At 38.3% G+C, this 60,948-nt stretch overlaps 1 long non-coding RNA gene across 1 annotated transcript; it reads left to right on the forward strand.

Moving 5' to 3' along the window:
* Positions 1-30,883: 30,883 nt before the first annotated feature.
* On the forward strand, positions 30,884-40,030 carry LOC307189691. Its single transcript, XR_013829297.1, has 4 exons — positions 30,884-31,215; positions 38,152-38,219; positions 38,566-38,635; positions 38,731-40,030. It is a non-coding gene; the product is annotated as an uncharacterized lncRNA (long non-coding RNA).
* The last annotated feature ends 20,918 nt before the right edge of the window (positions 40,031-60,948 follow it).

The following is a 60,948-nucleotide window of genomic DNA, read 5'->3' on the forward strand; positions in this document are numbered from 1 at the left end:
CCTGGTTAAGATATTCTGCTCTTTGGATGCAGGTTGTTTCATCCATCAGTGAATGCAGCAGCAGTGGGTTAGGCTGGTTGTCACCTACTGGGTGGCATTTGATGAGTGTACTTCATTTTCTTTTTCCTAAAAAAGTATAATAGTACCTCGTGACCAAACCTTCAAGATTGGGTAGGCATTGCTTGGCTTTTCTGTTAGCTAGATATGTGGCCTTGAATGAGCCACTTCAACGTGCTGGATTTTAGTTCCCTTCCTGTTAAAATAAAGGCGTAATAATACCCGTCTTTTCCATCTCATCGCTGTCTAATATAGGGGCTGTTGAGGAAAGAAAGGACCACATGTGGGATTGGGGAGCATGGGGGTAGAATCTGACCAGGCTCAAGGGTTTGGCAACCTGGGGAGCTCCCGATAATTCCAGGGCAGAGACATGTGGATGGGAGATGATGTGGGGTTCCCCAGCGTACAGGTTGTAGTAAATCATGGGGGAGATTTGAGGAGCAGGTAGAGAGCTGGACTCTGGGGAAATAAGAACACTGATATTTACCTCCTGTCTCCAACAGGCAGAATGCAAAGTACTTTTGGTTACCTCTTACTTGCTGAATTATTCTGATGAAATCAATCAGCTTCTTCCCTTGGGGAGGAGGTATTTTAGGAGTTCAGTAAAATTAGATGCAGGCACGGAATAATCTCACAGTTCTGCCTTTCAGTTCAAGTACGAATGGGCCCCATGGTGAGAGAAACCCCCCAAATTCCAGGGGTGGAAAATGGAGTTGGATTTCCCGTCTGGGACCCAATAGGATAGGTCTAGCGGCTGGGGGAGAGGGAGGGATTTAATAAGGACTTCAATTATATACTACGGGTGGGAGGGTTTGGTAGTCAATTTCAGAAATGATTCTAAGCGTGCAAGGTGCAAGTATGTATTTCTAGTGTTCCCCCACTTTATTTTATTTTTAAAAATTTATTTATTTATTGAAGTGTAGCTGATCCACAATATCGTGCTAGTTTCAGGTGTACAGCTAAGTGATTTAGATATATATATATATACAGATGTATATTATTTTTTATTCTTTTCCATTATAGATTATTTTAAGATATAGAACATAGTTCTCTGTGCTATACAACAAATCCTTATTGTCTATCCATTTATTTATATTTTAAAATTAATTATTTATCTTTGGCTGCATTGGGTCTTTGCCGCTGTGCACAGGCTCCCTCCAGTTGAGAGCGCAGGCTCAGTAGTTGTGGCGCATGGGCTTAGTTGCTCCGTGACATGTGGGATCCTCCCGGACCAGGGCTCGAACCCCTGTTTCCTGCACTGGCAGGCAGACTCTTAACCACTGCGCCACCAGGGAAGCCCTATACATTTTATATATGGTAGTGTGTATCTGTCAATCCCGTACTCTTAATTTATGCCCCCCCCACTTTGGTAACCATAAGTTTGTTCTCTATGTCTGTGAGTCTGTCTCTGTTTTGTAAATAAGTTCATTTGTACTATTTTTCAGATTCTGCATATAAGTAATATCATACGATATTTGTCTTTGTCTGACAGACTTCAGTGCTTCCCCCCTTAAAACCGAAAGGAGATGCATGTAAGCCAATCATCAGAGACTTTTCCTGTCAGCCTGCGAGCACACACTCGGAGTCTAGAATGAAAGCAAAGCACACCTTTGGGTTCCAGCTGAGCCTTCCAATCACCCAAGGCCCAGTGGGTCTCGGGCCTTTGGGCTTAGTTCCTTTTTTACTGGATTCGGACTTTTCAACAGACCTGAGGCCTCTCCAGACCCCATGTCATAATCTCTGACGTGCTATGTAGGGGAACCTGTTTGCTTTGGACCCTCCCTCTCTTCATCATCTTCTTCGTTACAGAGATTTAGGCTCTTGAAATCTTTTTGTTCTCTCACTTGTCCTTCCTGGATCCTATGGGATTTACTTGGCTGACTTCAAGTTTTGGTTTTGGTCGGTTTTGTTTGGTATCACTGCCAGGAGGGACAGGGGTGAGGTAGGTGACCAACTGACCCTGATTGTCCTGCCCTGATGAGCTCCTGGCCTGTGAGATTTTCACCTTTCAAACCAAGAAAGTCCCAGGCAAACCGGGAGCAGTTGGTCACCCTGGGAGCTAGGAGCGACGACAGAAAGAGGAAATGCAGTATTCCACAATCAGCGTGGAATATTTACATTAAAAACCAATGCTTTGGGCTTCCCTGGTGGCGCAGTGGTTGAGAATACGCCTGCCGATGCAGGGGGCACGGGTTCGTGCCCTGGTCCGGGAAGATCCCACATGCCGCGGAGCGGCTGGGCCCGTGAGCCATGGCTGCTGAGCCTGCGCATCCGGAGCCTGTGCTCCGCAACGGGAGAGGCCACAACAGTGAGAGGCCCACGTACAGCAAAACAAAAACAACCAATCCTTTTACACTGAAAAGATTAACCTTCTCTTAGTGTATTTCCTATGACCTTCAAAGAAACTGTTTTGCCTTGAGAAATACATGTGTCTTAAATGAATATGTGTGTAATAAACCCCTCTCAGCTTAAACCAGCTCAAGCTGACTTGATTCTCACAACCACACCCTCTGCCTTCTTTCTCCAGGCACAGTGATGGTCCAGGCATTGGTGTGTGACCCAGCTCCGCTATTGAGAATTATCTCGGGAAATTTGGCTTGAGCTCCTAAGATGTTTGTCTGTTTGTGATCTGTGTCAGACTGCAGGGACAATTTAAACTCAAGACTCACCAGTGGATACACGTCTCACTTGAGAATGAAACCAGCAAAGAAATAGGCAGAGTTGCAGGGCACAGAAAGGGACTGCAGTCTTCTCACCTGGTTGGAACGTCAGGGTCTGGTCACACCTGAAATGACCTTGCAGTTACAGGTGTGATAATACTCTCTTGCTCCAAAGGGTTGGAGTTGTGTTTGTGTCACTAGGTACCTAAAGAATACTGAATAACTCAACATGATACAACTAAATTTAAATTTATAAACAGATAAATTTGGAGTACTATGGCCATAAAGTGGTTCACTTCATTAAATACTCAGTTTGCATTTAATGTATAATTCAATTTTAAAATGTTTGATGGGCATGTATACTTTCAGGAACACACATAATGCTTAAGGTGAAGGAAGTTGGGTAGAGCTCTTTCTGACTCGATTGTTTAACTAGCATGTTGCCTTGGGCAAGTTACTTAACCTCTCTGTGACTCATTTGCGCCATCCAAGAAATGTAGATAATAATAGTAACTAACTCTTATAGAAATTGTGTGTAGATGGTGAAGCAGCTAGAACAGGGGTCTGGCACTTGAATGAGAGTTGGCTCTTATCGATAAGAAATAAAGGGTTGTTAATTCATCCCTTTTTCTATCACTTTTACAATTAATATAATAGTTTTTAGGCAGTTTTTAAAATCTTTTGTAAAAATATTTTTATTGGAGTGTAGTTGATTTACAAGGTTGTGTTTCTGCTATACAGCAAAGTGAATCAGTTATACATACACATACGTCCACTCCTTTTTAGATTCTTTCCCCGCAGAAGTCATTACTAGGCAATTTAGATAAGAACATGCAGCATCACACATATGTAAACAAATACATCAACCACTTAAGCATTAAAAGAGGTAGAAGCAATTATGTAAATAAGTAGACAGGAAAAAGGCTGAAGATTTATAATAGGCCAAAGAGAAAACGTTATTTTTACAAGTCCAGGTTATGGCAATTTTTTTGCTCATTGAAAAATTTTACTTATTATATCAATTTTCCAGAAAAAGATAAATATACATAGCGCAGACATAGGTTTCAGAGAGTCAGTTTGAAAAGTCTTTGTTAGGGTGAATGCTGCTGCTTTGATAATAATAAACAATCGCATAATAAACAGTCTCATAATTAGCACAATACTTCGCCGCCTCTGCTTTGTAAAAGGAAACGAAAGGCTAGAACTGGGTCATATCTCCAATGTGAAATATAGGGCATTTCAATTAAGATTCAAGTTGACTTTTTAAAGTGTTATTCAAGTCAAATGCTACCCCATGTCAATTGCTTCCAGCTGCCGAATGAGTTTGTAAAGTTATAGGGCGTTTCAACAGCACGGCCTGCAACGCGCCTTAATCTCGCGTTACAGCAGCACAGCCTGCAACGCGCCTTAATCTCGCGTTACAACAGCGGCTTGCAACGCGCCTTAATCTCACGTTTAAAACGTAGAAGGTAAATCACAAAGTGCGTAGAAGTGTACTACAATCATAATATGTGATAAATAAAGAATAACAATTATAAGTAATAAGTCCCTAGTGCCCCCCGACGTCTTCTTGCAGGAATATGCGTGGAACAAAGGCTACAATGTATGTGTAAACTTTCAGAGGCAAATTACCAGTTACTTCCAATGTTAATCTTCTCTTACCCCTTTCCATTTTTTCAGTGGACAATTTTGCATATATTCAGGACGTGTTGACTGCTTATTTTTTTCTACAGGTCATTTTCTTGGAAAAACAATGGGGAAATTGTATTTCAAACCAAGACATGTCGTGACAGTTTAATTCATGCTCTTGCCATTTCAGTGGAATCTCTTTGAATCTTCTGCATATGAATGAGAAAAAAAAATAGTAGAACCGTTCAGTGGTCAGACCTTACTCTTACTGCCTCATTCTGTAAATTCTTCAAGTCAAAATGAAAATTAAATGGCATTTTGAAACAAGTGTATACATAGGAGAGTATCTTCCAGAATTCAGTGGTCTAAGACTGGATTAGAAAGAAAGAAGGTTCATTGCCGGCCAGGCGCTTATTCCCCATTTTTAATTTCTGTTTGTAATTCCTGTCATCTTTGTTTCTTATGCTTTGGCTAAAAAGGGCGAGTCATATTTATTGGAACTGGGTTTCAATAAACATTATGCATTATGGTGAACCAAAGAGTGATTTATTGATAATTTGTCACTTATATTTATGAAAATGTAGACCCCAGAGCTGCAGAGATGGTAAATCATATTCTGCATCTTGAACATGTTGGTTTCCCCCCTACCCGCCCCATTTACTGCCAAAAGCACATCTTCCACGCTGACTGCCCCGTACAACTCAGGTCCTGGTCATCAGGCACTTACACAAAACAAGAAAGAACAACTGTGAGATATTTACTTTTTTGCTTCAATATGTTTTCAATTTAATTCTCAAGTTGAAGAAATAATACATTGATAAAATGTAATTAAATGTGAGATTACAATTTAATGAGGCCAGAGAAGGGGCAAGAATGTAAATGGAACAGTAGATCGTGTGGATTTTTTCTTTTTTCTTTTTTTTAGTTTGTTTATTATGTTACAGCTGTAAAGAACTTTCGCACAGTTTCCAGATGCAGGCAGCTGTTAGTCCTTCCGGGAAGGAAACAAAGGTTCAGAGTTCATTTTGATCCACTTGTTCTGGACTAGTGGTATTTAAGATGACACTTGGCGGGGTTGCAGCCTCCAGCCGGACCCGAGGTTGTCAGGATGGGCATCGCTCCTCTCATCTGGAAATTCCTCCAGCCACAGGAGGCCCGGTTTTCCTAATATGTTTATCTCCCATGGTGATGTCAGCAGAACTCAGCAAATCTAATATTCATGCTCAAGCAGATTTGCTGGTGCTCTTTCCTTATAAGAATAGGCCCTGTATCACTCTTGCAGCTGCTTCCTCCAGATATGTGGATGCCCTTTGTGTTTCATGTTCTCTCAGACAGGGCTTGGGCAAGGAACAAAGCATCTACCTATCTGGCTGCAGCCTATTTTTCTGGGGTTTTTTTGTTTGTTTTTTATTCACAAAAATCTAATTCCAGTGTTTTTTCTGTTTTGTTTTCTACAGATGTGACTATAACCATGTGTTTTTCCATTTGGCCAAATCTTTTGAACATAAAATATTTACAGCAGGAAAATAGCACGTCGTTTTTTTTCTTTTTTGCAAGAATAATTGAGAGAAATAAAGAAGATTTCTAAACACAATTTAGGCAGAAAAATATTTCTTAAGTATAATGGTCTATGTCTAAGGAATCAAACTCATGAAACTGTATATATGTTCCACACAGAAGTCTACAAAACCGTGTTATGTGAACTGTTGTATAATATCTCAAGTTTTAATTATATGGTAACTAATCACTGGTTTTCAGGTTCACAGTGCTTTTTATGATTTGGTGGCAAATATATAATGAAAAGATGGAGAAACAAGCATAATTAGCTGCAGATTTCCTTTACACTTATGCAGATCTTTATTTCTTTAATGAAGAAATACTGATTGCATTTAAAATCTGCAACTACATGCGTCAAGATAGTTGGATGCTTACTAAGTGAAAGATGGGGAACTTATGTCTCCTTGTGAACTTAAGGTAATTTATTCCCACACGTCTTATTTACATATGAGCAGGTACATGTTAAAACTATTTCTAGGGCTTCCCTGGTGGCGCAGTGGTTGAGAGTCTGCCTGCCGTTGCAGGGGACACGGGTTCGTGCCCCGGTTTGGGAAGATCCCACATGCCGCGGAGCGGCTGGGCCTGTGAGCCATGGCCGCTGAGCCTGCGCGTCCGGAGCCTGTGCTCCGCAACGGGAGAGGCCACAACAGTGAGAGGCCCGCGTACCGCAAAAAAAAAAAACAAAAACTATTTCTAAATGAGTCTCAATTTCAGTTATTTTTAAGCATGACAGCGTTGTAGCAACCTTAGGGGCTACCTTTGATACATAACTAATTTTGTATAACTAAGTTATATATAATTTCATATAACTTTGTAATTTTAAACGGTAAAATTACATGTATTTGTGTTATGTCACAGGATTGCCTTTTTTTTTTTTTTTTCTGTACGCGGGCCTCTCTCCTGTTGCGGAGCACAGGCTCCGGACGCGCAGGCTCAGCGGCCATGGCTCACGGACCTAGCCGCTCCGCGGCATGTGGGATCTTCCCGGACCGGGGCACGAACCCGTGTCCCCTGCATCGGCAGGCGGACTGTCAACCACTGCGCCACCAGGGAAGCCCAGGATTGCTTATTTTTATATCTTTTGAGAAACATAAATGTTGATTATATAATACTTAAAGTGCTAATTCCGCACCCAAAGCACTCTCTTTTTCAAAGCCATCATGAGATATGCCTCTTTTGCTAGATTTGCAAAGCATAGTCTCAAATTGTAGGTGAAAGACAAGGCCCTTTAGTTTGTGTTAAGGACTAGTTAAAAATATAGTATAGACACTGTACACAAACTTATACAGTGCTGTAGGGCAATTATATCTCAATAAAACTGGAAGAAAAAACAGGATTGATGTTACAAGCATTTGTTTTATGGTAGTTTGAGCAAAAAGTTTAATTGTAGACGTACTGATCTTATATGCAAAGATCTCCAAGTGTAACTTCTCATACAATTTGGCCCTATAAAATTCTTCGTGTCCTCATTTTATAAATTTGTAAATTGATATTTGAAGATTTAATATACACTGACCCAGGTCACACTGCAGCCACAGATAAGTGTAGTTTTATATCAGTTATTTTTTGATATAAATTTATATGTTAAAAAGTTAAATTTTAAGACTGCCCACTTAAAAAAATTCCTGCAAATAATGGAACATAAGATTGGTTTTCAAGTCAAAGGGACTGTCACCTTAATTTATCTTAACCAGAAGAGTTTGACAAAGAATACATTTGAAAAGAAAGCTAATAAAAGACAGTATCAGAAACAACCAAAGATATCTATTTGAAGTTATATTTATAACTCTTATTTTTATAAATTCTAATCACATAGAATGTAAAACCAGAAGATTTGGAGAATACTTTCATTCACTGTTACTTGAAATGTGGAATTTTTTTAAGTGAAGGTAAGGTGTATGGCAGAAGGGATTCTGCAGGTGTACTGAGGTCCCTGATCAGCTGACTTCAGTAAGTCAGACAGGAGGTTGTCTTGTGTGCACCTGACCTCAGATGAGCCTAGAAGGGGTGGTGCCCCCCTGAAGGCAGGCGATGGACAGAGGGCCTACAGAGGAGGCTACATAGCAAGGACTGGACGAAGCCTCTAGATGCTGAGATCATTCCCAGCCAAGAGCTAGCAGGAAACCAAGACCTCAGTGCAATAGCCACAAGGATCAGAATACTGACTGGGGGAGGACTCTGAGCTCCACATGAGAATGCAGAAGTGGCTGAGACCCTGAGCAGAGGGGCCAGCCACACCACCCATGCCCAGACTGCTGACCTACAGAACGCTGAGATAAAAGGTGACCATTTCAGGCTGCCTAGTTTGTGTGATTTACTGCGCACCAGAGAAAACGAATAAAGCTATAGACTGGCAAAGCCAAGATTCTCACTCTAGTCTGTCCAACACCAGAGCCTCTCAGCGGTTCTTCACATGGACACGTATTATTGTACTGCACTGCACGCTCATTCTCTGCATAGTTCTTGTTCTAAATCATCTTTGACTCTGGATTCCAGATTAAAGGTAGGCAAAAGTACCATGCAAAGACAGTTTGCTGGGCTTCGAGTTCCCGGTGCAGGCTGATGTGATGAGGAAAAGCAGGACTGGAGAATTTGTGGATGTCCCCATCCTTGGTGTCAACTGAATGATGCTAATAGCAGTCTTAACACCTTATGCTAAAGTTACTGCCTTCGTAGAATCATGTGCGAACATAGCTGATGGTACCAGCTTTGGTTTGTCATTGAACATGTCACCCTGTGTTTCTTTATAAAATATGGGATTAGTCAGACCTAATTTTATCCCTACCAGACCAAATAAAGATTCCGTAAGAGAGAACGAATTGAAATACAAGCAAGACAGCTGACGTTCTGAAGTGCTGCACCAGGACTCAGTTATATGGGGTCATGAGATAAAATCCAGTGTGGGGTTCAGGGCTCCGAGGGCATCGGGGACTTGCACTTTGCCTAACCAGTGGTAGGAAGACAAGTTCTCTGGTCCATGTGGCAGAGGGTCAGGAGAGCAGGCATGGCTGCATCAGGGTGATCAGACAGAGTAGTCAGATGAAGATTTCCATATGCCCCGGTGAGATGTGAGAAAAGCCTATGATTTTACATTCCCAAGAGAAACACATACTTCCCTGAGACAGATCTCAGGTGATATATGGAGACTGGGCCGTGGTTTATGTGAATCAGGAATTGGAAACCAGATGAGAGTAAGGTGCCTTTGCAGGTATCAGCACGAGCAGATGAGGTACAGACACCAGACCTTCTGCCCCTCTCCCCCACAAATGACACACCTCTGGCACTTGGGAGGGCCCTGGAGCTTAGGTACAATTCTAGGAATTGGGTGAAAGGGAGTGAGTCACCCTGAAATTACTATATATATAATTATATATGTGCTATTTATATTTATATAAAACTATAATATATAAAATACCATATATAATATAGCTTTATAATAATAAGTATATTTTAGGGTTATATGTAACTATATGTTTTCCTCCATCCAGTGGGACTGGAGCTCAAAATAGAAATTATGTCTTGTGAAACAACAATAAGGAAAATTCTACTTCCTGAAAACCTAGGTTTGGGACCTATATATGTGTAACTCTCCCATTTCATTAATAACAATGAATTGGTGTCAGCAACGTCATATTAATCGCCAACACCGTGCGTATTGGAAACTGGAATCCACCGAGGCTGTGATCTGTCCAAGGTCATATAATAAATTATTGGCTAGCACCTCACTAGACTCTAGACTTTCACCTGGTCTTTGTTGTGTTGGAATAACACTTTCCTCTGATATCTAGAAAACTGAAGCCTCAGCCCCACTTTTCTCTCAGGTTTGCGGGATGTCATTCCTGGTTTATATGTCTCTCGATGCCACTTACTCTAGGGAAACCTGTGGCTGAAGAGTAATGGATAAACAGGTGGTATCGCAAAGATTTGAGGGGGTAGTGTCCTGAAAATAAATGCCCATGACGTGATGCGTATAAAAATTGGTAAACCCCGGGCAGGGATCAGAAGAATCTTGGAGAAAGATGGTTGAAATATGTTTAACTTCAGTAGAAAAGCCAATCTGCAAAAATATACTAGTTCCTAAAGTCTTAAGCATTTCATGACCGGCTGGGAGCAGATGTTCGTTCCAACATCCCTGTCCCAGAGCCTGGGATGTTAAAATACCATTTAGATCCTTCAAATAAGCTGATATTTTCACCTCATAAAAATACCTATGCATGTTCACCTGAGAAGAAAAAAAAAAGTGACATTTTCTGGTGACTTTCTTGAAGAATCCCGGTACTCATTTTCAAAAGGAAGAAATGGAAAAGTCTTCATTCCCAGCTGCTTGGAGATGGGACGGAACGAATTAGTATCTGCAATTCTTACAACAGTCTGCTGTTTTCAGAAAAGTTGTAAAACACTATGTGTACACGTAGGTACAGAGGAACAGGCATGGTAACATTCTTTAACAGTAACTTGAAAGTCTTTTTAAAAAAAATTTTGATTCTTGTTCTGCCTGCAGGGTATCCGAAGGCAAAGATTTCGGCAGGAGTTGGATTCATCCTCAGATGTCAATGAACTACCCTGAACTTCCTCTCTGTACGTTCTCTGCTTTTAAATCCAGGGAAAGCTGTCAACTTTTAAGCGTGCATATGGGACATCCCTATTTTGTCACTGCTGGAAGTTACCAAAGCCCTGTCATCTAATTTGCTGGGGTTTTTTTTTTCTCCTCTGTTGAAATTAATATTTGAAAATTGAAAGCCCCGCATTAGCACCGAACATCGGGAACATTGTATGGTACTTCAGTGGTTCTGTAGTGCCAGCTGGTTTTCCATCCCCTCCGAGACTCAGGATGCTAAGTGCCCAGGGACGGCCCCGTAGAGGTTTCACCATAATCCACCTGTATCCATTAACAGACACTCAATCACTAAAGTGCTTACTAGACTAAACATATTTATCCAACCGAATCACACTTTACAATGCAAATCTGCCAATCCCCAGCTATTAACAAGAAACTGCTTTAAGGGGATTTTGGTGTTTGTGCTGTGAAGAGCCCGCTTACCTACAACAAACCACTAAACCAAATTAACGTAGCTGTATCCTCATAAAAGAAACCAGATATCCTGTTGTGAAAATGGAGAGCTTGGTGGGACAGACCTCCTTTGATGGCTTCGCAGTGTGGCAGACAGGGCTTCAGACTTCCAATCTGGCCACCAAGTCATTACGGAACTCCACTGCTCAGCTCTCGATAACTTTAAAAGCAAACTCAAAATGCAGCGTCCGGGTAACTCAGTTAAGTCGTCAACGTCCTCAGTTACTATTATAATTGCCGTAAGTGCTGTAATTGTTGGATAAGGCTCCTTAATTCTAATTGCTCCTTCAACCAAGATCATGTTGTAAAAGTGCTTGCATTAGCCAAAAATAAAATCCAAAAGACACAAATGTGGTAGTAATAATAATTCTTTTTATTAGCCTGGCAGAGAGGAAGAGAACAGAGCTTTAAAAACTTCAAAGTTCTGACCAAAAAAAAAAAAAAAAAAATCAGAATCGGAGGGACTCATACATTCTTTGCCCCATTATTAGAGCAATACTTACTAAGTGCCATTACCGCAAGCTAAGGGTTTGACAACACTTTTTTTCTAGTCTGCGGGAAAGTCATGCCATCTGCGTTGCCCCACTAATTTAAGATTTCTGTCACAAACTACATAACACAGCCTTGAATGTCCTCACTCAGAACTCTTAATCGCCCCAGACTTATTGGTATTATACCTCCTTTAAATACCAGTATTTTAAGGCAGCTTTGACACTTGGTAGGGTTTGAGGTAATTTTTTCCCCCACTTAGCTAGCAAGAGAAGAAAGGTAGAATTTACTGAGTTAAGCTACCGACACAAAGTAAATAGGAATTTGTAAAATAATAGGCCATTATACTGCACAGAAAAAGAGCACTACTGTATCTCAACTCCACACCTCTGGTACGAAAATGAAATATGAATTTCCAGTCTCTACTGTTTATCAGAAATAATGAGCACTTTCTTATTTTAGTCGACTTTATAGGCACTTCTGGGGAAAATATTATGTGCAGCTAGAGCCAGCTTCGTTTTGGAGGGCACTCTTCACTCTGGAATCATTTCCAAAGTGAATAAACCACAGTGTGCATTTTCCCAAAGATCAGCCGAAGAAAGACTTCAAGCCAAAATAAAAATTAAATTGTCATGCGGCAAAATGTCAGCAGTTCGCTAGAAATATCTCAGAAACATGGGTATGTTCCTGAAATAGGAATAATAAATATAAACTCTTGTTTCTATATGTATTTAATCTTTGTCTACCCCTCTCATCTCTCATAGTGTAGGAATGAATTATAAAAGAGCTGCCAGATGAATCATGACATATTTTGAGGTCAGGATTTTGCTGTAAAGTGTGTGAAAAATAGTCTTGATGGCCTACTTAGTTAAAAAAATGAAATAAGAACAAACACTAATGTTTTTGTACCTGGGTTAAGACGTGCAATTCTTCTGACATTTGAAGTAATAATGTGAATATCCTATAGTTACGTAAATACCCCATTCACGTCAATGTGCACCAAATAATGTTCTAATAAAATTACCTGCCTTATGTTTATGATAATAATCTGGGATTTAAATCCGGACATGATAAATGTTATGTTTATGGGCGAGCATGGAGTAGTGAAAATACTGAGTAAAATATTGAAGAACAATGTTGGAAACTTTAGCTCTTGGCCTTGAAACCATTTTTTTCCAATTTAGCTATCACAGAGGACAGCATTTATAAGCATAATTGTAATGTTGCTATTTTCTCTTCCCTGATGGCTTTTTAATTTCAGTTTTCGATGGGAATATTCATTAGTTTTTTGATGGGAATATTAACCATTCACTATTGCATGTTGGATTTTGAAACTGCACTTTTCTGGCAACAATATGTATCTATCATCCAAGAGAAGTATGGATAATGTATAGTCAGTAAAAACATTTAATGATATGGGTGCTGTGTTGGAAAGATAGAAGAGGCAGGAAACATCCTCCAGTTTAGAGGGGCTCATGAGATGGAATTATGAAGAGTCTTATAAAATATCTCCTAGAAATATACAACAGTGTCTGCAGGACTCCCGTAAAGGAAAAAGGAGATAAAGAGAGAAGGTTTCCAGCGTTGGATTGTCAATTCTTCCTGAGGATGACTGCCATTTTCATTTCTTAATACCGATTAGAGCCTGACATTGTACAGGTAGGAGATCAACAACAGATTTGGGGGGAGCGAGACTCATGGCACAAGCAGGTAGCTGTTCCCCCCAGGCCATGGAAAGGTGAAGGTGGCAGGGAGAAGCAAAGGGCCTGGTGAAGGAGGGACACCTTTGAATTCTACATGTCCTCTTGGGCCTTACCCCAAGGCAAGGCAGACAAATAGCACATTTTCACAAATCCAAACTTCAGAACGCATCACTGTTTTGAAACATCAAAGACTCTGCACTAGCGTCCCTTTGTGGTACAGAAAGCAGGACCCCCTCTTACAATCAACCTGGGAAGAGATGTTTTTATTTAGCTCACTTCCTGGTTGGTATAGGAGTTTCTTCTGCAGCCTCCCGGCCACAGATCTAAGGAGAAACTCACTTGTTACTGTAGAAGAAAGTTCAGTTGTAAGGTCTTGTTTTATTATCTCACAAGGGAAGATAAACATCTTGGAAGAAGATGCCCAGGATCTGGGATGAGAGTCCCTTGAGGAAACCACTCACCACTGCGATCGTGTGTACTTATATGGCCTCATCAGTTCTCTGTGTCTAAGTAGAACATTATTGTCACCCTCCCAACCCCCTGCAAATGGAACTATCTGTAGTAGACTTTTAAAAATTGTTTTAACTCATTGTTTTTCCTGTCTCCTAGTAGTTTAGAAGATTCTTTCCATATCTGCCTGTTTCCATCAGTACCACCTTAGACCCACATTTTAATAGCTAGATTGTTTAGTGCTCACAGCCCCGGGGATGTGACAGAGCAAACATCTTTTTGTTTCTAGTTTACAAAAGTCAAAGCCAGAGGGAGAAGAGAGAAGGTGTGAGGGGTAGTCAAAAACTTAAAGATTTGGGAATGAGGGATTTTATTGTCAACACCAGAAAACATTTCCCTGGATGGAGTGTGGGAGGAGAGGAGGAAGAGAAGTGCTGAGAGCTTGGTGAGTCCTGGGAGAGGAGCCGGGACCAGATCTAGTTAGATCCGTAAGGATCTGTAAACACGCCAGATAGATTTGTGGGTTTTGTGAGCAAAGGGGACGCAGAGCTCCTGAAGGCAGCAGGACCCCAGAGCAGGACAGGCTGCCCAGTGGGTCTGGGAGACACGTACAGACAGCCTCCCAGAGATTCCCGAGGGGCAGGCTGACCAACATGGCAGCACATGGTGACGGACCCCAGGGACAGAAATGTGTGGAAAGGGATGGCGGCCACCTGAGTGCCTGAGTGACTGATGGATGAAGACCAGCTGGGACATGCTGCACTGGATACCTGAGAGCAAAGCACCCATGGCCCCCCCTTCCTAGGTCTTGGTTGGCACCATGGACTCACCTAGACCTTGACCCTAACAACAATGGGTGATTATCCCAATTAATTGAGATTTGGGTTATGCCACCAAGGTAGAGTGGGGAAGCAAAATCTAAACAGTGCTGAGTTACGGAATGGAAAACTTTCAGAATGTTCTACTGCAGATCACCTGTCAATTTGTAGACTGTAATGGACACCATCTACATATCATTAGTGTTTCTAAAACTGTGGAACTGGCAAAACGAAGAAAAAATACTCATCCCCCCCCCCAAAAAAAAAACCCAAACAGATCTAGAAATGCAAATGGGTGTGAGAATAGAGTGAATGTTCTGTTTCCTCTTCCCCCACCAACTGGCACATCAATACTGGGTCTGCTCCACACAGATGACAACTGTTGATGAGTATTTTTCAACCTTTTAGAGCCCATTAGATCATAATAGGCGTCTTCATTTGAGGTTGAAAACACAGAAGAAAAGAAAATTCTACTTTCACGAGGTTAATTTTTATATTAAGATTTTATCCTTATTTCAAACAAACTATAAAGCCTACAGAGTTTGCCCATCATGACTGGCCTTGGCAAAGAGAAAACGTCTTTGCAGAACCCTGACCAGAAGTGATGTGGATTTTTTGTTTGAACATGACCCAAGCAGCTCCAATGACGCATGAAGTAACAGAAATCTCAGGAGAAGGCCCAGGTTAGGTTCATTCAACAAGGGGCCATTCAGGGTTGGCCGATGGCTGAGAAGCCATGTTAAGGTAAAAGAAACCATGGGCTCTGGTTCCAAAGAGAGTGACAAGCAAACTGGAATCCCAGCACGGAGAGCGTTTCTCCCAGCTGCCTAGATTTTATCTTTTCTTGGAAGAACTCGCTAGACCTTTAATCTTTGGATTGTGGTGGAGTTTGAAAATGAGGAAAAGGGAACATGAGGCTGTCAATGGATTCTGTTTACGCTTAGTGCATTTAAAGGATTTTTCATTCATTTTCTCTTGGAGAAATAATACTTCTATCAGTGTAGATATCAATTTTGAAGGAATTCTGCAAATTGCAAATATATGGCAGGTAAATTACTTGTAATAGATTTCACAATTAATAATTTTCATTTATAAAATAAGAATTTTTGAAAATGGTTGGATCACCAAAAATAGAGGGCCTCCTGCCTTTTTTTTTTTTCGGTATGCGGGCCTCTCACTGTTGTGGCCTCTATGGTTGCGGAGCACAGGCTCCGGACACGCAGGCCCAGAGGCCATGGCTCACGGGCCCAGCCGCTCCGCGGCACATGGGATCTTCCCGGACCGGGGCACGAACCCGTGTCCCCTGCATCGGCAGGCAGACTCTCAACCACTGCGCCACCCGGGAAGCCCATGCTCCTGCATTTATTATAGGCTTTATCTTCTATTATCACCCAAGGCACTAACATTAAATAAAATTATAAATTTAATTCTTTAATTGCATTAGACACATTTCAAGTGCTCAAAAGCCATGTCTGGCCGGAGGTTAATATTTGTATAATTCACATAGAGAACATTTCCTTCAACGCAGACAGTGCTATTGGCCAGTGCTGCTGTAGAGCGAGCTAACGGTCGTGTTATCAGGAGGAGAGAAAATCTGAAATATTACTGCCACAGTTTCATTCTTTATCTACTGTGTAAACACAAAACTTCTGTTAAGAGCATGTTTATAGTAACACTATGGCTAATATCCTACTAATTTCAGTTCTCGCTGACTGGCTGAGTGACCAACTGAATGAATTTTTCCTGATTTTAATGTAATATGAGATGAACAACTAAAATAAAATAATGGTTTATTCTACTGGTTGGAGGTTCCTGAGTGTTCTTTACATGAAAATTAAAATACTGATGACATGATTATTCTTATCTCAATCTTAGCCTACAGATATAAATCACATCGCTAAGGAAGAAAACACACCATTTGGTTAATTCTGCACCAAAATATTTGCTGTTTGGTTGTTTTAGCATTTATTTCTTCTGTGCTTAAAAAGAATTGGTGGAGACAACATCACAAATATTTATGTATATTCAGTGCGGTGCAAGCGTCTTACACATTTTAGAATTAATCCTGAATGCCCTTGTGTACTCAGATGAGGAACCCTGAGGGCAAACTTGTTTGGAGTTTTCACATTGAGTTAGATGAGGGAATCAGTTCATTTGAAAGACTAATCTTTAGGTCCGTAATCTCTACCTTTTCCTGTGTTTATTTTTGAAATCCAGTTTTGTTGAGAATTGTGGAATAATGGTTTACACTAAGGAAGTGAGTCAGTGTCACCATGAAGTAAGAGGATTAAATTCGGGGAACAGTAATGCCCAGTAGGGTTCTATGTTGTAGAAATGGGTGGTAGGCAGGGAGACTAAGCAGATTGTTCTGGAGGAAACACGTATGGATCCTGGGAATCCAAATATACTCTTAAATTGAAGGTGACTCCTTGAAGATGGTTGAAAAAAATAAGATGCAATTTTTCAGCGACATAAGAATCCACATGTAAGGTGATACCCATGTGTATCCCCCTACTTAAGCACGTAGAGGATTTTTACTTATAAAGAAGATTTTGTTAGGTCTCGTATCTACTTCTAAGTCAGATCTTTTTGAAAGGAATAGTTTGTCATTCCTTTGAGTGAGTGATGAATGAAGTTTTCACTTTTTGGATTAAATGTACTTTCATCACTTTGGATTTTTAAAACATATATTCACAATACAGGAAGCAGCATTTAAATTGGTGTCAGTGTTCTGGTGGTTTCTCCACACACACAAAAGAAGTCTAGCCACGTATAGACCTAATTCCAGAAAAGATGAGAAGAAACTTTGGGTATCTCAAATGGAATATGTAGCTGTTGGCTTTGTTACTTTTTTTTTCATTCTTCAGTAATAGACATGAAGGCAAAAGATAGCAGTTTTTGAACATTACTGTTTTGAACACAAAACATATGTACTATTTTATAAATCCTTAAAGCCCTTTCAATGCTTGGGAGCTTTCTTATGAGGTTCTCACTGCATTTGGAATCAAGAAATATTTATTAAGTTCCCACTTGGTGGAGAGCAGTGTGTTGGTTCTTTTGGGGATAATGAAAAAATATGACATAATCCCTGCTGTAGGGGGGGTTTGTAAAGCAGTGGAGAGAGAAAACTCTCAAACTCTCAAACTCTCAAAGCAAACAGAGGAAGGAGTCATGCAAGATAGCTTATTTTAATGGTATCGACATTAAACATAATGAGGCCTAGAGGAAAGGGCAGGTTCCCTGGAGGAAATGGGACTGAAGTTAGGTTTTGATGGATGGATGAGGGTTGGAAAGGGAGATGGGCAAAGGAGATGCCTTTGAGGTAGAGGAGATAAACGTGGGGTTTTGGAGACCCGAAGAGCATGCAGCATTCTTGGGGCAGCTCTTGATGCAGCTGGAAAACAATTCTGAAGACTGGAGCGTCTGAGGTTGTGTAGTGAGAGTGAGGCTTCCTATTATAGTCAGGCTTTGTGTATGAGTCCCTTGAGGGACCATGGAAACCACCAGCAATTCAGACCGTGGTTAAAGAACAAGAGGGGAAAGTCTCTGCGTTCTGGGCTCTCACCTAAGCTAACTTTTCATCAATAAAGAAGTGAGTAGCCAACCCTTCAACACTTCCTTTACCTAAAAGTGATTGAATTTCCTCTATTAGTCTGCCGTCCACGTTTAAATGAAACACAGTATTTTGAAATTTTTACTTATGGTTAAAAAGTTTCTCAGTGGTTTGGAAACTTGGGTAGTCCCAAATTTCTCTCAGATTTCCCCTCCTTATTAGTTTGTATAAATATTGATTCACCCTAGCAATGAGTTATGGGTAGGAGGGATTTTTCTCCTGTTTTGTGCTATAGAACACAGCATTCCAGAAAAACCTCATTTCCGTTGATGAATGGCTATTGGCATACAGAAATCTGGCATGCGGTTGAGGAGAAGGGATACAGCTGACATGAGAAAAGCTGGAGAAGGAGACCATAATCCCCCTTCAAATTCACTGCTTATTAGAGGAGCTAAAATGATTAAGCAGCTGGAGGTTTTGATGTATGAGGAAAGATTAAAAGAATTACATGTGTGTAAGTTGGCCGTAGAGCTAAGGGGTATGTGCATGTGTGGTGGGGTGGACCCTGATAGCTGTTTGCAGATAATTGAAAGTATAAGCTCCACAGAGGGAGAGGGATTGTGGAGGTGGTCTTTAGGGGATTATCTAAGGGCAATGAATGAACTGAAGAAAAGGGAAAAAAAATGGCTTCATCAGGAGGACTTTCCTAATGGGTGAGACTTAAGAGGCCATAAAAGAATCTCCCACAAGGGGTGGTGAAATTCCCATCCCCTGAGTCATCTGGAGGAGGCCTATGAAGTGTTGGAAGCACACCATGCCGCCCTGTGGGGGGACAGACTTGGTAAGCAAGACCATCCTTTTGTCTTGATGTTTTACAGCTCAATTTTGAGGATGAATCAATTGGTAAACAGTAAATCTGGAAACTCCCCAGGAACGGAGTCTGTCTCATCTCACTGATAATTTTCTCCAAGTAAGAGAGACATGCCCCACACCTCTTCCTCCTCTGACTTCCACACATTGTCCTTGACATTATATCATTTCTTAAGGGACATAATGGTCCAATAGTAGAGGGATTGCAAGATGGAAAGTGTAGGCAGCATGTAATTCATATGAACGAACCCTCCCTGCACGGCAATCTCTTTCCCTGAACACGCCTGCCATCTGTTATGTTAGGAGGACGCGCTGTATTGTGTTCCTCATGGTTCCTCAGTGTTAGTGAGTGTTTGGACCATGCTACTCTTGGAAATGAAATTGGTCAAGGCTAGCTTTTCTCTAGTACCATGACAAGGCAGAAATTCTTTCTGGTGACTTTTGATAATGAAAACCAGAGTATGTCTATTTTTATAATTTGCACAAACTGAAAGAGGTAGGATCTCAGAGCTCTTCATTTCAATGCAAATGGAAAAAGAAAGAAAGAAAGAAAGAAAGCAAGAAAGAAAGAAAGAAGAAAGAAAAATCCCATAACCTTGTAGGATAATGCTTCAACCTCATAGTTTGCCTCTCAGGTTTTTCCCCCGTGGGAGGAATAATACATGATTCTCACGAGAAGATTTACATCCAAGTTTTTCTGCACAGTGTTATTTATACAACTAATAACTAGAAATAACCTAAATATTAATAGTAGGTTAAAAAGTTTTTATGTCTTTATGATAAATTGTCACAGCTGCAAAATTCATGGTTTTGAAGAATATATAATAATATGAGAAAATGCACATGATATGTTGGAAGAAGTAAGCAAGACATACAAATACAGGGGCATTTTAAATGTATTTAGATAAGAAGATGGACGGATAAATGGATAGACATTTATATCAGCCTTGTTATCTCTGAGAGGTGGGATTATGAACGATGTTAATTTTCTTCTTCATACTCTTTTATGTGTTTTGAAATTAATACATATTATCACACTGAGATTTAAACAGATTTTTACATTTGAAAGTAAAATAAATTTTTTTAAAAACACGGGTATTTGGATAAGAATATTTTGCATTAAGCAATAGACTAATTACAGCTCAGAGCGGACTTTTCTGCATAAAAAAATAGATTAGGTGGAAAAAATTGTGGTACTTCCATACAATTTAGAAAGAGAAAAATTAAATTTTGTATTTTTTATCCAAGATATTTTTATAAGCTGAAACAAGCAGAAAGTTGAGGATTGGTTTATGTCAGCATTTCACAAGCTGCTCCCAAATAACCTAGTGTATCAAAATATTTTATTATGTTTACTTCCAAAAACCTTTCATTGGGGTACAACGTCAGGCATTTTATTTATTTTATTTTATTTTTTTAAATTTTGAACTCTTCAAGTTTAATTCCACCAAAATTACATCACAGAATTGGGACATAGTGAAGTATTTCTAATGAAAGGAATAAACAGAACTTGCCTAAGCACTGGTTCATATTTGTGACATGATATGCACACACCAGGCCTGGAATTTCACCACTCCTGTCAATAGAAATTCACAAAGCTCAATACGTTGTACATTTTTAAAAGTACTAACAAAGATAAACATGTTTCTATTCTTCTGGACTTACTAGAATCTTTATATAGTGATATGTATTTCTGACTCTTCAAGAGAGAGATACTACGACATTATTTTCTACAGTTAATCAATAGAGGAATTACTATGAAATGTAGCATAAAACGTTTTCTGTTATTATCTTTAGTATTGTTTTCTCCTATTACCTTTATTATTTAGCATTGTTGTAGAATTACGAAAAAATTAAAATTATGAGAATCAGAAAGAAAAAAATGATCAAATGAAAGCAATTAAAACTATAAAAATTGATGAGACCATCACAAGTAAAAAATACAAGATTTCATTCATTCATTTTACAAATATTTATTGTGTGCCTTTGATGGCTCTGGTGCTCTTCTAGAGACAATGAATAAAAAAGGACAAAGATCCCTGTCACTGTGAGGTTTTCATTACGGCAAACTTTAAATCTTCCATGACATACTAAGTATCTGTATGTACACACTCAATATTGTGAAAGTAATCTTTATGTGAAGTTTTGGGCTTGTTTGTTTTTCCCTGGAAGTAGAAGCACTGAACTAAAAGAAGTTATACTTTAGAGATCCCTGACAGATATTGTTAAAATGGTCTAAATTGATTTGATGTTTTTCTCTATTAGTGTAAATTATTGTCTTAGCATCTTTTATTAATTTATCTTTAATTTATTCATCAGTCTGATATGCCACATTCAATGGCATGCAAAATATATTATATATACATATATGCATATATATTCTATTTTATTAATCTACCTATTTTACTTTCCATATGAAGAAGCAGGGGACAGACGTATTAATTAACTTTCCCATCCATCAATTAACTTTCCCAACCAAAATATATTATATATACATGTATGCATATATATTCTATTTTATTAATCTACCTATTCTACTTTCCACATGAAGAAGCAGGGGACAGACGTATTAATTAACTTTCCCAACCATTAGAACAAAAATATGAATTGTCTAAATTATTTGAAGACACATATTCAAAACAAAATAAAACAAATAAAGCAGACCATATAGTAAATCAAGAAAGCAGTGAAATTTGAAGCATAACAGAACACGTGATGGCAGGGACAAGACCAAAAAATTTATTGATAAACATGAATGGGCTAAGTGAACCCATAAAAAGAAAAGATTCTGATTGAATCACAAAGCAAAACACAACTAGTAATTGCTACATGAGATATGTCTTTAAAAAATAATTTAGTAATGTTGAAACTAAAAGCATAGGAAAAGACACAGCATATACACACTACTATATATAAAATAGATAACCAACAGGGACTTACAGTATAGTACTGGGAACTCTACTCAGTATTTTGTAATAGCCTATAAGGGAAAAGAATCTGAAAAAGAATATACATATAGATATATAACTGAATATAACTTTATATATATATACATATATATATATAAAGTATATATATAACTGAATCACTGTGCTGTACACCTGAAACTAACACAACATTGTAATTCAAGTATACTTCAATAAAAAAAAGAAAATGCAAACAAAAAGTGAAAGGGTTGTTATCCTCACTAAAGACTGGAGTGAAATCAGATGAAAACGTTACATGAGATAAGCAGGATAATCTATTAATTATCATACACCAAGTTATTTGTTTTGAAAGTTCCTCTTTTTTTTTTATTATAAATTTATTTATTTATTTATTTTTGGCTGCATTTGGTCTTCGTTGCTGCGCGCGGGCTTTCTCTAGCTGTGGCGAGCGGGGGCTACTCTTCATTGCAGTGTGGGGGCTTCTCACTGCAGTGGCTTCTCTTGTTGTGGAGCATGGGCTCTAGGGGGGCGGGCTTCAGTAGTTGTGGCACGTGGGCTCAGTAGTTGTGGCTCATGGGCTTCAGAGCGCAGGCTCAGTAGTTATGGTGCACGGGCTTAGTTGCTCCACAGCACGTGGGATCTTCCCGGACCAGGGCCCGAACTGGGTCTCCTGCATTGACAGGCGGATTCTTAACCACTGTGCCACCAGGGAAGTCCTACCGAGTTACTTTAACTTAGACAAGTTTAGTAATGTTTTCGTCCCCCAGCTTCTTCACATGGAAAGTAGAATAGGCAGATTAAGAAAATAAACTGGACAGCCAGCACTGAGACCAAGCAGTCTTGCTTTCTAGCACCACTCCTTACCTGGATCAAAAGTCAGTGCCTGGATTTTCCCTCCTTCTCTGACTCAAGAATGTATATATGGCAGACTTTCCTGACTGTGTAATGCCATTGAAGGTAGAAGTTACAACCAAGGGCAGCAGAGTCAGTAAATTACAATTGAACCATTGGTAGTTCCACCCTTAAAAATTCTTTAGCCATTAAGAAATTTCACACCCCTCTTCACAGGGACCTAGCTATCACCTTTCTTGTCTTCTTGTTCTTTCTTTTCTCCTTCAGCCTGGTCAGAGACTTTGACAATTATTCCCTCTGTATTGGTTAAGTATGTGGTTCTCTTTTCTCAGTTCCAACCCATAATGTTCATGCTCTGAGGTCATCCTACAACCAGAATTTCTGATCAAGGTGCTGCTTTGTCAATGGAGGGCATTTTCTTTTCTAACAGGGATTCTGACATCAGTTGTTAAGTTACCTTTTCTTTTTCTTCTTCTCATTGCACATTTTTTGTTCCATAGTTGAGTTTTTTTCCCCTTAGCTTTAGTGAGGTATATTTGAAAATAAAATTATATATATTTAAAGTGTACAATGTAATGATTTAATCTATGCATACAATGTGAAATGATCACCACAATCAAGTTAATTAACACATCCATTACCTCACATAGTTACCCTTTTTGTGTGTGTGTCATGAGAATGCTTAAGATCTACTTTCTTGCCAAATTTCTAGTGTATAATGGAGTATTATTAACTATATTCACCGTGCTGTACATTAGATCTCCAGTGCTTATCTATCTTATAACTGAAAGTTTTACCCTTTGGCCAACCTCTCCCCATTTCCCTCACCCCTCAGTCCCTGGCAACCACTTTTCTACTTTGTTTCTATGAGCTTAACTTTTTTTTTTAAGATTCCACATATCAGTGAGATCATACAGTATTTGTCTTTCTCTAGTTAACCTATTTTACTTAGCATAATGTCCTCCAGGTTCATCCACGTTTTTGCAAACAGCAGGATCTCCTCCTTTTTAAAGGCTGAATAATATTCCACTGTGTTTATCATCTCTATCTCCCACATTTTCTTTATCCATTCATCTGTTGATGGACATTTAGGTTGTTTCTGAGTCTTAGCTGTTGTGAATATGCTGCAATGAACACCAGAATGCAGATATCTCTTTGAGATACTTAGTTTCCTTTGAATACATACCCAGCAGTGGGATTGCTCGACTGTATGTAGTTCTACTTTAAATTTTATGAAAAAGGGCTTCCCTGGTGGCGCAGTGGTTGAGAGTCCGCCTGCCGATGCAGGGGACACGGGTTTGTGCCCCGGTCCGGGAAGATCCCACATGCTGCGGAGCGGCTGGGCCCGTGAGCCATGGCTGCTGAGCCTGCGCGTCCGGAGCCTGTGCTCCGCAATGGGAGAGGCCACAACAGTGAGAGGCCCGAGTACAGCAAAAAAAAAATTTTATGAAAAAAATTAAAATTATCGTTGAGTTTTGATGGATCACTGTAAATTATGTCAAATAATTTCATTTTCTCTTTTGCTTTTTAGCTAATACCCATTAGCTGATCTTGTCCATGTTTAAAATTTTGATACTTTGTTCATTGTGAAGTTTTTTGCACTCATTTTGGTTTCTAAAAATATTACTTGTAAAGATTATTACTCTTATTTATTGAGTCTTTTTGGCACCCTCTTGAACTTTGCGGCCAAGGCAAAAGCCTCACTTACTTAATCCTGGTTCTGGCCCTGCCCATTTGTCAGAACTAGCTATTGGGAAATCCCAAGAGAAAGCAAAGTCATAGCAAAGTGTTTAGCAACGCTTTTCCGATAGATGTAATTAATTTTCTTCCCATTCTTCCCTCATAGAGCTAAGATAGCTTGCCAGTTTTTTTTTTTATTATCTTCAGATCATTTTCAATTCATCTTAGATAACAGTTGGAATGCAGTCCATTTCTTGATTTATTTGCCCATGTGTCAAGCACACTAGCAATATGCTTGTTGACCGACAAGACAAACTTCTGCTCATGGTTTAAGTCTGTTGCAGTTTATTTGAGAGAGTTTCTGGAATTTGGGAGACCACATAGCTCTGAAAGAAATCAAATAAGTTGGTGCAGAATCTATTGGTAAATCCTCAAATAACAAAACACATAGTCATTTTTATGTTTTCATAAATTATCCTTCCCAGAAAAAGGCTCTCCTATTTTATGTAAATGAGCAAATGATAGCTTTTGTTAGAGAAGAGTTGTGGACGTCTGAAAATATTGAGTTATTTAGTATCAATGGGGGCAAGAGAGGAGAGCAGTTGTGAATAGTTTTGGAGGGGGCAGACCGCTGGGTCTGTCATTTAAAAATTGTGAATATTTACATATATTCTTCTGGATTTGAAGAAAAAATTCTTATGAAAATAGTGTAATTAAGCTTTTGGAGGAATTGGGGCATCAGATCTAAGAGACAGGCAGAGCAGGAAGAATGTAGATAGAGCTGAAGGCCAGTCTGAGGTCCAAGGGTAGGAGATTTGGGGACGCTATTTTCTATGTTGAGTCATATATATATATATATATATATATATATATATATATATATATATAAAATTATTATTTCCTTAAATTTTATTTATTTATTTTTGACTGCACTGGGTCTTCATTGCTGCACGTGGGCTTTCTCTAGTTGCATCGAGCGGGGGCTACTCTTCGTTGCGGTGCTCAGGCTTCTCATTGCGGTGGCTTCTCTTGTTGGGGAGCACAGGCTGTAGGCACACGGGCTTTGGTAGTTGCGGCACGCTGGCTCAGTAGTTGTGGCTCGCGGGCCTAGTTGCTCTGCGGCATGTGGGATCTTCCCGGACCAGGGCTTGAACCTGTGTCCCTCGCATTGGTGGGTGGATTCTTAACCACTGAGCCGCCAGGGAAGCCTGAGTCATATATTTAAAAGAAAGAGAGGGAGCTTTTGGTAAAAGGAGGTCAAGACAAAATATTTTTGTTGCCTCTCTGCACCCAGTAACTGCAGCTTATGGATGACCAGGATGGCAGGGAGCCCAGCTCTGCTCAAGCAGTTCTTGGTTCGCCTCCAAGTGACCATTGGTGAACAGGGTCTCCTCACTGTGTTACTAATTAACCCTGGCAGACCTTCGGCGTTTTCATTACCTTGGCAGAACGTGGGTTTTTTCCTCAGTGTGCTGTGCTAGCCTCTGGGACCACACTTATCTCTATGCCAGCTCCCCTCTAAAGGCATGAAAAACCATCACATTCCGCCCTGCTGCTAACTGCCGATGTCAAGACAGACCTGGGAACAGGGACGCCTCATTTAGGTGTCATTTGTTTCCTTTAAAAAGTGCTATCCAAGGTCCTGTTTTTACTTCCTCTTCTGAAATATTTATCAGAGTCCCTTGTTTCAGTTGATCCAATTGATTTGGGAATAGAAAAATCTTAGGCTAATGTACCATGATTTCTGCCTTGTTAATTACCCGAAGAAATCAGATTTGTGGTTTGTAATTAACACAGGATCAAAGGATGAGAATCACAGCATGTTTAACTGTATGGTTCAGCCCCCACATGTACACATGATCGTCTTTATAACATCCCTGTACATCTTGCCGTTCAAAATCTGCATGAATTCTTTTCATATAGTCGATTTCATCTTTGGGAAAGAAGCTTGGCTCAAAGACCAAACAGAAGCTTTTGATCTGTATAACTCAACCTACAAGTTAGAGTTGATATTTAGGAACCATATTGTTCTGGGGTAGGAACTTAGCTCCCCAAACCTCAGTTTCCCCTCTATGAAGTAAAATTTACATATCTACTTCAAAGGACTGTTATGATACTTAACTACTGGAAAATAGTGTATATGATGTGCGATTTCAGTCTAGAAGTCACTAGACTGAGGTCACATTTCTCTTTTATGTACAAATTGCAATAGTTTGAGTTGAACTTCTCCTTCATAGCAAGCGGTTTGTCTTTTACCATGTCATCTCATGTTCTTATCATGAATATTTTGGGGAATCCAGTAGGGCTGGGTGTTTCACAGACCCATTCTAAGATTTGTTTTCTGGGGTTCTGCTCTGCTTCTCCCTTGAGCCTTTCCTGCTATTTCAAGGAATCACACTGGCTTCCCTCTGGCTGCTGTTCTGTCTCACATGTAGCATCACCACCCACACAGGATACACGCAGACATGACAAAGGCAGGATGCAGCTACAACTTGCAACAAGATGTTATTAGAGGCTTGGGGAAATGCAAGGAAATTCCAGCAATAAAAAATCTGAAACTGACTAAAGGTGGATGTTCTCAGCTACAACTTGCAACAAGATGTTATTAGAGGCTTGGGGAAATGCAAGGAAATTCCAGCAATAAAAAATCTGAAACTGACTAAAGGTGGATGTTCTCAGATACGGGAATGAGACTGAGTCCCATTACAGGGCTCCCCTACTGCAGTGTTTTTACTGAGTTCCTCGCTTACCTCACTGGGGCAGACCTCAAGCTTCCGCCTCTGTCCCCAGCCTATTGCCATGTCACAGAGGCCACCTCACCCTCCCAGCAGGGCAGCCCTGGTGTGATTTCACCTACTTCAAATTCAGTCCCTTAACTCTTTGTGACCTCGAGATGGAAAAACATTTTCTTTCTACCACCACCTCCAAATCCTCAGCTCTGCTCCAGAATTTAACTGTACCCAGGAAGACGGGCCATGGCAACTTCTACGACATCTGCGGAAAATTTTCTTTCGTACCACCCCACAATATAGGGTATGTTCAACCATAAGATTTCTAGCAGAATATAACAATCTAACATCAGTGTTTTCCCCAAAGTTGCCAGTCTTTCCTCCAACTCAAGGTAAACACCAGGCCTATATTTTTTCCTGCTAATTTTACACACACACACACACACACACACACACACACACACACACTGCTATCGATTAAAAGTTTATATTCCCCGAAAATTCTTATGTTGAAACCTAACCCTCAAAGTGTTGGAGGTGGGCCTCTGAGCGGTGATTGAGTCATGAGAGCAGAGATTAGTGCCCTTGTAAAAGAGACCCCAGAGAGCAAACTCGCCCCTTCCTCCATCTGAGGACAGAGAGAGGAGACAGCTGTGTATGAACCAGGAAGCGGGCTCTCACCAAACACCGAGTTTACTGGTGCCTTGATCTTGGACTTTCAGCCTCCAGAACTGTGAGAAAGAAATTTGTTTTGTTTACAAACCACACAGTCTATAGTATTCCATTATAGCAGCCCGAAGAGACTAAGACAGAATGTATAGACACACATATACAAATACAGACATAGATATCAAGACACATATGAGTCAGTGTAGGGAATTCTATCAAGACACATATGAATCAGTATACATCTTTCTCCACCAGTATTTGTCAGACAGGATACTTTAGAGAACTATTTCTTTAAAATAATAGTAGTAATCTGAGTTTAAGGGGACAACCATACTATGATCATGTTTTGTTTTTTTTTTCTCTTTTTTTTCTGCTGCTTACAGAGGAATTAGCTAGCACTAAGTAAATTGTCAACTTTTCCCTGTTATATAGACTAGTTTAGCTTCTAAGGTAATGCATTGTCCCAGATCTTTTTTTTTTCCAGAAGACAATTTTTACTTTGCTTTTGTGCATATAAAATTTATTTATATGGGTTGGTTTACCTAGAAAAAAAGGAACAATTTCATCTTTTTATTTAAAATAATGTCTGTTTCTCACAACAGAGAATGCAGCTTGAAACTTATAATTGAATTTTTCACTTCTCTTCCATCAACTGTTCAGAACCATTGAGTGACACAAGAACCAACTTGTCATATATTTAAAGTTCTCGGTGCACACTGGGTGTTCAATAATGTCGGTTACCCTTTCTGATCTTTAAAAACTTTTCTTTCAGCTGTGTCAAATTTAATTCTCTTGACTTTTCATTCATAGATTCCAATTCTGTACCTTGGGAAGCTGTATGATTTCATACACTTTAAATTGCAGCTCTGCACAATATTTGTTTTTTTGCAGCTGGCAAAGGGCAGCACAGATTTAACCCTGTGTCTTAATGAATGTTGAGGCACAAAGTGTGCCAGAGGAAATCACATGCACACACACACGCACACACACAGACACCTACTTTCTGGGCATGAAATAAAGCACGAGGCTTTTTTATATGCCTATTTTCCTTGGATTGGGGAAGGAAACAAGGAATTTTGGTAATCAATGCTGCTGACTAGTTTTTTGGAAAGGGAAGGTCTATAGTTCATGGTTAAAACTTTAGTGCATAAGGTATTATATTTTATCATTTAGAAAACTGGACCAATCGAAGGCAAGATGATTTTCGTTATATCTCTGACTTTTCTTTTCATAAAGTCTTTCTCCGTCAGTATTTGTCAGACAGAAGGGGGCTCTCATGCAGTGGGCCTTCCCCAGGAGTCGTGTTTAGATTAACGATGGAATTTTGTCTTTAGTATCTCATCGCCTTACTTAACAAAATATCACTTTTTCAGAGCCATTTCTCCATCCATCCATCCATTTGATGATTTACTATCTGGTCAAGTCTTTGAATGGCTCAGTGACTTACTCTATTATTCCTCTTTAAAAAGAATGTGTGCGTGTGTGTGTGTGTGCGTGTGTGTGTGTCTGCGTGTGGCTTAGAACTGGAATTAGTCTCTACAAGGATTCTCCTTTATTGTATTCTGTTAAGCAGTTGCCTTGTTCACTTTCAAGTATTTCTTGAATAAAGACATAAATAGCCAATTGTCAAATTTTAGAAAAACTGCAAGCTATGACAGATAGCAAATACAATAGATGTTATTTTCATTATTTAAAATAATTTCCACAAGTTGGAATTAATAGATTAATACAGGCAAGATAAAATTTAATATAAGTCTACATGAAAAAATGTAGACATATTTATGGGTAAAGGGTCAGTTGTACAGGTACAAGCTGGAGCAATATGACTAAACAGCAGAACCTATAAAAGATATTTCAGAATTTTTGTTGATGTGTGTTTCATTCTATAATGAGGCTTCAAAAAATTATGCCATTTTAGTCTGCATTACTAGAAACATTAATATCTGGAGAAAGGGAGGTTATCGCATGCTTCTGTATTCTCCCTAGAGAAGATTTGGAGTGCTGTGTACCCTTCTGGGTAGTTTTCTCTGCTGGGATATTGACAAACTGGGTATGCCCAGAGCAGAGCGGAGAGGACAGTATAACCACAGAATCACTAATACAGGTGACATGGTGGGAGGTACTGGGTGTGTTTAGCTGGGAAAAGGGTAGACTTGCAAAGAAATGATCATTACTTTTAAGTATGTAAAATTTATCTGAATACAGCAATATGATGAAAATCTTAGTCTCTTCAAATCTGCGTTTGAAATACTGTTTTGCTATTTAGTAACATTCTATCAAGCAGGTTAGCCCTTTATATCATCTAGAAAATATGGGGTTGATGCAATATTACTTCTCAGTTTAGTTGTGAATATTAAATGATGAAATCTATGTGAAGTGCCTGTTGTCCCTCCTGGCCCATAATAAGACCTCAATAAATGGTAATGATTATTCTGGCTAATATTTTCAGATGGCAGGAGGAGATCAAAGGTAGGAGATTACAATGAGACTGACCTTAATATATATAAGAATACAAAAATGAGTATAAGAAAGAAGCTTCTAAAAGTTGGAGCTAATAATAAATAGTGGGTTCTCTATTACTGGGAGTGTAGAAGACAAGATTGTATAACTACTTGTTCAATAAGTGATAACTGGATTATATGAACACTCTGGTCCTCTTCAGTCATAAGTTTCTACGAATGTCTTAGAAGCAGGACGTTTAGAAGCAAAAGAAATTATGGTTGTGTACAATAATGAGAATAAACTTCCTGGATTATATGATTTGACAAAGTTATCACTTGAAATTTCTTCTGCTCCAAGTCTAACTGGGCTTCAGCATTTTCAGAGCACATGGCTTCAACAAAGTCTTACTTGGGTATGAATTTATTTTGTTGTTGTTCTTTGTGATGATATTCAACAAATATTTAAGATATTTCAAAATAAAGTTGTTGGTTGAGGAAAATCTAAATTTGGAAAAGTTACAAACTGTTCAAACCAAGAAATCTTCTATCAAAATAAGTACACATTGTTGGCTTTCTAGAAAGGACAGACTGGAGTCAACTTTGTTGATTTCAGGCTTCTAATGGCATAAATATTGACACACTAGAGATATATAGACATTGGCAATGAAAGTGAATGCAAATTTTCATTATTTTTCTTTTCTCAGACATTTTCTAATGATAAAGACAGTTGTCAATTATTACAAAGAAGAGTATAGTAAAAAAAACTCAGCAACGACAATGATGTGTGTCATACTACAATTGATTAGGTGAAACATTATTGAATTTAAGAACAAATTTTTAAATCGAATGTGTTATCTATTATATGTAGTAGGCAATTAGTTAAAAAATGATTTGTGTGTGTGTCTCAGTGTCCATGCATCTGTCCACAATGAGATCAGAAGAACTACTCCCAAGACTGGTTGATTGTGTACCACCTTTTCACATCATGTGATCATAGAAACTCTGGGCCAGGGGTGTGAGAAATGGTTTTAGAAAGTTACCCTTGCTGGTGTACCCATAGGTAAGTTTACACTTTCTGCCATTCCTGGTTTGATTTCTTTATAAATTTATTTTATAATTTTTCAGGAAATACATTTATAGTAGATAATTCAATAAGATGAACAAAGACAGGAAAACAGTTTACTTAGTTGCTTTAATGACCAAATAATGAACTACAATTGAGGCCAAATTTCAAATGTCTTTTATAGGGAAACATGAAAATTATTAACAAAGTGCAAAGTAAAATGTTCAACTTGTTTTTCTTAATGAATATGTGAGACTCATGTCTTTAAAATCACCGTAAAGGAAACAAGAGAGTATAAGCAACTGAAGGTTGGTTGAGAAGACTTTTTTCTGTGGTCAATGATCTGCTCCTTGGGAACATTTTGGTTATTTTCCCACACACTCTCCTTGATCACAAACAAAAGAGCACAAAAGAAAAAAACCACTTAAATTTTGCGATTAGATAGAGACTTTTCCTGAAGGCTTGCTTTTCTTTAAAAAACAAAAACAAAAAACAAAAAACCAAACTAGTAATGATTACGATAATTTCAGATAGCTTTAACTACATGTTTCCTTCCATCAGCCCTTATCTCTAGAGATCTGCTTAATTTATAGTGGAACCTAAGTGAACTTGCAGATACATTGCAACTAGAAACTTTCACTCACACTCCTATCATTTTCACCCAGAAAACATAAAAAACTAGAACTTTTCCTGCTTCCAACTCATTACATTTAAAAGGCACCTTGGTCTTCAGCACAAAGGGAGTGTTAAGTTTGTGTTTTCACATGTATGCATTCTCTAAGCATGTTTAAAGATACATATTTGATATATTACTGTTACTTTTATATAAACATAAGATCCAGTTACCTCATATATTATACTGTGTTATATTTACTGTCCTTGAACTCTTCCTCTAAAAATTTTAAACTACTCAGGGTGCTCATCCTCTAGGTCTATTAATATTTTATTATGTCAGATGGACAATGATAAAAATAAAACCAGCATCTATAGACTAACGCAAATTCCAGCTTTCTTCCCACTTAGCATCAAACTTAAAAGCTCAAAGTGCATAATTTTACATTTATACAATAAACGTCGTTATTCACAAAAGTTGAACATAATGAACAAGTAAAAACCCCAAAGTAAAACATCCAACCCAAACACTCTCACTGGAGCAGACCAATTATATATATATCACATATATACATATATATAAACTTAATTGCATCATGCCCCCAAAATATTTAGTGCATAAAGTAGGAGGGTTCAGGTAAAGTCTTCCAGATACCTTATTTACATCAGCTCATAGGACTTCTTATTTTGCTTAGAATTCAAGTTATTGAGTTACACAATAAGAATCATAGACTTCTAGGACAATAAACATAGCCACAGGTTACACAATACTCAACGGTGAAAAGCTGAAAGCTTTTCCTCTAAGATCAAGAATAAGACAAGGGTGCCCGCTCTTGCCCTTTTATTTAGCATAGTATTGGAACTTCTAGCCACAGAGTCAGACAAGAAAAAATATAGCAGGCATACAAATAGGATAAAAAAGTAAAACTGTCACTATTTGCAGGTGACGTAACACTATATATTAAAAACCCTAAATACTCCATCAAAAAACTATTAGAACTAATAAATTAATTCAGTAAAGTTTCAGGATACAAAACCAAAACAAAGAAATTTGTTATGTTTCTTTACACTAACAACAAACTATTGGAAAGAGAAATTTTAAAAAAATCCTGTTTACTATTGCATCAAAAAGAATGAAATACCTAGGAATAAATTTAACCAATGAAATGAAAGACCTGTACTCTGAAAACTATAAGACATTAATAAAAAAATTGAAGACAACACAAATAAATGGAAAGATATACCATGCTCAAGGATTGGAAGATTTAATATTATTAAAATGCCCATACTACTCAAAGCAATCTACAGATTAAATGCAATCTCTATCAAAATACCAATGGTGTTTTTCACAGAACTGGACAAATAATTTTAAAATTTGTGTGGAACCACAAAATACACCCAATAGCCAAAGCAATTTTAAAGAAGAACAAAGCTGGCGTTATTATGCTCTCTGTGTTCAAACTATACTACAAAGCTATAATAATCAAAGTTTTATGGTTTTGGCACAAAAACAGACACGTAGATCAATATAACATAATAGAGAGCCCATTAATAAACCTATGCTTACATACTCAATTTACTGCGATAGATCCAAGAATACACAGTGGGGAAAAGACAGTCTACATAATCGGTGATGGGAAAACTGGACAGCTACCTGCAAAAGAATGAAACTAGACTCCTTTCCTACACCATATACAAAAATAAACTTAACATGGATTAAAGACTTAAATGTAAGACCTGAAACCATAAAACTCCTAGAAGAAAACACAAGCAGTTTGCTCTCTGGCCTTGGTCTTAGTAGTATCTTTTTGGATCTGTCTCTGCAGGTAAGGGCAACAAAAGCAAAACCAGACAATTAAGACTACATCAAATTAAAATGCTTTTGCACAGCAAAGGAAACCATCAATGAAACAAAAAGGCAACCTACTGAGTGGTAGAAGATATTTGTAAATGATATTGCCAATAAGGGGTTCTTAATGCAAAACACATAAAGAACTCATGCAACACGAAAGAAAAAACCAAACAATCTGATTTAAAAAATGATCACAGAGGGCTTCCCTGGTGACACAGTGGTTGACAGTGTGCCTGCCGATGCAGGGGACACGGGTTCGTGCCCTGGTCTGGGAAGATCCCACATGCTGCGGAGCGGCTGGGCCCGTGAGCCATGGCCGCTGAGCCTGCGCGTCCGGAGCCTGTGCTCCACAACGGGAGAGGCCACAACAGTGAGAGGCCCGCGTACCGCAAAAAAAAAAAAAAAAAAAAAAAGATCAGAGGACCTGAATAGACTTTTTCCTAAGAAGACATACAGATGGCCAACAAACACATGAAAAGATCTCAACATGGTTAAAGATCAGGGAAGTGTAGATTAAAACCACAATGAGATATCACCTCACACCTGTCAGTGGCTATTATCAAAAAGACAACAAAAAACAAGTATTGGTGAGGATGTGGAGAAAAGGGAACCCTCTTGCACTGTTGCTGGGAATGTAAATTGGTGCAGCCACTATGGAAAACAGTATGGGTTTTCCTTAAAAAATTAAAAATAGAACTATCATACAATCCAGCAATTACATTTCTGGGTGTTTATCCAAAGAAAACAAAAACACTAAAATACATAAAATGGTGAAGGAGATATATATGCACCCCTATGTTCATCACACATTGTTTACAATAGCCAAGATATGGAAGCAACTTGGGTCCATCAATAGATGAACGTATAAAGAAGATGTGATATATATATATATATATATATATATATATATATATACCATTAATATATATACCATTTATATGCACCACATACTATATATATGATGGAGTATTACTCAGCACTAAAGAAGAATGAAATCTTTCTATTTATGGCAACATGGATGGACCTAGAAGATATCATGCTAAGTGACACAACTCAGACAAAGACAAATACCATGTGATTTCACTTATATGTGGAATCTAAAAAACAAAATAAGCCAATAAAAGAAAACAGAAAGACTCATAGATACAGAGAACAAACTGGAGGTTGCGAGAAGGTAAGGAGGTGGGAGGTTGGGGGAAATAGGTGGAGGGGATTAAGAGATACAAACTTCCAGGTATAAAATAAATAATCTAATGTACAGCATAGAGAATATAGTCAATAATACAGCAATATTTTTGTATAGTGATGGATGGTTACTAGACTTATCACGGTGATCAATTTGTAATATATATAAATGTTGAATTACTATGTTGTATACCTGAAACCAATATAATACTGGTTGTCAATACTTTGATAAAACAATATTAAAAAAAGTTACAAGTATTGATATCAGTACAAAAAATAATGTCATAAATAATGAAATGTGTTGGTCTCTGCATATTTAGGAACATCTAGAAAGTACAAACTGTTTCTGCTTATCACAAAAACTACTTATTAAATATTACATTCATAAAAAGAGCAATAGCCTTGCCAATCAGTATAAATATATGTAATCTGTGTAAGGTTAAAACAGTCCGTAATTGTTTATAAAGACAAAATTTCGATGATTGATTAGATTTTAATTATCATTAACTGTTCTTTTAAACTAACAGTTTCCTTCAGTTTCTCAGTGACTCAGCAGAGACTATTAATATTGGTTTATTTTGATTTAAATATGCCAAAATACCTCATATTCTCAATAGCCATGATTACAGAGAAGAGTTCTTTTTTTTTCCTATTTAAAAATCTTTTTGGCTTGGCTTAAAATATTACATACCCATGTTTTGTATAAGGATAATTTTAGTACTAGTGCCTAAACCTGTAAGCTTTCTATTAAATATTGGTAATTTTTTAAAAGTATAAGAGCCTAGAAATGGTATTGTATGATAATGTATTTGTAGTGTTGACCTTGAAAATAAAAGAGCCGTTATTACACCAGCAAAATGAGCTTAATTAGGAATATCAGAGAATCACAATTCGTGACAAACTATGATGACGCATAGGCAAGTCCGAAGAACAATGGAGGTGAGGTGCTTGCTTGTAGAGAAAAGTGGAAGTTTGGGGGTTCTAAGTCCGGGGTGGTGATGGCTTCTCACTGAGTTGACTGCGGCCAGGCAAGGAGAAATTCTTCCTTCTGCCGGGGCCTGAATGGAAGTGCGTGAGAGCGCCCCCTTCAGGGATTCCATTTTATTTTATTTTTTTATCATTATAATTTTATTTTATTATTTTAACATCTTTATTGGAGTATAATTGCTTTACAATGGTGTGTTAGTTTCTGCTTTATAACAAAGTAAATCAGTTATACATATACGTATGTTCCCATATCTCTTCCCTCTTGCGTCTCCCTCCCTCCCACCCTCCCTATCCCACCCCTCTAGGGATTCCATTTTAAATGAGGTTTCCTTTATTTTCACAGTAGACAGCAAACATAATTATTCTGCTTACAAAAATGAAAGCATACTATGATGTTACATATGCCGACAGAGAACGCTAATTTGATTCATACTTTTTGTTTAAATGTGTCAAATTTTGGAGTTTCTAATAGTAAAATATATTTGCCAGCCAAGCCTTTAATTGATAAGACTTCAGAGCCCTTAAACTTATAACATTGAAGAACCAAACTTAAAATTTACTTATTGGACTTCCTTTCTGAATAGGATTGTAGTATTATGGTTTAAAATAGCAGACATCCAAAATGAAAATCTTTTCAAGTTTCACTTTGAGGAATTTTGGATTTTATATAGATGTTGCCTTTTCTTTGCCCACAAGCATAAATTTTAGGAGAAAAGGATGCTGAATTTGTGTGTGTATGTATATAATGATGTCATTATAGCCTATTATACTCCAATAAAGATGTTAAAAATATATATATATAATAAAAAAATAGTCAAATATGTGGAATTTTAAGTAATCCTATAAGAATACAGAGAACTAAAGCTTCTTTGCCCTTTTGAGGCAATGTGCACATGTAACCTGTAAAGTGAGCATTTGAGAATCGATTTCCTTTTCTCTCTCTCTCTTACTTCCTCCTTCACTCCCTTCCTTCTCTCTTTCTTCCCCACCCCAGCTGTCCCCCATGACTGCATTCTATAATTGTTGCTATAGCTGGCCATGTACAAGATCTAATTTATAAATTTAGATTGTCCCAAACACACATTATTTTCTAACTTAATTTTGTTTATGGATAGGAACATAATTATTTTGCTATGCATAAAACAGGTATCAAATTGACACAGACATCTTGGTTGCCAGCTATAGTTTCTCTTTCCACTGGCCATCAGAAAAATCACTTAACACTAAACAAAGTCTTTGAGATCCATGTGTGAAATATGTAATCTCAAATAGTAGGCCCTTTTCCAATTATGAAAATATTCTGGCCTGTGTCTTTTTTTAAGGATGAAAATACAAAGTTAAAAAGACATAGGTCGTTAAATTTAGGTAATGTTATCAATGTAGGCCATGGAGCTAAATTCTTCAGGAAAAAAACTAAAGGAGTCTATTTCAGCTACTGTGCAATTGCCGGTTTGCCATTTCCCACACTGCTCTCAAGCTGAAGGCATGTGGATTTTAACAAATTTCTACCTTCCTCAGGAATTATTCAGGCTTTAAAAAAATTTTTTTTTAAGTATAGTTGATTTACAGTGTTGTGTTAGATTCAGGTGTACAGCAAAGTGATTCAGTTATGCATATATATATATTCTTTTCCATTATAGATTATTACAAAATACTGAATATAGTTCCCTGTGCTATACAGTAGGTCCTTGTTTTTTATCTATTTTATATATAGTAATATGTATCTCTTAATCCCAATTATCATGCAAGTGAATTAGGCCAGACAAAGACAAATATCATATGCAATCACTTCTTTTTTTTCATTTATTTAATTAATTAATTAATTAATTTTTGCGGTACACGGGCCTCTCACTGTTGGGGCCTCTCCCGTTGTGGAGCACAGGCTCCGGACGCGCAGGCTCAGCGACCATGGTTCACGGGCCCAGCCGCTCCGCGGCATGTGGGATCTTCCCGGACCGGGGCACGAACCCGTGTCCCCTGCATCGGCAGGCGGACTCTCAACCACTGCGCCACCAGGGAAGCCCTCACTTCTTTTTCCTTTAATCACTTCTTTGTGGAATCTAAAAAATGGTACAAATGAATTTATTTACAAATAGACTCACAGACATAGAACACAAACTTTACCAAAGGGGAAAGTGGGGTGCTGGGGTGTTGGGGGAGGGATAAATTAAGAGTTTGGAATTAACAGACTTTTATTTTAAGAACATTTAAAAGCCACAATTTTATTTAATTATTTAAGGACAGATCTCCATCAGGATTTAGTAACGTTACTAAGAAATATTTATCATTTTTTTCAGAAGAATGAAATAATTTTAATTCAAATCAAAGTCATCTAGGCTAAAAGCGGGGAGCTTTTCTGCATAAGGTAAGGTCAGTGGAAACAAAGGCTTGTGGGTCTTATTAAGCCTGCATTAAGCCACCGTAAAGGTTTTTTCCTTGGCTTCAAACGTAAATGCTATGTGGTCTACAGAGAAATGCAGCAATGGCTTCCTCGTGTTTCCTACTTGTTAAGTGATCAGACTCACAGTTATGATGTACCCACTTCAAAGCCATATTCTGAGTACCAAGTAATAAAACTAGTTTTGTTAAAGTATTTTTTTTTTAATTCTGAGGTTAAAATCGAAAAGAAAGGCTATATTCAATATGAATTGTTCCCTTTTACAAAACAACGTAATGAAGCTGGGATATTTTTCTTGTTTCTACAATTTCAGGGAAATGACAAAGCAGGGATTTCAGAAGTTCTGAGGATATATTTTGATATTTTAATAGGCCTCTTGCCAGGTATGATTAGACACTCAATAAATAATTGACTTGAATTGTTTGGGTGTTTTCATCGGGGAGCACATAATATTGATTTCTTTTTGTTTTTACTTTAGGAAAATTCCTGGAAAGTCTTCATTAAGTAGAAAACAAAACAAACCATGAGACCCAGAAGGAATAAATAACAAAATTGACTTTGGGGCTATGGAGTTTGACTTCGCAGCTTGTACTCGAAGCCTCTATAACAAAACCTCTCCGCTAATGTGAAGCAGCTGTGGCAATTGCACAAAATGGTCCAAACTGTTGAAAAGCCATTAAGAGTCTGATGTATGTAGAATAAAAAGGTTCATTCAGCTTTTTAAAAGGTTTCCCAATATGGAGTGTTATTTTATTTTATAACCACGTCTTAGTCATATTAAGTTTAAATGCCACAGAAAATTTTAACGACCATGTGGCTGGCTTTTTTGGTGAAATAGCAAGAATTCTTTAACATACCTAAAATTCTTTTAGGAGAAAAATGGTACAAATCTATTAGGGACACTGTACAAGTTCCCACTATGAAGTGTATGTTTAGAAAATTGAGTATCACATAGAGGATGATTTTCCATTTGTCTGTAGGGGAACCTAAATAAATTAGAGTTAATTTCTTTAATCCTAAGGCATAGAGAGGCTTTTGGAAATAATGAAAGCCGCTTGCTTTCCCAGCCCTTTCATAAGTCTGAGCCTCAAGTATTAACTGTACATTTTAAAATTGATTTTTAATAGATTGTATGATTTTGTGACACACGTTTTGAACCTTTTCCTAAGGATGTATGAAAGATTATACCTTCTGTTTCTCCTCCCGTTTTTCCTCTGAAGGTGATAGCTATATGATGTTTTTTATGCATTCATCTGCTTTATTTATCTTGATTTTTAGGAGGTCTATCTCTGTGCCCTTCAAGTTTTACCTGAAACTAACACAACGTTGTAAATCAACTATACTTCAATAAAAAATTATTTCTAAGAGAAATGAGGCATTAGTTTATTCCTGTAGTCAGTATTCTACCTGATACGAGGTCAATGTTTTCAGTACATTATAACTGTACAGCTACAAGAGCTGCAAATGTGTTCCTTAGAAACCCACTGGGAATTTTCCTGGGTTATTCTGCTGTACACACTGATATGCACGCTATGAAGATGCATTCAGCTGGACTGCAGTCACCAAGCCCAGAGAAGCTCTGTGAGCGCTGAGGCCATACACCAGCGACAGGGCAGTTCCGACCTGCTGAACACCATCGCTCTGCTATGTTCCCCTAAGACCAGTCGCGGTAGAAGCCCTGATTCACAGGGAAAACGACTGGTCACCTTCCAAGACATAAACAAGCCCAAGAATTGGGAGCCTAGGGTTTGGTTTGTTGGCGCGAACGTTGGAGGCCTTTGATTCTCTGAGGACTCCATCAGCCCTACTCTGTTCAAGGCGTTTTGCTAGGTGCTGTGAGGAAGATAACATTGCCTTTGACTTCAGAGGGCTTACCTCTTGTTGGAAACGAGAGATGTATGCACTTTTTTTTATTGCGAGGCAGTGTTGTCATAGCAGTGTTCTCCTGGTGCATGGCTCCTGGTGCTCTGAGAGTGGGGTAAGTGCCCATGGGCAGCAGAGGTTTTCCAAATGCCTCACTGGGCGGGTGAGATTTGAGTAAGACTAATGGTGGGGGAATGGCACCATCTCCATGGCGTGGATGTGGCATATTTCAAGACAGAAGAGTCAACCAGAGTAACAAAAACAAATGCATTCTAGTGCACTAGAATAGTGAAAGGGAAGTTTGGAGAAGTCAGTAGAAGTCATACTCTAGTCTCTTAATAAATATTCATTGACCAACAATAAGAACAATCCAGATAAGCTATAAAACCCTTGTTTATCTATTTTCCAAAACTCACCAGAGAGCTGAGGATGCAGTGAAGCTGAAGTAAAGTAAATTCTAGAGAGTCACAAGCCCTTCCTAAGAGAGAAGAGACCCGTGGTTATTTTCAGAAGCAAATACACCATTGACTGGGGTAAGTAGAAATGAGTCCAACGTTGAATGGACTTTTAATAGCCGCTTGTGGGCTGGTGCAATGGATTAGAACTCCAGAGAGCCTTGTCACAAAGTGAGTCCACCCCCCACCCCCACCCCCCGCTTTTGCTGAGTGCCAAAGATTCGGACAGGGCCCAGGGCTGAAAGGGTGTCCCACCCTGTCCTGTCTGGTACACCAGGCTTCCTCGAGTCCATAGCAGCAGCCCACTGAAGGCTGGCACAGGGCAGCCAGATGGAGATGAATGTCACACAGTTTGGAAAGCTGAGGAAGGAGCCATAAAGCAGAGGGAGGTCTCAGTGTCTCCCTGGTGCTCACACCAGGTCCTGCGGAAGAGATGAAACCAGTGGTAAACTGGACCTAAGGCTACCACAAAGTCCAGAACCATCTCAACAATGGATGAGAGTGACTTGGTCCCGCCTACCCCATGCCATAGCAGAGGCCTGGTTAAAAAAAACATGGCCATACCCTTTTCTGGGGGTAAAGGTTATAATTGACTTCAGTCTCCTTTTTTCTTTTAGCCAAAATGTCCTGCATATAATAAGATTAAGATGAGATGTTTTTGGTTTGCTTTTTACTTGCCTACAGCTATTTTTTTCCAGTTGTTAAATTACCCTTTTTGCAAACACATACACACACACACACACACACACACATGTTGAAATTTAAGGAATCTTTTTTAATCCTTTGTATTCCAAGCCACCAGTATTGTCAGCGGGTAGACAGCAAAATTACATAAAATAATTCAATCATTTAGTTGACCAACAGCTTAATATTTCTAGGTACTATGAAAATGGCAAAGATGCATAAGACACCGTACTGCCTTCAAGCTGCTTGTGATCTATGAATTGATTGATTGACATCTGTGATAGACGGAGAACCAAGACACAACTCATCTTTGACAATGTCGTGGCATTTGTCTTCTTATATTCCAGTGTGATTTTCTTTGATTAGATTCGATTAGATCATGCATATGAAGTAGTTAGCTGAGTGCTTGACACATAGTAATCCCTCGATCATTGTTATTTATTTATTATTTGAATCATCATCATTATTGTAAAATTAAAGTATAGAGATGCTCCGAAGTTCTTTGATAAACTTCACGCTACCATTTTCATTACTCTCTAAGATGGCAAGGGAGGGACCCTGAAACTTAAGCTTTTGGATTCATGGTAAATTGGCCTTCACTCCGTCTGTATTTAAAAGTGTTTTCAGAAATAAGACAATCAAATTTTTTTGCTCCATCAAAAATTTACTGTTGTTTTCAGTGCCACTTCCGTGCTTTCTGTCCCATCATCCCATCTTATGAGGTGAGAAATGTGAGAAATACAGCTTCTACTGATTATAAATATGTTAGGTTCATTGGAAGCAAAGGTAGAAGAAAGGAAAGAGAAAGTAACAAAACTTAAATTTCTTTTGGGGAGAGTAATATAATTTCTATAGGTCTACCATCAGGTCCCCTTTCAGTTTGCCTCCTTGTAAAAATTCTATTGAAAGAGTCAAGCACCTGTTTTCTTGGTTGCATCTGCGAGTGTGTGGGTATAAAATATACTCCAGGTTATTGCGATCATAGCTCTTGTGCAATATCATCAGCATCTCACATAGGGTGGAAATGCGGCCACATAGAACATAAGCGACTTGGTCATAGCCTTAAGAAATTCCATGGATTTTTAAATCCCACAAAATATGTTGAACAGCTACTATCAGGAACTGTGTCTTCCCGAGTCACTAAACTAGCTCTCGCTTTCTTCTGTTCTTTTACCTTCTATTACTTCTCCACATCTTTCACCCCCTTTCCTGCCCTCTTCTGTTTGTCTTAAACACGGTCCCTCACGGATTCCTCTGGCAGTGTTAGCTTTTCTCCTCTGATCTACTAGTTTCTAGGTGATAAGTTGAGCATTGTGTTCTTAAACATCTAAGGATAGCTTTAATTGATTTAACCACTTGACTTTAAGCCACAGTTCAATTTTCAACTGATATGATGGCATCTTTTATAAGGGAAGAAAATAGGAGACCTATAAGTCAACTGGGAGATAGGGTAAGTGCCTCTATCTGACATCTTGATTAATACGAATTAAGTCAAGCCCGGTTTAGTAGTTCATAGGTTCACATCAGCAATGATAACAGTAGCCATTAGTGATGACACTGAAGGGTCCAGCCTCTAACTAGGATTTCCTTTGAAGTTCAAAGACCTAGCTACCGAGTTCAACTCCAAGATAGGATGGGAAATAGAACATAGAAAACGCTGAAAACATCAAATGGATATAATTTACTTTTTCATCATCATGCTTCCTAAAGCTCTCAGGTCATTTTCATGACTTAGGTAATCATGATATAGTGTGACTATTAAATAAAAGCCACCAATTTTATTTTCAGAAAAGAGATCCTAGTACATGTTGAGGAGATACTTCTCTGTAGTGCAAAAAGAAAAGGGATAATTCGTATCTTCCTGGAACAGAGTATATAACACGTTCCATGTAGCTGCTTTGTGGATTTCTCAGTGATCGTGGAAGGACCACATACAGGAACATTACAGTCTAATTGTTAGGTTTTAATGTGTCCAGGGCACAGCTGTTTTTCCATTAGTCTGCAGGGTTTCTCACGCAGGGGTCTTGAATCATCTGTATCAGGAACAGCTAGGGAAATTATTAAACAATGACCTCCCACCCCAGATCTACCAAACCAGAATCTCTGGAGACAAAGCCTGGGATCCTGCATTTAATATCTGCTCTTATAACCACTAAGTCTGAGGCGCAGTGCCTTCTGTTATCTTATTTTATTTTTTGGCTGCGCTGTACCGCGTGCAGAATCTTAGTTCCCTGACCAGGGATGGAACCCATGCCCCCTGCAGTGGAAGCCCGGAGTCTTAACCAATGGACTGCCAGGGATGTCCCTCTCAGTGCCTTCTAAGCACACAGGTTTTCAATGGAGTATTTATGAAACTTACTTTCTCAGTCCTTTGAACTCAAGGGAAAACTGGGATTTTTATCTTTAAGCAAAGGAGACATTAGTGAAGTTAAACTTTGGTAGTCCTACATCTTCCAATGAAATGCTTATCACAGTCATGGTGCTATTAAATCACAAGAAAGGAGAGTCATAGAATTGCGCCTTTCCCCCCAAAACCCAGTCAGTTCTGAGAAGATCTGGTGGATTGCTTGTAGCATATCAAAACTGAGGTCATTAGAGGTGGCATTCTGAGCTCTGTCATCCACAATCCTCACCAGGGGAGCAGGTTTGGTGGCTAAATGTCACGGTTAGAAGTCTACTTAAACTGTAATAAACCTCCCACTGGACAGATGGTGGTGCTTACTCCTGTCCGGGGAGACTATGTCATTTGACTACGCTGGCCCCATGTAATATGTGTCCAAACAGGAATGTAACTGGGCTTCTGGTCCTAATTTGGTCAAGAGATGCTATTAAGGCAGGTGGAAGAAGGCTGGATTTGGAGTTTGGTAACATGGTAGCCTGAGTCAACCCTACTTTTGTAATCTCCATTTACATTCCTTGAGCCTGTGCTCAGGCATTCCACTTGTTTGCAGATCTATTTTCATCTCATATGAACTTGACAGTAACTCTCTTGGGCTCCCCTCGCACCAGTGACTGCAGCATGATTCCGTGCTCAGACCGTGTATTAATCCAGTTGCTTCCTCACAGACCTTGCGCCCATGTTCCCATGGAAGCAACATAGAGCCCTGCAGCATGGTTTAGACAACCTATGAGGCCAATTTCTAGGCCTGTGGCAGCAACCTGCCTTCTGGAAGGAGGTCTTTTTCTGTCGGGGTCTGAATTTCAGGGTGGCTGTTAGTACTGTCTCTTTATCTTTTTCCAGAAATATTGGATACTGGAATCTAGAAGGTGTTTAAGCCTTTTGCTCACATGGACTGTTTTGAAGTGTTTTTAACAATGATCTTATGGATATAAGAGCAAGGGCATGGGAACAAGTGTGCCTCCACTCATACCCCATCTTCTTGCAAGTCAGGATTTATTTTTCAAAACAATGAAACTTTTCAAATGCCAGGCATTCATCTCATTGTCCTGGTATTCCAGACACTTTTCTCATTATATTCTGGTACCTCTATAATACTTTGACATCTTCCATGCCTACAATATTTATTTCTCATTACCTCCGTACCAAAAACGAAACTGTGTATTTGTTTTTGGAAAACTTCTTATGATGTTCATTTTTCACATATTATCTTCATATAGTGAGGAAGTCTTTAAAATGTTTTGGGGGCTTCCCTGGTGGTGCAGTGGTTGAGAGTCCGCCTGCTGATGCAGGGGACATGGGTTCGTGCCCCAGTCCGGGAGGATCCCACATGTCGCAGAGAGGCTGGGCCTGTGAGCCATGGCCGCTGAGCCTGCGCGTCCGGAGCCTGTGCTCCGCAACGGGAGAGGCCACAACAGTGAGAGGCCCGCATAACACAAAAAAAGAAAAAAAAATGTTTTTGGCCTTTCCTAAATAAATAAGCCAAAAACCTTTAGAAAACCTTCTCTTTGTCAAACATTATTCTCTTGCTCTTTTATTTAAGATTCTCTTATAAAGACAAAAAAAAGATCTTTCACTAATGCATTATTTCTAACCAACTTTGGGTCAGTGTAGGCCCCGTTGTAGATCCCAGATCCTGCTTTCTGCAGCCTCCAAGGCAACCTCCAATTTCATTTAATAGGGTATCTAAGGATGTTAGGTCAAATTGAGACCCCTGTTGAGTTTGATTCTAGAATTTCTTTGCCTTGCAATTTGAAGTCATTTGTTTGTTTACAGGACAGGTTGATGATGTGTGAGGACCAAAGTTGGCTGTGGTTCCAGACGTGTGGGTCTGCTCCTTGGTGAACCTGGCTGAGACCACCTTCCCAACTTTCTACTTGTACAGAGGAGAGAGGCTATGTGGTGTCAGATTCCATGAAGTGTGAATGGTCACGGTAAATTAATGATGAAGTATAGAATCCCTGGCCTTTGGTCAACCAACCTGGACTCTTTGGGGAGGCAACGTGTACAAGGGTGGGGAGTGAGGAGTGTGATTCTCACTCCAAGCCTGATTTTCACAAGCCTGATTTTCACAAATGTGTAACTGTGGTCAATTTATTTAACTTTTCTAAGTTCTCATTCCTCTGATTTAAAAACACTGCTGTTTTCATGATTAAAGAAGATAATGTTGCTGAGGGTTTAGCACAGCCCCCTACACATAGTAGTTAAAGGCAAATATTATATTAATATAATTTCTACCTGTAACAATGTGAACTCTCCTATATGCTTTTAATTTATAGATTTAAACTTTTAATTTATAAATTTAAGCTTGGTAATCTCTAAAATATGGCAATGTATTTCATTCACAGATGCAATTTTAATTAGTTATTAAATTTTGATTCCATTTTGATTAGTTAATACATTTTTGTATTGAGTTTTCAATGATTATGTATAATAGGGTACACAGGAGAGGTGCCGGCTTTGAAATCACACAGTCTGGTGGCAAATCCTGGCTGTCGCACTTCCTGGGTATATAACTGAGCTTCCCAGTCTTTCCAAATTTAGGAAAAAGAAAACATGGGAAAAAAAGGAGCTTGAAAGAAATATTGTCACTGCAGGGAGAAGAAAATCTCAACAACACACCAACAAAACCCTGACATTAACGTTTAAGGGAGATAGGAGAAAACATTTCATATGTGAAACAAAAACAAGAAAAAAAAGTTACATTCAGATAACAAAGAGCTCTTGGAAGTTAAAAGTTATGACAGCTGAAATGAAAATTCAGTAAAAGGATAGGAAAATACAGTTGAAGCAATATTCCAAAACTTAGTACAGAAAGGCAAAGGAATGAAAAATAGGAGAAAAGGGATAAGAAAGTTAGAGGAACATTCTAAGCGGTAAAAAATGAACAAAAAAGTTCTAGGGAGGCAGACCAGAGAACATGGAAGGGAGGAAATTATCCAAGAAATGATTTTAGAATATTCCATATATACAGTGGAGTATTACTCAGCCCTAAAAAGGAATGAAATAGTGCCACTTGCAGAGACGTGGATAGACCTAGAGACTGTCACACAGAGTGAAGTAAGTCAGAAAGAGAAAAACAAATATATAATATCACTTATATGTGGAATCTAGAAAAATGGTACAGATGAACTTATTTGCAAAGCAGAAACAGAGACAGAGAACAAACTTATGGATACCAAGAGGAGAAGGGGAAGTGGGAGGAATTGGGAGATTGGGATTGACACATATACACTGCTATGTGTAAAATAGATAACTAATGAGAACCTACTGTATAGCGCAGGGAACTCTACTCAATGCTCTGTGGTGACCTAAATGGGAAGGAAATCCAAAAGAGAGGGGATATATGTATATGTATAACGGATTCAATTACTGTACAGCAGAAACTAACATAACATTGTAAAGCAGCTATACTCCAATAAAAATTAATTAAAAAAATGTTCCAGAATGGAAGGATATTAGTTTTGAAAGTAAAGGAGCCCAACAAGGGCCGAGGACCCTGGATGGAGAAAGGTCTGACCTAAGTAAGATGCATGAGGTTTTAGACCCAGAGAAAAGGAGAAACTTATAAGTGCTTCCCAGAGGGAGAGAAAGAAAACAAATCACATGCGATAAGGGGTTATGTATCAGAATGCAGATGACTTCTGACTGCAGTACTGCCAGGAGGGCATAGTTAAGTGATGCTTCCACAGTCTGAAGGAAAATTCCAACCTAGGATTCTATATCCACTCAAACTACCAGTCAGCGAATAGGGAGGAGGAGAGACCCTGTCACACATGGAAGCTTCAAAAAGTTACCTACTGTATACCTTATCTCAGAGAGTCTCTGAGAGATCTAACAGAATTGAGAGGTGGGATGCCTTGGTATCCAGGAGATAGAGACGCTAACATGGGAACAGAATATGTAAGGGAAACCACAGGATACACGATGAAGGGAGATTCCAGGACAATGGCTGTGCAGGTGGCCTAGAGAGCAAGTGGTCCAGATTTGAGCAGAATAGACAGCTCTAGTGGGCTTTCTTCAAGAGAATGAAACACCCAAAATCCCTGATGGTTTGAGCTTGTAGAGGGGAGATGTATGATTCTAGGAAAGATGAGCAAAGTATGGACTGAATTATTATTGAGTGAAGGGAAAAAGATGGACAAGAAAAACAAATAATTGCATTAAACTACATGGCTCAGCTCAGGAATAATATTTATATACTCATCATAAGGTGAAAAGGGAATACTGATGTAACTAAGAATGATGACCTAATTAACCAGGAAATGGAAGAAATTGACGGTGGGCGTGTATGTGTGAGTGGGGAACCTACATAAGGTCAAACCTCATTTCCACAAGAAGCCGATAGGTATGTAGCATCGACATATATACACTACCAAATGTAAAATAGATAGCTAGTGGGAAGAAGCTGCATAGCACAGGGAGATCAGCTCGGTGCTTTGTGATGACCCAGCGGGAAGGGATAGGGAGGGTGGGAGGGAGGCTCACGAGGGAGGGGATATGGGGATATATGTATGCATATGGCTGATTCACTTTGTTGTACAACAGAAACTAACCCAGTATTGTGAAACAGTTATACTCCAATAAAGATCTATTAAAAAATAAAATTCAGAAATCAAGAAATAGAATTATAAGCAAGTTATTTAAAAATATAAGGTAAAGATCAAAATAAAAGGCTGAGCTAGTTGAAATTTGTCACCTGTAGGAAAGCAGGAATTTCGGGTGGTAGAAGAGAATGAGGTGGCAGGCAGTGTTTTTTTTTCATACTGAGTCTTTGACTTGTGTACGATAAATATGTACATTTTTTAAAAAATTAATTTTTATTGGAGTATAGTTGATTTACAATGTTGTGTTCGTTTCAGGTGTACAGCAAAGTGAATCAGTTATTCGTGTACATATATCCCCTCTTTTTTAGATTCTGGTCCCATATAAGCCATTACAGAGTATTGAGTAGAGGTCCCTGTGCTATACAGTAGGTACTAATTAATTATCTATTTTATATATAGTAGTGTGTATATGTCAATCCCAATCTCCCAATTTATTCCTCCCCCAACCTTTCCCCCTTGGTAACCATAAATTTGTTTTCTACATGTGTGGGTCTACTTCTGTTTTGTAAATAAGTTCATTTGTATCATTTTTTTAGATTCCACATGTGATATCATATATTTGTCTTTCTCTGTCTGACTTACTCCACTCAATATGACAATCTCTAGGTCCATCCATGTTGCTGCAAATGGCATTATTTCATTCTTTTATATGGCTGAGTAATATTCCATTGTATATATGTACCACATATTCTTTATCCGTTCATCCATTGATGGACAATTAGGCTGGTTCTGATATACACTTCTTGAACAAAAATAAAAATCATATAAATGTCATCATGAGTACTCCCTTTTCAACACAGCTCCTGTTTCACTCTTCTTACTTATGAGCAGGTTTAAATCATAGATAACACACATCTCTTTCCAACCAGTTAATTCATTCACATGAAAAGCTGGATGTTGTCAGTTTCTTTTGAATCAGTTTCTAAAAACAGTGCTAGAAATATTTCAGTTCAGTGGTTCTCAAACTTTTCATGGCCAAGGACAACATATTATACTCCCCCTCCCCATGGACAGTAGAGCTTGAAATATTTGTTAGCTTTTATTGATATTTTATTTGTTAAATTGTTCAAAAGCTACCAATGAGAACTGCTGTTAATGGGAGCTGTCAACTGTCATCAAAATGAAATGATTTCACACCACCCCCAAACCAAATAATGATGTTTAGTGTTAAAATGATTTATAAACTTATTTTACTAACTTAAATAACTCTGATAGAGGAAATCTTTGGACAAACAAATAAGTGAGTATGAAAATGTCAGGTAGCACAAGGTGTTTTGCAGGCATTAGAACAGATGGTCTGTATATACAAAGAAGATATGATTATATATACATATATATGGAATATTACTCAGCCATAAAAAAGAATGAAATAATGTCATTTGCAGCAACATGGATGGACCTAGAGATTATCAAAATAAGTGAAGTAAGTCAGACAGAAAAAGACAAATATATGATATCACTTACATGTGGAATCTAAAAAGCAATACAAATGAACTTATTTACAAAACAGAAATATCTCACAGACATAGAAAACAAACTTACGGTTACCAAAGGGGAAAGGTGGGGGAGGGATAAGTTAGGAGTTTGGGATTAACAGATGCACACTACTATATATAAAATAGATAAACAACAGGGAGCTACTGTATAGCATAGGGAACTATATTCAAGATCTTATAATAGAAAAGAATCTGAAAAAGAATATATGTGTACACATACACACACATATATATATATACTATAATGGAATCACTTTGCTGTACACCTGAAACTAACACAACATTGTAAATTAACTATAATTTAAAAGATGGTCAATAAAAAATACACACACATAGAAGACCAGGATGGTCTAGGGACAGGGGTCCCATAGGATTGGATGGTCAGTGAAGGCCTCCTTAAGGAGATGACTTAAACTGAACCAGAGTGACAAAGAAGGGCCAGGCCCTTGAGGTTTAGAGATGGGGTCCCAGACAGAGGATCTGCTGAGGCACATGCCTGTGGCAGGAACAGACTTGTCCTGTCTGAGAGACACTGAGGTCAGTGAAACTGAAGTCAAGCCACAGGACAGAGGGGAACGAGGTGCAGCTAGAGGTCTCGGTTCTAGGTGAATCTTTTGCATTATTTTCTAAGAACAATTGGAAAGCCGTTGAAGAATGCTGAGTAGTGGTTTGATGACTTCAAATCCACTTGTTCATGACAAGGAGGAAATTGTTTTTGAGTGAAGTTGTTTTGATCTAAGAATGAAATTGTTTTTATAAGTAAAGTTGTTTGGATATAAAAGTGAAATTGATGTGTCAGGACACAGTCATCAACATCTGGGCTTGCTGATAAGCTGTAAATACCCAGAGTTTGTGAGGGCTATCCCAGAGTGTTTGATCTGGGCAAGGTGATGTTTTGCTGCTATAAATAGCTTGCTGAAGACCTAGGGACATTAGCTCCTGCCTGGGCAAGGTGAATATTTGCCCTGCAGTGGTGAACACTGAGCAGTGGCCTCTTGCCCACAACACGGGCAACCTGGTTCCCTAGCAACAAGGGACTTTAGTTTTTGTAATGGCAGCTGGACCTCAGCTCTGGGTTGGTTAAGCCGTCTCTCCGGAGAACCAACTGGTACAAAGGTACACCTCAACTGAATATGAACATTCTTCCTTTCATCTCCCTTTGCCTGAAACAATAGTGTAGTTAATCTGTCATTGGTTCGGACTGTGTTATTTCTTTATTGGCTCATTAAGGGACATTATCCTGTATGCTATTGGCTTGTGAAATTATTATAATTCCCGCAGTGAACCGTGTTCAATAAAATTTTGGCAAAGACAGTCCCAGTCTCTGAGCATAACTTGCCCCAAAACAACACAAAGAGCTTTAAGAATTTAGGTCATGTATTTTTGGCAGGAGTACTTTACACCTGACGTGGCATAAGAAGTAAGTTTTTTTGCTTTCCCTTCTCATTTTATTTTCTCTGCTTTTCTCTTTGTGTATTAATAATAGAGAAGTCATATAGAAATGATAAGGTGTATATATATATATATATATATATATATATATCACTTTCTCCTTTTACTACCCTTCAACCTACGCTTAGTCTCAATCCCCAGGCATCCGCTTCTCTATTAAATGAGTTCCTTATGAGAAAACTCGCTTCAGTATCACTTTGGTTAGGCTTTCCCTGGTCTTCTTAGGTATAATTAAAATCACGTATATATGCATTTATCATGGCATTTATTATACTGTATTGTTAGAATTGTTTTACTTGCGTCTCCTTCACTGGTCATGATTTCTTCCTCCCCTGAACAAAACGAGTTTGTACTTTATAAGGATTTATGTTATTTGCTTAGGTCCCGTGAATAGAACACAATTCCTGGCACACAGTGTACATATGGTAAGTGTTTGCTGGATAAGTGTTAACAGGTCAGTTGACTTGCAAGTGAGTAGCAGAACTGGGAGTAAAACCAAAGTCTTGATCTACAGACTGAATTCCTGGGCAAAAGCATGGAGTCTGCCTTAGTTATTGAAAATCTGTCAATTTATGAACACTGTACGTGTGCTGACTTATTCCTGATACAAGTTCCTGAACAAAATCTGTTTTCACTGCTTTAACTACTGTCTGGCCCTGGTGTTCAGTGTGTGTGTACTTATTGAAAAGCCTCATTAATTCATGCCAATTCTGTGCAAAGGAGTCTACATTAATTAAAAAAAAAGTCACAAAATACTTTGTTGGTAAAGGTCCTTGAAGCCTTATTTTAATGACTAGATAAGGCTGCCTTGCATCTTTTTTATAAAGTTTCTTCCTGAGACCTTTCTTTTCTAATAACTGACAAAAGCTATGAAGGCCTAGCTAAGTAAGGGTCAACATCAGGAAAGTGCCTGTTGAAATTCTTCTACAAATGTTAATATAATCAACATACATTTTTGGGTGAGGTATTTTCTTTCTAGAAGTTTATGGTGTGCACCGAGACTTAATCAGCTTAGAGATATTAATCGAGGGCAGCACGGTTGAGAATATAGTTTCATGGGTGAAACACTGAAAATTTTTTTGTTAATATTTCTTTTTAATCTGAAGACAGCCTTTCTACTGCTTATGAACACGATATTAAGCTTGCTTTTCTTAAATTCATTTCCTAAATCATATTTTCTTTTAATATAATTGAAAATTTTAATATTATTATGAACATGGTTTCTCTGATCCCTAAGTCAAAATGAGAAAATTTCTAATTTTAATTTTTTTTTTTTTTTTTTTTTTGCGGTACGTGGGCCTCTCACTGTTGTGGCCTCTCCCGCTGCGGAGCACGGGCTCCAGACGCGCAGGCTCAGCGGCCATGGCTCACGGGCCCAGCCGCTTCGCGGCATGTGGGATCTTCCCAGACCAGGGCACGAACCCGTGTCCCCTGCATCGGCAGGCAGACTCTCAACCACTGCGCCACCAGGGAAGCCCCTCTAATTTTAATTTTTAAGTGAACTTTGTGAGATTTTAGCTGCATCATCTTAAATAACAATCAAGTGCTTGCTTCTGGAAAAAAAGAAACATTGAGCATAATTTAGATGATTTATTCAACTTCGGGTAATGGAGGAAACCAACTTTACTTTTATGTAGTACTTCCATATTTTCTTGGTAGAGTTTCCTAGAGGAAAGCCCACTTTAATGTTCGTAAGTCTAACTAATATCTGTTAGTTACAGTAAAAATGAAAAGTTGACGCATTTTATGGTTTTTTTTTCAGATAACTCACTTAATTAGAAGTGTAAAGTTTATTATATTTTTATTGGATGATTTTTATTCTTAAAAGGAGAATTCTAAACAATGATGATAAAATGATTCTTTTCATGGAGAGATTTTTTTTTTTTTTTTAAAGAGGACTTTTGTAGGGAAAGATCACACACTTCCTTGTGTTCTACAGCCAGCATCCTGTGTGTTATTTAGAGGTCCTTTATCATGGAGGGTGGTCCAGTAGGAATTTACCAGAGGGAAAAAAAGGAGTGTACAAAAATTTAATTATTATTTGACCTCAAATAATTATATGCCACTTAACTAATTAAAGAGAAAATTAACAATGTACTACTAATGGGCAGTCTGTTCCTTGCATGACTCACTCATCTTTCACAAAGAATAAGTGATTTGTATTAGAAATGAGTTGTGAAGGATGTTTTTGGGGATAACTATTGCTGTCATTGCTATGTTAAATCACAGGCTCAACCTCTGGACAAAAAGAGACTGGCTTATCAGAGCCAGGAAAACAGAAGCCCCAGCCTGATAGCTCTGACTCAAGGCCTTGTTTCAAAGCTATGACTCAGTGCAACGCGGCCAGGCAGCCCTGTCCTTCTCTGTTCCTTCCAATCCAGCCATTCACCCGCTAATGTGCAGGTTGCGTGCCTCACGCCGATTATTTCTGTGAAGTCCTTCAGAGTCAGCCTTATTTTCTCGCAAACATTCATCTTCATTTTCAAGTGAGTGAAGGCGGGGTTTCAGTGGTAGCACTGTCCACAGAGCAGAGCGAGCAGTTCAATCAAAACAACAGCTGAAGAAACTGCTAGAAGAATGTTCACAGTAACAGAGAGGCTTTTCGTATTTCAGTGTAGGGTGTAGGTACGTTGGCGGTGAGTGTGCTTGTGAAGCTTGTGCAGATCATTCCTATGGTGAGAATCAGAATATCTGCAAGTGTCAGCAGGGATCTCCTAGTCTACTTGTGTTGTTATTGAATGGATCTTTTTATGTTCACTGTTTCCCTTCTTGTAACTTTTTATGACTTCTTTTATTTATTCCATCCCTTCTTGGGACTAAACTACAAAGGTTTATTTTTTATTGCTTCTTTATTTAATCACTTATATTTTCATGTAATTGGTTGATCAAAGGACAACGACCTAGTGACCCAGCATAAGTAAGACTACATGTCCATCAGCAACAGCCCAAGTGTGATAATAGACAGCAATTGTCAGTGTGCAGACACACAGGGGTTCGGGCTCCAGGGAAAGACCTCATCCTTGGTACTCAGGACCGGTCTATTACCACCAGGCTTAGAAAGAGGCTAAATCAGAAATCCAGATTTTTGTGTGAATTCAACTGACACTGTGCTGGTCAACAGTTTCCCAAATTGTTACTGGCCCTGGGGCTGCCAACAACATGTGCAACTTCTGATGTGAACTAGAAATTTCTGATGGCATCCTCTATTTCACCTTAACTTACTGAGGAATGATCCTCACTTTCTGTTACCTCCGGCCAGTAGAGAGTTTTGCAATAAACCATCTGAAATTTGAGTCGAGTGATTACAAGTAATTTGATATAAAATAATTATTGTTGCTATTTAATAGGTGAGGAAGGAGATGTTTAGAGAAATTACAGTGATTTACCCCAACGGTACAAAGCTGATAGAACTCGTAACTTCTAAATACAAATCTTGTGTTCTTTCCAGTCGTTCTGTGTGACGGACTGAATTGTGTCCCCTCCCCTACCCTAATGCATACATTGTAGCCCTAACCCCAAATATGACTGTTTCTGGAGATAGGGCTTTTAAAGAGGTGACTAAGATTAAATAAGGTCATACGGGTGGGACCCTAATCCAATAGGACTGGTGTCCGTATAAAATTAGGAAGAGATACCAGGGGCATATGTGCATGGAGAAACAGCCGTGTGAGGACCCAGGGAGAAGATAGCCCAGGAGAGAGGCCTCAGGAGAAACCACCTCTGGAGGCACCTGGATCTTGGACTTCTGAACTTTGGGAAAATAAATTTATGTTAAGTTCGAAAAAGAAAAAAAAAAAAAGAAGAGGCAATAACAACAGCCTCCTCTACTCAAATGACCAGACATGGATTGCTTTACATTTTTTGATCCAAGGATACTTCATTTGTCTATGATGTCTATCTAACTTAGTTCAAAATATTTGAAAGAAAAGAAACTGATTCTTATTAACATTTGGATGTCTGGTCTCATGTAGCATGTAATGGGAATGTAATTACATTTGCTGAATGAAAAATGCTGCTAAATAGTTTAATGTTTGGAAATAACAGTTTGATGAAAACATTTCTCTTTTCTTTTGAATGACAAACAGTGAGTAGATATAGATATAAATCTTCAAAAAGTCATGAGAAAAATGCAATATTTTTCTTAAAAAATAATAATTTGTTGACACAAACCTCCATTTTTTTCCTACTTAAAATGTGTAAAGGTTTTTATTTAGACTTAGTATTATATTAAATTTCACCCCAAAATTATACTTTTTCCATTCCTATATGTTCTTATATAATTTCTAATTATATATTTTGACTTAGTTGCGAAAATGCTAAAAAATCTAGAACATGGCATTATAAGAATAAAATTATAATTAAATATCAACATTTAAAAGTCTCCCTAGTATGGCTATACAGTATTAAAAACAAGGAAAGTATTACCTAAATATAAGTTATTTGGAAAAGTAATTAGCTAACATTTTCCAAAGTATAAAATACAGAAAACAGAATAATATATATTATTTGGAATGAATAGTTAAGAAAAAGTTATTTTGATTAGAAATTGAATTTTAATGGATATTAAATTTTTAAATCTGAATTTTTAATGGATATCTTCCAAATTTTTCAGAATGAGGAAACTAACACAGTTGAAAATTATCTTTTCTGAAAAAAATTTTCAGGCATGGATGTAGGTGAGGAGGTTGTATCACTATATAATGTGAGGGGGAAAATAAGGATTAAGAAATTAAAACATGTCGTTAATATAGTACTCAAGTAGAAATAGGCTATTTTCAAATATAAAAATAATCAGTTATTTAGAAGAGTGATGTGTATTTGTTACCTGAAAATAAACATTTCTATAAAATTATATTTAGCAATGAATAAGGGACATTCATTCTCATGACATCCAAATATAGACTGTGTTTACTGTATGTATATAAATGACATAGAGAAACTGGAAGGAGGGGGGAAAAGGAAGAAAATGCTTTAATTTATAGCACATGTTTAAATGCACCTTGGGATACATTCATTATGGACATACACAATTAATCCTTCAGAGACTGCAACTCACATCATGCTTTCCTTACCTGTTCACTGGTTTACACCTGCACGTTAGCAGTGCACCTGGCTGAAATGTGAGTGACTCCCAACATCAGCTTATTAAATCTTTTTCTATAAATTTTCCTCTTTAAAAGGTAGCAAAGTAAATTCAGAAACAAAGAAATGCACCTACATAAACAAGGAGATCCTCGAAGAGCGTAAGCAGCCGCGGGACTCAACCAGAAAGCTCAGGTGGAATGAGAGTGTAAGGGACTTTAGAGCACTATGAATATTTTTCATGCTGTCACAATTACAGAAACACCTGGTTCTGCAAATGGGTTGGCCCACTGAGAAAATTTTCCACAGTGTTCAATGAGCCTCCGAGTAGGTTTAACGCCTACAACTCTACATAGAAGATTACATAGATTTCAGCTACATGCTCCAATGAAGTTAAAAATATCCTGGCCAAAGGTCTTCTTGGTAACTATTGTTCTGTCCACAGTAAATAAATCTTTATTATGCATTTTTACTTTGCGTATTAGTAGCAAAACTTAAAATATTGTGAAACTTGCCTGATTTGGAGAACATATTGGGATTTAAATCAACTGGTTCTAATTTGGTGTGAAGACCTAAGACATCATTAGGCAAAATAGTAGGCACTATACCTGCTAAACAATAACTTCCCATTCTGTTCCCCACTGCAGCCTGCCACCAGTCCCCAAAAACCACCTCTATACTTTCTGTACTTATGATTTTGATTATTCTAAGTACCTAGAATAAGTGAAATCATATAGTACTTACCTTTTTGTGACTAGCTTATTCCACTTAGCATAATGACCTCAAGGTTCATTTATGTTGTTGTATATTGCAGAATTTCCTTCCTTTTTGAAGGCTGAATAATATTCCACTGTAGGTATATACCACATTTTGTTTATCTGTTCATCATCGTTGGTCACTTGGATTGCCTCCATGTTTTAGCTATTGTGAAAAAATGCTGCTATGAATATGGGTGTACAAATATCACCTCAAGGCCCTGCTTTCAATTCTTTTGGGTGTATACCCAGAAGTGGAATTGCTGAATCATACCATAATCCTATTTTTAATTTTTTGAAAAAGTGCCATACTGTTTTCCACAGTAGCTGTACCATTTTACATTCCTACCAACAGTGCATTTCTCTTTTTTAGATAAATGTCTATTCAAGTCCTTGTCCATTTTTAAATCAGGCTGTATGGAGTTTTGTTGTTGAATTTTAGGAGTTCTTTATATATTCTGGATATTCATCCCTTTTCAGATATATGTTTTTCAAATATTTTCTCCCATTCTGTGTGTTGCCTTTTTACTCTGTGGACAGTGTCTTTTGATGAACAAATTTTTTTATGGAAATCCAATTTGTCCATTTTTTCTTTCACTATCTGTGCCTTTGGTGTCATATCCAAGAAATCATTGCCAATGATTTGAGAAGCTCTTCCCCTATGTTTCCTTCTAAGAATTTTATTGTTTTAGGTCTTCATTTAGGTCCTTGATCCACTTTGAGTTAATTTTTGTGTATGGTGTTAGATAACCGTCCAACTTTGTTTCTTCTTCCTGTGGGTATCCAGTTTTCCCAGCACCATTGTTGGGAAAGACTGTCCTTTTCGTATTAAATGGTCTTGGCACCCTTATCAAAAGTCATTTGACCATATATATGAGGGTGTATTTCTGGACTTTCTATTCTATTCCATTGGTCCATATGTCTGTCTTTATGCCAGCCAATACCACACTGTTTTGATTACTGTAAATTTTTTCTTTTCTGCCGTACGCAGGCCTCTCACTGTTGTGGCCTCTCCCGCTGCGGAGCACAGGCTCCGGACGCGCAGGCTCAGCAGCCATGGCTCACGGGCCCAGTCGCTCCACGGCACGTGGGATCTTCCCAGACCGGGGCACGAACCCATGTCCCCTGCATCGGCAGGCGGACTCTCAACCACTGCGCCACCAGGGAAGCCCAGAACTAATTTTTAAACTGTCTTTTTTGGTAGGAGAATCTTTCTAAACATAATGTCAACATATTATCCAAAATTACATTGTATAAAACAGAAGAAAAGAGAAAGTGCTTAGGTCAAAGTGGATACAGAGTAGAGCATCTTCCTTTTTGCACCTCTTTGACTCCTGGGGTAGCTCAAAGGAGCATTAAGACTTCAAGGCACAACCTTTACAACCCCCTCTAGTGAGATAAATTTATTTTCATAGCCTCTTGACATAAGCCTGGTGTCACAAAAAATGCAATGGAACTTGAATCAGGTGACCTTGATTAAAGCCCCAACTTCACTGTTACTTAGCAGTATGACCTCGTATAAACCACTCAACATCTCTGGGACTCAGTTTCCCCATTTTTAGAAACAAAGACCGCTGGACCAAATGATTGCTAAACAGCTTTTCTGCTGAAATATTCTAGGATTATAATGCTCAACCAAAAGCGTTCCTAGCACAATATTCTGGAGATACTAGGAATAAGAATGTCATTATAGAACTAAATTAATTGAACTCAATACTCTACTATGTGTATTCTTGGGATTATTTAGCAATTCGGTTATTATATGTAGCTTGCTCACAAGATATATTTTAAAATATTTAAATTAAATATTTAAATGGCTGAACAGTTAGAAATTGAATTCAAATTTTAGCTATATTTGAATGTTTATGACTAAAAATAGCTTAAATGATAGAACAGTTCTGCACACAGCCAACTTTAAGTCTAATGTAGGTGGAAAAGCAATAATTGGTAAAGATGGGTTTTGAAAAGATGTTTATAAATGAACTTCCTCATCAGTCTCATTCATCTTTCAACCACCACAATTGGTCACAGTATTTAACATCTAAGAAAAAGTCTTCAAAACATAAATTTCTTTTTAGTAACTATGACAACATTCAAGACAAAGAGAATTTTAAGAGGGCTTTATTTTTTCTCCTTATTTACTTTTTGGCAATAATTATTTCTCCTTTGGAAACAAGTTCTTTTAAATTTATTGCACTTCTTGACTTAGAGATTAGTACGTACCACAAATTAGCTCTGTTTTAGCTTTAGGATAAAACTAACAGCAGTAGAAAGAGACCTGAAAGCGTTGGTGTGATATTGTGTTAAATTATATTTTACAAGCTTTAACTTAAAGTGTCAGGTACATCATTATATAGTTTCTTTTCCATTGTACTTTAAAGTTTCATTTTAATGATCAAATACAGAGTAAGACATATTCTTTGTAAAATGGGTCAGACTTGGACTTGAAGTTGGTGACCTTACTGTATTAAAAATTGAATCTGAGGGACTTCCCTGGTGGTCCAGTGGTTAAGACTCTGTGCTCCCAACTCAGGGGGCCTGGGTTTGATCCCTGATCAGGGAACTAGATCCCACATGCCACAACTAAGAGCCTGCCTGCCGCAACTAAGACCCGGTGAAGCCAAAATAAATAAATATTTTTAATAAATTGAATTTGAAATATTTTAGTATGGTAGATTATTCTAGGGAGGTACAGATTGAGAAAATGCACTTTTACCCCAAATTTTGGAAGTTGTTTCTTACCCTTTTTCTGTGATTTGATTTTCAAGTTGAATTTAGGTTTGCAAATTTGAATGATAATATTTTATCCCACACTGGACTTCTACTTAAAGCCAACTCACTTAGGATGGTGTTTGGCAGAAAAAAAAAAAAAATCAGGGCTTCCCTGGTGGCGCAGTGGTTGGGAGTCCGCCTGCCGATGCAGGGGACACGGGTTTGTGCCCCGGTCCGGGAAGATCCCACTTGCTGCAGAGCAGCCGGCTAGGCCCGAGAGCCATGGTCGTTGAGCCTGTGCGTCCGGAGCCTGTGCTCTGCAATGGGAGAGGCCACAACAGTGAGAGGCCCGCGTACCACAAAAAAAAAAAAAAAAAAAAAAAAAAAAATCAATAAAAATGAAAATGCAACCTATGGAATAAGAGAAAATATTTGCAAACCATCTATCTGATAAAGAGTTAAAATCCAAAATATGTAAGGAACTCACACAACTCAACAGCAAAAAAACAAACAATCCAACTTAAAAATGGGGAGAGGACCTGAATAGACATTTTTTCAAACGAAGACATAGAGATGGTCAACAGGTACTTGAAAGTACTCAGCATCACTAATCATCAGGGAAATGCAAATCAAAACCACAACGAGATATCACCTCACACCTATTGGAATAGCTATTATCAAAAAGACATGAAAGAACAAGTGTTGGTGAGGGTGTGGAGAAAAGGGAGCCCTCTAGCACTGTTGGTGGGAATGTAAATTGGAGCAGCCACTATGGAAAACAGTATGGAAGCTTCTCAAAAAGTTAAAAATGGAACTACCATATGACCTAGTAATCCCACTTCTGGGTATATATCCAAAGAAAATAAAATCAGGATCTTGAAAAGATACCTGCACTCCATGTTCACTGCAGCGGTATTCATAATAATCCAGAAATGGAAAAAACCTAATTGTCTGTCTATGAATGAATGGTTATAGAAGACGTGATACATACAGGAAAGAAGGACATCCTGCCATTTGCAAAAACATGGAAGGAACTTGAAGGTATTATGCTAAGTGAATTAAGTCAGAGAGAGAAAGACGAATACTGTATGACATCACTTATATGTAAAAAAGCTGAACTCATAGAAACAGGGAGTAGAATGGTGGTTGCCAGGGTCTGGTGGATGAGGAAATGAGGAGATGCTGGTCAACG

Source organism: Stenella coeruleoalba (genome assembly GCF_951394435.1).
Source record: "Stenella coeruleoalba genome assembly, chromosome: 7".
Lineage (NCBI taxonomy): Eukaryota > Metazoa > Chordata > Mammalia > Artiodactyla > Delphinidae > Stenella > Stenella coeruleoalba.